This window comes from Acomys minous, assembly GCF_964271855.1.
Source record: "Acomys minous genome assembly, chromosome: 7".
Classification (NCBI taxonomy): Eukaryota; Metazoa; Chordata; class Mammalia; order Rodentia; family Muridae; genus Acomys; species Acomys minous.
The window spans coordinates 87,093,092-87,165,180 of NC_140488.1; the positions used below are offsets into that span (position 1 = coordinate 87,093,092).

Genomic DNA, 72,089 nt, shown 5'->3' on the forward strand with positions numbered 1-72,089 from the left:
CCATAGTTTGGGAGTCAGAGTGAGTCATAAGTGGGAAAACTGTGAGGCTTAAGGTAGCCACACCCAGGAAGTGGTGGTCAGAAAGAACCATATACCCATGATATCCTGAGACTTTTATAGTTCCCTAAACTCTGAAAATCACAAAGGGACCAGAGACAGAGGACATCTGAGGGATAGCGTTTGCATAGAATTCATGAAGCCCTAGGTTGACTGTCCAGGGAGCTAAAGACGCAGGTCACTGAATATAAATAAATAGGCGAAAGAGTTGAAGCCTCTCTAAAACCTTCACGTATTGCTAGAAATAAGAGGCTAATGGGAAGTTGATCAGAATGAGTTAAAAGGAAGTGATGAAATAGAGCAATGGGTGAGGGAAGCAGGGAGATTGTCATTCACACACAAGGTGTTCATGTATGGAATTTTACAACAGTTCCCAAAACATAGACACAGAAAAAGTGTGAGTTTAAAATATTTGACCTGGATACTAACCTTCTTAATGAATCCAAACTGAAACCTGGTGTGTAGCATAGGGATAATTAAAGTTTTCATGAATGAGCAGCAGACAAAGTGAGAGGCCTGGCTTCTCCTCTGAATGTGCTGCCTCAGAAGGGACAGTTTTGGCCTAGTATAAACCCACTATAGTATAGCCTTGGTATACAGTACCAACCACCAGTGAAAGTATATGAGCCAGGCACAGTGGCTCATGCCTGTAATCCCAGAACTCTGGGAAGCAGAGGATACCATGAGAAACTCTATGAGTTCAAGGCCAACCCGGTCTACAAAAGCAAATCCAGGACAGCCAGGGCTATACAGAGAAGCCCTGTGGCAGGGGGGAAAAGGCACATGAAAACGTGGGATCACTTCCCCAAAAAACAGAGCCACTTAAATCCTAGTACCTATGTAGTACAACCTGGCCATTTGACCTGACTAGCCACAGTCACTGTTCCCAGGGCATTTTCAGCCCAAGAGGGCAAAGATTAGTGTTGTGAGTTTCAGCATCTCACCCACATCTTGGGTGTGTGTGTGTGTGTGTGTATGTAATCTGTTATCTCTGAGAGCATATGTATTTGTGTGTGTGTGTGTGTGTGTGTGTGTGTGTGTGTGTGTGTGTGTGTGTGTGTGCGCGCGCGCCCCCGGCCCATTGTGTGACTGCATGCTTGTGGAAACGAGAGGCCAACTTAAGGTATTTTTCTCCCAGGAACTCTCTGTCCTGCTTTTGACATGGGGTCTCTTCATGGCTTGGATCTGGCAAGTAGGTTACCTTTGCTGGTTGCTGAGCCCAAGAGATCCTTCTGTCTCCACTCTAGCACTGATAATACAGTTCAATCCACCACACACAGTTTTATTTTTAAACATGGATTCTGGATCCAAAACTCAGGACCTTGGGCTTGCACAGCCAGCTCATTGTAGACTGAGCTACCATCCCAGTCCATCGCCATGTCTATATATTTCAGTCCAGAGATAAAATTCCTCGGTTGATACTGTAGGGCCTGGTGAAAAGGAGGGTGATGGTTCTGTGCTTTTTGCAGAGCTAGGAAAGGAATCTCAAGGATGGTGGAAGACACCAAAGAGCATTATAGAATTCAAAGCTATCCGCACCCAGTCGTTTCAGTACACTGAGGCCTCTGATGCTCTTATCCAGGCCCCTGCACATTTTTATACGGCAAGGAGGTTAGAACAGTTCCAGGTATGAGTAGAACTGAGGGTAGTCAGATACCTATGTAAGTCAGACCTAATGAAAGCTGGTGAGAACAGGAGCCCAGTGTATTCTCACAGCAGTGTTCTTCTGTAAATGTGGGAAAAGAAATGTTAAGGAAAGTCAGGATGTTTGCTGTTCTAGAAGGATAAATTTTTCTTTCTATATTGATCACTCAGGAACTTATTAAGCCTGTAGTTTCCTCTAACCAGCTAGCTACCTCACAACTGCCACAGAGAGACTGTGGTTTACTTTTAAGCTGGAAGCACTATGCTGGGCAGATTCTGAGGTCCTGAAATCTTAGTACCTTTAAAAGCACACATAAAAACCAATCCCTTGGTAATCTGGGGACTGTCAGGGCTGCTTCTGCTCCTGTTACTACAGTCACTTACTCAGCAGCATCTTGCCTTAACATGACTCCTTTCTCTCTTCTCCTACTGTCCTCTACTCAGCTGCTTTCCCCTCTCCCCTCTTATCTTTCACACCCAAGTCCAGGAACCTAACACCCCGCCCTCCTCTGTTCTACCCAGCTATAGGCTTCAGCACCTTTATTTAGCCAATCACGGGTGATCGTGGACCATTCCTTATTATCACATGGTTACAGGAGATAGTTCACCATTCATAGCAATGCCCACGTCCAGGAGGTAACCTGATCTCAAGGCACTGAAATAAGCATTTGGACCTTCTTCCAACATCTCCCCCCTTTCTGTCTGATTAAAAAGGCCATTTCTAAACTAAATGTAGTAAGAATAATTATGAAACAATCATGAAAACCAATAAGTAAGACCTACATACATTATATCTCTTTGAACGGTATTTGGCAACCTTGATGAAAATATTATTTATCCAATTTAGGTAAGCCTAACGTTCCGTACCTAATTTATTCTCTATCTATTCTTGTGCCTATCAATCTAAAAACATCTATCTAGATCTTAAAACATCTTCTTAACTCCTAAGCAACTAATCATAATTGTAATATATAACTATTTGGTCTTCAACACCATCATAGACTTGCGAAGGAATAAAATTAATTACCTGAATAATGAGGAAGTGTAGGCTAGCAGCTTCCAAATATATAAAAAAAAATTGACAGAGACAGTTTGCTGCCTGAGCAATCACCCAAAACTCTCTATAACTTTGGAGCATCATCTTCAGCCTTCTGGCCCAGTATTTCTGACAGACATATCACCGAAGCAGGAACTATTTAGGACGTGCTTACCCTGTCCTTGCAGAATTTGGCAATCAACTTAACCTCTACCCAAGCTTGGTCATTTTAAGGAGAATTCTTTCTGTGTTAGGGAAGTGGGCATTTCTTTTCCCAGGTGGCTGGCTTGGTTCATTTGAAGCCATTTCCTTATGGAGGTTTTTCACTGCTCATCACTTTCTTTGATGTAGGCTGAGGGTACTGCCAAGAGCTGGCATATCTCATTGCCAAGGAATGCTTAAATTAATAAAACATATCTTTAAATTCAATTTTCTATAGGCATCTGACTTTTTTGAATGCCACCTATTTATTCATTTTTACAAAGTCTATCTAGCCATAGCATTATATATATATATATATATATATATATATATATATATATATATATATATATGTTAAACTTTGGAGGCATATTCATGTGATAAGTTAGACTAGTATCTGACATGACTATGAGTTGACCAGATAACAACTAACATGCATTATTTAATTATTTCTTTTTTAACTATTTTTTTATTAATTTATTCTTGTTACATCTCAATGGTTATCCCATCCCTTGTATCCTTCCATTCTTCCCTCCCTCCCATTTTCCCCTTATTCCCCTCCCCTATGACTGTTCCTAAGGGGGATTACCGTTTGTAATAACAGCTTTTAAAGTTCAAGAATTAACCATTATAAGTGAGTTGTATGGGTACAAACAGCATATCAAAGTAGGAATGTTTGTGTGTGTGTGTCTCACTCTCTTTCTGTGTGTGTGTGTGTGTGTGTAAATAGAGAGAGACAGAGACAGAAATAGAGAGACACAGAGAGAGAAAGCCTCAAACTAAAAGGATAAGGTTGCTGCCCAGAGCAGTAGAAAAGGCATTATCTTTTAGAGTCAACTTTAAAGGCACCTAAGCATGTCCTCGGCATCATTTACCTATGTATTTATATTTGTTGCAGCTGTTTTTATCTCACCCCATTCTACATATGGAATGGATGGTTCTGCCTCTCAAATGTAAGAACGGGAGCCTTTGAGTTTTGGAACCTAACTTACGCCGGCATGTACTCACATTTAAAGGGATAAGCTGGCTGCCCAGGGCATTGTGACACCTCAATTCAGTCAGCATTGTATAGCATCTGTCTGTGGGAGGCAAGCAGCTTCCATGTTCTTCTCCTAGCCTAGCTTTGGGTCCTCATATTGGTAGGTGGGATAGCCCTATTAAGCCAAAATGGCATCTGTCATGATTTCTCTCAGTAGAAGCCCTATTTTCTGCTTTTGTTTTAATTCATTATAAATTATTCCGATTTTATCCCCATTGTTAACCCCTCACTTGCATCTTCCCATTCCCACCCCCTCCTTCTTCTGCCCTATTCCCCTCTCCTAGCTCACTGACAGAATGGGACCTGCTCCCCCACCATATGACCAAAGCCTCTCAGGTCTCGTCTGGATAGCCTGCTTCCCCTTCCTCTGTGTGCCACCTGGCCTCCACACTTAGGGGAAGGGATCAAACTTTGGGCACCAGAGTTCCTGTCAGAAGCAGTCCCTCCTCTCCCCTCAACTTCTAAGGAAGCCTTATTTTCTAAGGAGACTGGCTGGCATTTTAGGGCAGTGTGACATCATCTTTTCCTTACATAAATCTAAGATTGATGAGTAAACATCCTCTAAGTCAGTTAGGACATTATTATCCACTATTAAGAGAAAACTTGCATAGTGACTCTAAGGAAAATTTTGTCATTTTGAATACTAGACTGTCTTTGTAAGTAGCTTATCAGCAGGGAGTCATGCTCTGACATACTGTGTAGGCCAGGATGGTTTAGAACTTACAGAGACCTGCCAGTCTCTGCCTCCTTTATATTGGGATTAAGGGCATGTGCGAACACAGCCCATGTCCAAATATTTCATCTCAATGCCGTATCATTTTAACCCAAAACATTTCAAACAAAAGTCAAGCAAAGAAACAAGAGAATTCTAAGTTTCAGGCCAGTTGTGCCATCTCATACTGCAACATCGAAGCGATGCCCATATATATATATTTTTTTTTTGGAATTTAGTTGTTGCTAAAATGGACCAGTGCACCCTCTCCGGAAATAGCTGACAGACATCTTGCAGTTACAGAGCCCTGAGGTCCAGCTGCTGTCAACTTACTTGTTTCTTTTGGGCAGAGTTCTTTTTTTCCTCCTCCATTATCATTGTCTGTAACTTAGCATTACGTTCTTCAGTTCCCTCCCTACTTTAGTTCATGTGGAACTTTTGTAGAGAGGGCACAGAAAACCATGATCAGCATTGCAAACAGTGCAACCAGGTTAGTGACAACAACAAACAAAACGAAGTCAGAAAATATCCAAGCCCTCTCTGCCATGACTCTGTCCTTTGAACTGTAGTTCTAGGCCTAACACTTTCTAGCCTGTTTTCAACCCTGAAGCTCTGCCTGTAGGCTTTGGTTCAAGAGAGATCATATCAGCCTCTGTTCCCTAACCTCTGTCAGCTTTTTGGAAGCAGCAGGTTTGCTTAAGCGAGCAGCACCATTTAAATACATTATACTTTGGTTCCCAGCTCTTTGCCTTAGAAACCATCTTTAGGTGGGCTTGGTTGCGCACACCTTTGTCCCAGCACTCCAGAGGCAGAGGAAGGTGGATCACTGTGAGTTCGAGGACATCCTGGTCTACAAAAGTGATTCCAGACCTCCAGGACTGTTTCACAAAGAAACCCTGTATATATATATATATATATTTTAACTCTGGATCTCTCAGGCTGTAAATTTAGATTCAACCCCTACATTCCTCTACAGAGTAGAAAGATTTGACAATACTACAGTATTTTTATGTTTTTATCTAGAAATTGTGGCCCTGGATCCACCTCTGGGATTCGGGCAAATCTAACCTTTAAAGGGTCCTCAGAATGAATGTTGGCCCACTTGTCAGAAGCATCTGTTGCCTGCTTGCCCTGGGTGTGATGGGTCTTGAGAGTGATTCCAGAAAGCCTAACAATGCTGGGTGTGGTGAGAACCATGGGATATGTCTCCTTGCAATAATGCTCAATATTCATTGAGTGTCTCTTAATCCAAACAGTGCCATTGACTTTCTGTGGGTGGAGGGTCAGATCAGAGTCTCTTGGCTGGATCTCTCTCACAGTTTTGTGGAGGTGTTTGTTGAAGAGCCTGTTGCAGGGCATGATGGGACTAGAAAAGGGTATGATAGAAATTTCAGCTGACTGTCCGTCTTGTAGTCTAGTTAGAGGAGGAAGAGGGGCCCGTAAAGGAATTTCAAGTGGAGAAAGTCACTCTTTTTGAAGAGCACATCAGAGGAGGGCAAAGGGAAGAAAGACAACGAACCTTCACTGTGACTAATGATGGGTACAATAAATGGTGACCCAGCAGTTGTTTGGGCACAACTTGTTTTGGGAGTTGCAAGAGGCTGTTAAGGGTTTATGGCTTTGGAGCTGTGGGGTAAATAGTTCTACCCATTTATTTACCTGCCTGAAATACTTGCCTCTAGTCATTAGTCCTTGGGCTTTGGACTGAAAGGCGAAGAGTGTTCCAGTGTGACTGGCAAGGAACTAAATTATTAGCTTTCCTGAGTCTCTGGACATGAATTACAACTCCTTTTGATTTTTTTATGTTCCCATGGGATGTCGTTTTACTCAGATTGTGATTGTGGAAGTAGTCAGCTAAACTACTATTGGGTTTTGATGTCTTGCCAGCCCAGGTGGATTTATTTCTTCTCATACCTCAAAATTTTTCATTTATAATAAAGACAAATGTGGGGTAGATTCCAGCTGGACCAGGGATGGCCCAGATAGTAACTGATATTTTTCTAAAATTTGACAGGTATCTTAGATTTTAGCAGGGAGTTTATAGTCTAATTCTGTTTTGTCTTCCTTGAAGGTGATATTGATTTATAGTTTCTGTACCAGGTCTTGGCCCAGTGGGGGAATAGGGCCACTGAAGCTTAGCCAGGGATGCATGGATGACTGTACTCCTTCCTAAATCCACAACTCAATCAGTTGTCCAGGAATAGGCACTGGATTCCCCTTTTGGACCCTGAACTTTTACTTTATCTCTTCTGCTAGGAGTCTTTGAGGTTTCTTTAGGATTGAAAAAGTTGCCACGGTGTTTATCAGGAAACTGACTGTCTTGTTCCCTGCTTTTAAGGTAACCCTAGGCTTGTGAGTCCTTGCCCCACCAGCCAGTTATAGTGTCTAATTGGAGCACTTTTTCTTTGGGTGTTTCAGCCCACAGGTTCAGATACTCACTTTTCTAAAGTCATTTTTTTACAGTCTGAACATTTAATCTCAGGCTGGAAGAGGTCTGGGTACATTGCCTAGTTGCTTCTGAAGCTTTCTTCATTACATTCTGGTAGGCCATCCCTGTTTCTATCAACACTATTGCAATTGTCTTTCCTGACTTTTTGCCTGTCTCTCTTCTGGCAAGTTATTAAATACTGAGCTGCTTTCACGAACAGTGACAGTATCATTCCTTCAAATCCCTCTAGCCTCTGGAGGGTCTTTTTAATATCCAGAGGCAACTGGGTGACAAAGGCTAAGTTTATAACCACTTTAATTTCTGGACCAATGGGTGTTATAGGCCCAGTAGGCTTCTAATAGCCTCTCCAGAAATGTGAGAGGAGTCACAGCTGGTCCTTGCAAAACTTCACCAGCCTTTAGATAAATTTGTGTGATCCGTGCAGCATTGCAGAGACCATTCATCAGAGTCAGGCAATGAGTATTGAGAGCCTCCTTAACTTCTCGAGTGTTAAGGTCCCATTGAGGTCTGGTAGAAGGAAAACAGTTTCTGGAGTAGGGGGCTCCTGAGGGGACATGGATGTTCTTGCTCCTCTTCAGATCCTCTCTCTCTTTTGCGGCATCCCAGATAGGCTGATAAGTGTAAAACATTGTCTCAAAAAGAGAATTTAAACCTTGAAGTTTGTCATAGAAGGAGGGGTTTTGACTTCTCCTGTTATAAAGGCTAACTGTGAAAAATGAAACAAACCATAAACAGAGCCATAGGAGGGGTTATAGCACCTGTGTCTTCCCTTGGAGGGGGATCAAGGACCCAAATGGGCAACTGGGCTGGAGGTTGGGCTGTGCTTGGCTCTTGTGAGGAGAACTCTGGAGGGAAGCCTCGTATAAAATTGAGAGTGGGAAGGCAGGGCATAGGAGATCCCAATGTGGGGTTGGGCAGGAATGAAAAAAAAAAGTCATGAGTGGTAAGTTCTGGAATAGTCATAGGCAGGGTATAGGGTGGCAGTGGAAACACAGGATCAGATTGTCATCCTTTGGCAGTTATGGAAAGTGTTTTTTTCTCCTACACTATTAAGGTCTTCTGGATCCCTTGTTTGTGTCACTCTGGCAGCCAGGAACCTTGGGTTTCCAGCACATCCACCCACACTCCAATTTGGGGAAACTGACCCAAGAGGCCAGGTCTTCCTAGAACAGAAGACTGAAGCCTGGCAGCAACTGTGATGTGGAGAGACCTGGTGTCGGGCCAACTCACAGAGAAAGCTAGCCAATCCAGTTCAGAAAGCAAACGGAGAGTTCCCTTGGAGAAGTGGGCTCCACACTCTGATTCCTGTGCTTTGAAACCTAATTTAAAACTTTGTAATATACATTCCTAGTGAGAGATTGTAAGTCCAGTTCTAGACGGACCCAAAACTCTCATACAGACATATGTCCAGGCAAAAGGAACAATGCACATGAATATTAAAAAAAACAAACCACAAAACTGAATAGGAGAAAACAAACAAATAAACAGGAAAAAAAGAAAAAAAATGTAGGAAACATACAAATGCAGAGACACACAAATTTGCACACACAGAAATTCCATCCAGGCTAGTTTGAGCTACCTATACACTCTGAAGTACAGGGCCATCCATTGGACCATGGTCTATCCACCAGCATCCACAGCCTTAAAAATCATTCTCCTTCCTCTCAAATCTATACACTGTCCATGGTACTCAGACAGGGGTAAAGGCTGCTTAACTCCTTCTACTTCCATGTTAGAATATTGATTGGCTTGTTTTTGAAGTGGCCACTATTTCTTTTTAAAATGTGTATTTCAGATTGGAGAAAAGGCACTTGCTACATAAGCTTGGTGACCTGAGTTTAAGCCCCAGACCCCGTGTAAATGTGGAAAAAGAAAACCGACTCCTCAAAGCTGTCCTCAGACTTACACATGCACGCACTCCATGGCATGCCCCTCATCTTAAAAAAGAAGTTTAAGAATATTTACCTTTTATTGCCTGGTAGGCATTTTGTAGTGAAAATTAATTAGCACACACCAAGAACTGCATGAACTTGGGAGAGACGAAACAGTGTGACCTATAGGAATCACGAACAGAATTTCCATCTTAACCCTCTCACGGACCAGCCACACTAACTTGAAAATGTGTTCACTGTGCATCTTGTAGGAATGTTGGATCATATATATGTAAGGCATCCAGCAAAATGAGCTGCAAACATTCGGCCTTTGGTAATATAGCTTTTGTTATTGTGATTATCTCTAACCTCTACGAGTTTTTTTTTAATTCAGGTTAAAAAAATCAACAACAACAACAAATAGAAAAAACCTTAAGACAGCCAAAATGACAATAAAAAATAATATTAAGTAAGGGTTTCTCAGTAAAAATTTATTATTCAATATGCATTCAGGGATGTTGCCAGAATTTATCTCAAAACTTGTGGTCCCAATTTCAAAGACCAGAAAGCATTCCACTCTATCTTTGATGCTTTACATTAAAAAATATATATTAAGTGTGTTTTCATCACTACAAAAATCTAGTCCCAAAGAGGAGATTTTCTTAGTAATGGAATAGGGTATGGCTGGCTCCCCCAACTCAGGGCAAGGACTGCCAATGCAGTGGCTACCCAGTACTCCATCTCAAGAGTTTATCCTCAGCAGGGCAGGGTGGCATGCACCTGTAGTCCCAGTACTAGGGAGGCAGAGGCAGGCAGATCTCTTTGAGTTTGAGGCCAGCTTGGTCTACAAAGCCAGTCCAGGACCGGAAAGGCTACACAGAGATACCCTGTCTCGATAAAACAGCACCGAGTGAGTTTATCCTCAGTTGCTTTATCTCCAAACTCTGAAAACACGCACACTATATGGACTTCTACACTGTGTTAAAGTGTGCTGTGACAGGAGAGCAGATCTCTATTCCTGCTCCACGGAGATAACCTCTCTGCTTTACAACAACACAAATCAAGGACAGGCTGGATTTATAGTTTAGCTTTTCAACTATTGGACTCATCATCGGAGACTGGCACCTGCTCACGCTAGCCTTATGTAAAATAGAGTTGACTGAACATGACCTCTATAAGTACTGTAGCAGGACTGGGTAGCTCAGAAGCACTGTTTATGGGTGTGTGGGTGCAAGTGAGCTGGCCCCTGAGGGCATGAGAGCAGGAGAGTTGAACCTGCCCCTTGCCAGCTGCAGCACTGGGTGAGCTAGCTGGTACAATGCTCGAGAGCTCTCCCTGGTGGTGTGGGGTGCAGGAGAGCTGGTAGACTGAACAATTCACCTGCGACCCAGGCCCAGATCCAGGGCTTTAAGTTGGCCCATCCCACCATCTACCCCTCTATTAACTGCTTGAGCCTGTGAAGGGGCAGGTCCAACGCTACAGGATCACCATGACACAGGGAAACATCAGGATAACTGAAAGGAGTCCTAGTGCAGATCCAGTGCTGATGGTGTAGCAGAAACCAGAGGCCTGAAACCACACCAATGACTCACTGCAATGGACACTGGCAAGGAAAGATGTGTGGACAAGGGGTATATATTGGGACATACTGTGGCACACTACAGCTTCCACAAGATGCTTTCTAGGCCTTGCTTTGTTTTTTCTCTTGGGAGTTGGAGATTGCCAGCTCAGTGGGCAGATAAGAAGAGACTCGGAGATGGGTGGGATTGGGATGCATGATGTGAGAGACACAAAGAATAAAAAAATAAAGCCTTTTAAAAAACAGGAAGAACTGGGCTGCCTGGTCTGTCCTCAGTAGGAGGGGATGCTCCCAGTTCTGCCTTCAGATAATGTGCCAGGGCAGGTTGGTACCTAGGGAGGAACCTCCCCCCTTCTCTGAGGAGGAAAGAGGAGAATGGAGGGAAGGGTGTGCACAGGGGTACTGGGAGGAGAAGAGAGGGGCTGCAATCAGGATGTAACATGAATACATTAATTAAAATAAAACGACCCCTAGTGAGGGGATACATGGACCTCCCTGGGCAGCAGAAGGAGTGTGGGTCTTGCAGGTGGACTGGGGCACTGGTGGGGAAGGCAACAGGAGGGATCAGGTGGGCAGGGAGGGATGAATGCTGACGGCACAGGGAGAAGCTACTGGAACTGGTGGGCATTTAGGGGGCGACCTGGAAAACCTAGTGCAGTAGAAACTTCCTGGAACCTATGAGTTAATCCTAGAAAGGACTCCTGGCAGAGCAGAATATGGAGCCTGATGGCCATCTTCTGTAACCAGACTAGGCTTCCAGTGCTCAGACTGGGACAACAAACCATCAACAAAACCCCCAGACAACGACTTGTCCTGCCTGTAGCTCTAGGGAAATGGTGACACGGAGCTTGTGGGAATGGCCAACAATGACTTGTCTAACTGGAGGCCTAAGCTACAGAGGGAGTCCATGATCAACACTGCCTGGAATGCCAGGAACCAGAAGATGGAGGCCTCAGAGACCTAGGGTACAATCAAACACAACTGACACAAAAAAAAAAGTCAGAGAGTTATTCCTAATGATATTCTGCTATACTTGGCCCGAGCTTAACATGATCATCAGAGGAACCAGGGGATGGGAACAAATACAAAGGCCCACAGCCAAACATTAGGCAGAGCTTGGGAATCCCGGAGGAAGAGGAAGGGGAGGAAGGATTGAAGAAGCCAGAGGGTTCAAGGGCGTCAGGAGAACATGGCCCGTAGATTTAACTTGGCATGAGTCATACAGACTGAAAATGCAAGCCTGCATGTTTGTGGGCTAGGCCCTCTGCATATTCCCTAACAACGGGGTGGGGTGTCCCTAGCTCTTTTGCTTGCTCGAGGGGTCCTTTTCCTCCTCCTACTTGGCTGCCTTGTCCAGCCTTGGTATGAGGGTTTGTGCCTGGTCCTTATGCATCTTGTTATGCCTTGTGAGTTGGTGTCCATGGGAGACCTGCCCTTTTTTCTAAAGGAGAAGGAAGCAGCCCTGGATGTGAAAGAGGGGACTCGGAGGAGCGCAGGGAGGGGAGTCAGGATATATTAAAGGAGAGAATGAAAAATAAAAATCAGAAGAAAATAAATAAAATGACCTCTAAGCAAACAACTTGTCATGTCCCAAACTCCACACAAACCTGACCTTGGGAATTTGCACTTTACCAGCTCTCATCTCGACCTTCCTTGCCACAGTCCTGACTCTGATTTACTCTATGTTACTGTACCACACCATTTTGTATGACAACTCATTTTAGGATCTAAACCCTAGGGATAGGAGAAAAGATCTCTTCCTAAAACTGTCACTACTTGCAGAGCCTTTCAAAAAGCAGATAATCAATTAATGGAAACAAATGATCTATTGAACAAAGAAAAACTTTTTTTGCATTTTATTCATTTAACAAGTATATTTCTTTAAAGTTTACCAAAAAGTGGAATAAAAACAAAAGTGAATGAGGGAACATGGCAAATTACATATTTTGCTTTGTTTTCCTCTACTTTAAGAAACAAATTACTCTTTTACACTTTGTATAGAAAAATTCCACTACAAAGTTATGGCTGCTTGCACAACAACTTAAAGACTCATTTTTACAATGTAATACAAAACATCAAAATTCTTATACCTAAATCTTCCAGCGAGAAATAATTCGATCTAAGCCGTGTATACCTATGGGTTCTGCACCAAAGTGAGGATTCTACGAAAAGGGGAACACTTACAAGATACTACTGAATAACCAAAGTACAATAAGATATGCATTATGAGCTACCAGCCTCTCACTGCTTCTCAGATGGGGAACCCTATTTCAAACCTAAGGGTGTATCTGCAACTCTAATCTCTCTCGGAGCAAGAGGACTCACCGGGGGTGACTTTAGCCTCTGCATCATCTTTGGCACTAGTGCCACTGCTGCCTACTGCTTCAGCTTGGGCTCTCTCTGCCTGATCTCTCAAAGCCTCTTGATAATGAAATGGGAAGGCCTGTGGAACGGTCTCATTGACCTTGGCTAAAAACTCCAGGATTTTCATCTTGGTGGTTTCTGCAAAGGCTCGGGGACCCCAACGGAACTCAAAGGATGGGGGGTCACTGTTGGCTACCTGCTGGTATACCAGGTACTTTTCCTTAACCAAAACTTCAGTGACAAGCTTTCGGGGCTCCCCAAAGATTATGTGTGACTTCCCATCATAGAGTCCCAAAACGTTCAGGAATTCCCAGATCTCGGCCTCAGAGGCACGGTTGCCATTTAAGAAGATCACACCCAGCAGAGGCATCAGAATCCCATTCTGGGGAAAAGGCAAGCCAGTGGTCAGAGACCCACCAAAGCTGGGCTCTAACATGCTAACAAGGGTATAGTAGCAACTATTGGGCTTGACCGCCTTCACTTCAAGACCAAACACAAGCTGTATGCGCTCAGAGGCTTTCCTGAGGATGTCAGGGAAGTGCTCCTTGAACTGTTTGTTGATAACTTTCAGCATTTCTCCCTTATGTATTGGCTCCTGCCGTTTGTACTTGCACAGCACATACTGCATCAGCAGTCCCGTCTTCCTTGAGAGAAGAGCACTCAGTGGGTTCTCAGTGGAGTGTGGGGCCCTGGAGCAACTAGGACTTTCCTCCCTTCGGCCTTTGGCACCTTTACCAGATCTTCTGTGGCCAACGCCATCACCACCACTGGTGGTGGGTGCCTCACTCTGAGACTTCTGAGGGAAGCTAGCAGTAGAGGTGCTTGCAACAGCATCTCCAGAATCAGGAGCAGAGCAGCAGGGTGGCTCTTGTTTCTCTTCTGCCTTGGCTTGAGCATCCTTGAGCCCCTGGGCCTCATCTTGGACCTGGCGGCGGCGCTTCTCACGAGCACGGGCCTTACTCTTATGTCCCCTGGGCATGATGGCTGTGGATAGGAATAGAAAGTAGGTGGGAGTGTGGGCTGGAAATGAAGTACTTTTTGGGGGGAAAGATAATGGGATCCTGTAAGTACTTTCAGGAGGCTTTTAACAACCTGTCTACACAGGTTCCTGTATAAACGTAAAAACGCTAATCTATGAACGATGTGGCTCTTCATAGTTAGCCTGAGAAAACAGCAAAGGAAGTCATTGTGTGTCCAGGCTGCAGCCAGCCACGCTCCCCTAGGGCTGCCTGGCTTGGTGATAACAGGGGCTGGTGTAGGGTCCTCTCAGCTCCCACACAGTACTTTGGGCAGGCTGTAGAACCTCTTTCCTGTGCTGCTCTGTAGCTGAAAGCTCAAGTCCCCCTAGTAGCCATGAAAGGAAAATGCAGGAGTGTTTTCCTCCCACTGCTCCTATAAGAAGGCATGGCTAACAGCTCCATAGGGATCTCTTGCTCATCTTTCTGGGCCCCTGAACTCTCATTAAGAATTCTCACTTTATCTCCATTTAGGACTAAGAACCCTGCTTTCTTCTGTTGCTTCAGCCACAGAATCTCATTTCCCTTTAACTTGATACAAGGAAATGAGAGAAGGCTCAGCTTACAAACTGTGTTCAGAGGCTCCAAGCACTCAGTGCCAAGACAGCCCCAGACTCCTGTTTCCAAATACCGTGGCTGAGGAAGAAGTACCTTCAGCTCTCACCTGTCGTTTATACCGTGAATACTCAAGCATACAGGGCTAGCTGCCCTCTCTAAACTTAAACCTCACTGACAGAGGGTGTGAGAGAGACACTGCCTCTATGGAGACAAATTCACCACATTTTCAAAGGCCCAAAGCTGTGGCAGGTAGACTATGGCCTTGTCATGTATGGTTTCACTCATGATCTTTGCTCAGAGTCTTCGCTTGAAGACTGAAGAAGGTCTAAGATTTTCCCCTCGCTGATCCATCACACCAGCACCCTCATTTTTCTTTTACACTTGCAGAGAAACAAATGGAACTTATGTGACTGGAGCCTTGTGGAGGTGACCTTAGGAGAGAATCTGTGAGACCTCTTCCAATATGGGCTGTGAATTCCTCCCTGAATTCCTCAGGATCACTCGGAAACCTCCCCTACTGACCTGAAGCCTTTTGAATCAGATAAATATTTTTACCTCTCTCAGAACCCTGTGACAAAAGACAACAGGACCTACATCCAGCCATCTCTAGCCTCTAAGGGACCCTACTGCTAGGAAGTCATGTGTCTCCTTTAATTCTCACTCAGGCAAGGTATAAGCTCGCTCCTTGGCCCATGTGATTCCTCTAGCGTTGTAGCAGAAACTTCGTTTTACATCTAGGGCTAGATGTAAGAAAACGTCATTATATCTAATGAGTTCTGCTTGGCATTTCCTTGTATATAGAGGGAAACAAGTTGGTGGATTTCACTTTCTCTTTAGATAGTCCTCTTAGTCCTCCTCCAGTGTCTCCTTGCCTACTTAGGGATTATCCACTCCTGCTAAGGCTCTCAAATTTATGAGACACTCTAAGAAACTCTTTGCAGGCCTGTAGTCTCATCAGCTTGCTGATGTCTCCCACGTCTGACTGATGAATCAGGGGAGAAATGTGTGTTGTCTTATTATGAGGTGAGTAGATCCTAAAGTTGTCAGAAGCCTTTCCTTGGCTCCTGTTACTAACTGGGAGCTCTCTACTTGTTAAACTGAGGTTTCCCATTCAATCACTTAGATGCTCATGAGAAGCTAATGAGACTTACATTGCTATATCCAGACTCACTATGACTCACAGGTACGTGAATGGACTTATGTGCCTCACTATAACATGGCTGAGAGTCCTCATCACACTTATACCAAATTAATTCTTGTTAGAAACCAGGTCTCCTAATAATGAATTGGGTGCTCTCCAATTAACTCAAAATATTAATGTCCCTGAGACGATCCTTGAAGAAAATTAGGTGGCATCTAAACCTGACAGTTCTAACCCTGGATTCTCAAGGCTGACCTTGCGAACTGTGTCCCTAAGACCCTCTAGCTGGCAGGTGAGTCACTATATAACTCTCTCCATTAAATACTGAGAAGAGCAGAGGCAGGTCTGTGAGATGGCTTATTGGGTAAGCTTAATAGCCCCAATTTGATCCCTGGAAACCACATAGTGGAAAAAGAAAACTGACTCCTGAACATTATCCTGTCATCCCCACATTCACACACACACACACACACACACACACACACACACACACACACACACACACACACCAAATGCAAACAAATAGATTAATGTTGAGTATGGGCCAGTGAAACGCCGCAGTCTGATAACCTGTTTCGTTCCTGGAATATAGACACACACACACACACACACACACACACACACACACACAAGCAAATGCAAAATCATTTTGAAATGAAATATTAAACAGACTGTAGTTCTATCGTCAGGCTCTTTTCTTTGCCTTCACCCTTTGGGAATTCTGCTCTCTGCTGTCCAACATATGCTGGGAGCAGGAATGGGTCTCTTAGATCTAACTGCTAAGTTCTGCCCACTGACTTCAGTCTCCAATTTTCAAACCGAGGCCAACATCTTGGTGGGACATTCGAAGGGAAGTATGCACCACATCTTGCTATCATGCTGAAGAATCCGGAGCCTAACAACAAAGGCTGTCGTGTGTTTCCATATCCTGACTACTGGCCTACCCACTGGCACTTTAGATTGCTTCTGCTCAGCCAGGGCATCTCATGCCATTAGTCCCAACCCTCTGGAGTCAGAGGCAGGAGGATCTCTGTGAGATCAAGCTTAGCTTGTAAATAGTAAATTCCAGGTCAGCCAGAGCTACAAAGTGCAAGTCAGTCAGTCAAAACAAAAAGAAAAGGAAAAAACGCAACTAAAACCTCGTCTATTTAGATGCCCCTCCCTCTCTGCTACTGGGGCTTTTTTTTTTCCCTCAAAAAAATTAATCTTGGGGAATTCACAAGGCTATGTGCCGTGGCCGACACATGTATAGGTCAGAAAACAATGGGCTCTAATTTGATTTCGAGTTCCACCATGCATGTTCAGAAGACGGTTTCTAGGGCCTGCATCTATGAAAACGCCGCTGCGCCCGCCATTTTGCTGTTCCCTGTTTCTCCTTCTTATGGGGGTTGTGTGTGTGTGTGTGGGGGGGGGGGCGGGAACCTCCCTGGAGACCCTCCGAGTAGAAATAATCCTCCAGTTTAGTCTTCAAAGCTCTGGCCCAGGACCTCTCCAGGGTGACTGCTGTGACCAGGACTCTGGAGTAGGTTTGATAGACGAGATAGACGAGGACAACAACACAAAAACGACTACAACGCCGCGGATGCCGCCTATGACGAAGACCACGGCGACGCCGAGGATGGGCGAACTACTAGGGATAAAGGAGGAGAGAGAAACCGACAAGAGTGGGGACCAACATTTTCTGGGGCCTACTGTATCATGGGACCTCACCTTAATTCCAGAAGAGTCAGGGAAATTCACCCTCAGCCGACCGGACAGTAAGCGGCAGCAGCAACAGCAGCAGCAGCAGCACAGGGCAGGAGCTGAAGTAATGGCGGCGGCTCCCCGTGACTGCCCGAGAGCCTCGCTTTCACAAGGGAAATGAGAAGGAACTATATCCGGTTTTGTTTGCCTGGGGTCTCCAAGAGCTAGTGGCAGGGCTGTGTTGCTAAGGGACCCCGCTATTTCAGTATCAGTGTTCCTCCACTATCACTTGATAGTTAGAAGAGCTTGAAATTTCCCACTGTGTTAACCCAAGGCTCTCAACCCCCAAACCAAGCCCCAGTCTTCCACAGCCCCCAGAAAGGCAAAGTAGTCGCGCCTCAAATATCGCCCTCTGCAGGAACTCCTGGGCATAGCAGCAAGGGAAGGACTGAACTCCTTTGTTTTGGGAAGCGACCCTGAGAATAGCCCTACAGATCCTCTCTTATATTCAGATTTTCTCCTAAATTCTTCCTGGGTTGGACTAGGGCCTTACCTACTGAAAAATAATGCTTTTCTTTTGGAGACAGTTCAGGCCGATATAGGATTCCCTGAGCCAATAGTTCTGTATGGCAACTCAAATAAGGGTTTATTAGGTGACACCAGCACCATTTTTTAACATATTCTCTTAACACTTAAGTTCTCACAACACTTTATATTCTTCTTAGATCCTAGTATCGCTCTTCTAGCAAGATTTGAGACCTCATTTCCAAGAAATTTTCTAGGAAAACAAGCTTAATATACCCTTCTACCTGGGATTCCCTAGGGAATGCAGAACTGAACATTTTGTAGTATCTACCTGTGTGAGTCTTTCTGGAATGCTCACGATGTGTACTTCACAATCACATGCTGACCTGGACAAATGGCCTGTTTTGAGACTTCTCTGCCTTTCACGTGGACACTGTTTCTCCCCAAGAATTTTAAGTCGAAAGTGAGAGTAAATCACAGTCATTTGGCTCACTTCAAGAATGTTTTGCAAGGACACAGCATTTTAGGACCCCACAGTACCCCGTGTGTCTTTCTAATAGTCCTTCTTTAGGCTCCTCACTTTTCTATCCACCATAGCATAGTACTGGTAACCTTTCATCAGGTTCTGAGTGGCCCCTATACTGTGGTGTGACTGTGTTCCAAATCCTGATTCTTCTTGACTCTTGTTTGCTTACGGCTTTGAGGAAAATTACCTATTCCTGAGAAACTTGACCAGTTTGCTGATTGCGAATACTGAAGAGAAGTTTCTTTCCTGTCCATGTGAAGTTGAGAAATTTCAACACAACACAAGACATACGGTGACTTAGTTGAGAAACTCATCCTTTTGTTCAGAAGTAGCTTCTAAGGGACTGCACCAAATGACATTTAAAAAAACACACCTTTAGGGTCTAGAGAGATGGCACAGTTCCCAAGATCACTTGTTCTTCCAGAGGATTTGAGTTTGGTTCCCAGCACTTACACAGTGGCTGAGGACAAACTGAAACTTGACTTCTAGGGAATCTGAATCCCTCTGCTAGCCTCCAATCACCAAGCATACACAGTGCACATATGTGCATGCAGGCCAAACACCCATGCATATAAAATAAAAATAAGTAAAATTCTCTAAAAACAAAAACAAAGTAAGAAACACATATTAATGCTGACATGATAACAATCTTAAAACTGTGATAAGGGTGAATTTTAACAGAAGAAAACTAATGTTAAAATGTATTAATCTAGGTTTCTCACACCTAAAGTCTCAATAGGATGTCCTCCCCTCTGACCCACTTCCCTGGTAGGTAAAATTTTTCATGGGGACGTACCCCTTGGACTAGTGTCTCAATATAAGTGAGTATATACCATTTAACTCTTTTTGCTTCTGGGTGAACTCACTCATTATGATAATTTCTAGTTCAATCCATTTGTCCACATTTTCGGAAATTCCTTGTTGTTAATTGCTGAGTAGTATTCCACAGTGTAAAGGTACCACAGTTTCTTTATCAATTCTTCTACTGAGGAAATAGAAGGATCCAGAGGGTCCTGGAAAACTACAGGCGGGTCTGGGCCCTGGGGTCCTCCTCAAACTATGGCACCAGCCAAGGAAAATGTAGGCAGTAAATTTTAAACCCCTACCCAAACTAGCCAATGGGCAGGACATTCTACACTGTTAAGTGGAGAAGGAGATCTGACTTTCACACAAACTCTGGTGCCCCATATTTGACCATGTCCCTTGGATGGGGACGCCTGGTGGCACTCATAGGAAGGATAATAGGTCACCAAGAAGAGACTCGATAATCTATGAGCATATACCCGGGGAGGAGGTCTCCCTCAGTCACAGACATAGGGGAGGGGAATAGGGGAGAAGCGGGAGTGAGGGAGGAAGGGGAGGATACAAGGGATGGGCTAACAACTGAGATGTAATATGAATAAATTAATAATAAAAAGAGAAAAAATGCATTAATTTAATTTTCTTGGCCAACTACCAATTAGTCTTTGTAAAAATATGATAGACAGTTCTTTTTTGGTTTTGTTTTGGTTTTTGAGACAGAATTTTTCTCTGTGGTCTTGGCTGTCCTCACCATGCTTTGTAAACCAGGCTGGCTTCAAACGCACAGAGATTTGCCTGCCTATTCCTCCCTGAGTGTTAGGATTAAAGGCATGTGCCACCACCAGCACCTGACTGTTTATTTTAATTAAAAAATTTTTTCTTGAGACAGGTTCACTCTGCATTAGCTTTGTGTGTCCTAGGCTCGCTTTTTAGACCAGTCAGGACTCAAACTCACAGCGATCTCCCTGACCCTGGATGGCAGCATGCTGGGATTAAAGGCATGCACCGCAACTCCTGGCTGTTTATTCTTAAGATACATATTTTTTGGTTTAATTTTTGTTTAGGTATTCATTGATATTTTATAATACACTAAGATGTCTTCATGTTTGCTCATTTTTGTTTCATTTTTTGTATACTTGTGCTTTAAATAAAACATATTCTTGACAAGAATCTCAAGATAAATATTGCCATACCAGAGGGAGAAATATAAATATATGTATCACAAACACACACACACACACACACACACACACACACACACACACACACATGCAACTGGATAAAGCGTTCTAAAATATTTGCTTTCTTTCCAAAAGGATAGAGGAAGATAATTTTATGAGCCTTGAGTCATTAGAGTCTAGACAATTCTGCATGTCATTGATCATTTTGTATTATATCTTTCACTCTTTTATTCACTCTTCTCAGTTTTTATACTTGTATTGATTAGGTTTTGTTTTCCAATTCAGCATTTTCATTAGAGTCCACATTTTCAATCATCTGAAATGTATTTTGAAATAATAGAAGAAATAAAATGATTGTCCAGTTCATGGTCAGGATCAGTTTGGGATAAGTTGGTGGAAGTGGACTCTTAGAGTACTTGAGACCAAGTATGTAGGACCAACTTAGTAATTTACCAGCTGAGAAAGCTTGGGTACATTACCAAATTGTAGGACACTTAGGCAGTGCCTCTGTGAGAACAATTCATATAATCTGTCTTATAAGATTGATTGGTAGTGTGTGGTTAGTGTATGTAAAGCGCCTGGCACCGTGCCTGGAATGCACTGAGACTTTAAGAGTTGTCTGCCATTACTAGAGTTGTTTTAACAACAGAGAATATCATTCCACACTGATAATTTTTTTAACCCACAAGATAACAAAATATTTAACACTCCAGAACATGGTACAATGAATCAGCTCAAATACTACTTACAAAAAAAATTTAAAGACAAGTTCCCTCATTAAATCATATTTCCATAGAAGTGTCTTTGCCAGGTAAATCTTTTAGGATTCTATTTAAAGACCAAATTTGACCTTCTTCTCCAGTGGTACAAACTTTTGACATTGCAATTGGATGTTGTAATCTGTGAGCATTTTAGACCACATTCATAGATATTCTGGGGTGTATGCAGCCCTCCAGCTACAGTTTTAATACACATAAGGGTGTTCCTTTTCATTTACTTAACTATTGCTGTCCAAAAACACACACTCACACAGGCACGCACACACGCTGGCACGTAACCAAACCCATGCACAGGCACACATGTCTACAAGGTTAAACATGAAATTTTAAATATCTATTTAGTGTAATGGACTTCCCAGTTCATGACAAAAAGTGCTGTCCTGGTGGCTATTGTGTTGCTAATGTCAAAGAGCACAGGGCATTTTCTATGCATGCCCCACGTAGAGATTCCCTCAAGTACCATGATAACTGTTAAAAGTAACTTTCTGTTCTAGGCATTGGTATGGATCTATAGCCTGATCTAGCCGCCATGCAGTCAAACTTAAATTTACCTCTCACTGATGGATATACAGTTATCCAACATCTCATATTACCTTATCTAGGAAAATGTTAGCCTAGAGTCATCATTTGGCAGCTGTCACATTTCATCCTCTCCTTTGCTTTCTCTTACAAAGTATCTGACCACCTCCCTTTTATTATAGATTCTTTCTGTGTCTTCCTGGGTTTTTCTGTCTCTGTCTGTGAGGCTCTGTCTCTGTCTTACTCTGTCTTTATGCCTCTATCTCACTGTGTGTGTGTGTGTGTGTCTGTGTGTTTTCAGATGTGAGTCTGTATAGAAGTGTATGTACACAGTATGTAGATCCCAGTGGTCATTCTCTAAGTGTCAATCCTCAGGCACTATCAACCTTCATGTTTGACACAGGGTTATTCACTGGACTGTAGTTCACCTTTTAGTTAATCTGACTGTCCAGTAGGTACCAGAGGCCTTTCTTTATTCCCAGTGCTGACATTATGAGTGAGAAACCAGATACCACAATTTTTATGTGGCTTCTGGTTACTAATCACAAGTTTTTTCTTGCTTGTACATTATTTACTGAACAAGAGATTTCCCTAATACATAGGATGAATTGGGCTCATTAGAATCTAACATTTAATACGCAGGAGTTGAGTCTATTTTGCTCTGCTTCCTTTGTACTTGTTAGGCACAAGAATACCTGTTCAATTAACACCAAGGTAACTAAAATGCAAATACGCAAGAAGTCAAATGTGTTGTTTTTTCCCCTTAAATTCCCAAAACAACCAACCCAATCCATACACATGTACTTAGTTTCATAGGAAAAAAAAAAGACTAAAAGTAATAAAACAACAATCACAATTTTACACCACTTTGTATATTTTTCTCTACCTCACGATATCCTTTACTTTACTGGAGGGTGTTTCCTTCCTTTCCCCCACAAAATATTTACTCTGATACAGTCCTGTCTTTCGGGTCACATAAATGTAATTATGTTTGAACTGTTTTGTACAATGTCAACTTTCATACTATTCAACCATACAGATTGTGCCGATCAAGTCTTTCCAGTTACAGGAAGACATGGAAAAAACAAACTTTGTTGATGCTCTCAATCTCTCCCTAGGAATGTATATTACAAAGTTTTAAATTAGGTTTCAAAGCACAGGAATCAGAGTGTGGAGCCCACTTCTCCAAGGGAACTCTCTGTTTGCTTTCTGAACTGGATTGGCTAGCTTTCTCTGTGAGTTGGCCCGACACTAGGTCTCTCCATATCACAGTTGCTGCCAGGCTTCAGTCTTCTGTTCTAGGAAGACCTGGCCTCTTGGGTCAGTTTCCCCAAATTGGAGTGTGGGTGGATGTGCTGGAAACCCAAGGTTCCTGGCTGCCAGAATGACACAAACATGGGATCCAGAAGATCTTAACAGTGTAGGAGAAAAAAAAACTTTCCATAACTGCCAAAGGATGACAATCTGATCCTGTGTTTCCACTGCCACCCTATACCCTGCCTGTGACTCTTCCAGAACTTACCACTCATGACTTTTTTTTTTCATTCCTGGCCAACCCCACATTGGGATCTCCTATGCCCTGCCTTCCCACTCTCAATTTTATGCGAGGCTTCCCTCCAGAGTTCTCCTCACAAGAGCCAAGCACAGCCCAACCTCCAGCCCAGTTGCCCATTTGGGTCCTTGATCCCCCTCCAAGGGAAGACACAGGTGCTATAACCCCTCCTATGGCTCTGTTTATGGTTTGTTTCATTTTTCACAGTTAGCCTTTATAACAGGAGTAGTCAAAACCCCTCCTTCTATGACAAACTTCAAGGTTTAAATTCTCTTTTTGAGACAATGTTTTAAACTTATCAGCCTATCTGGGATGCCGCAAAAGAGAGAGAGCATCTGAAGAGGAGCAAGGAAATCCATGTCCCCTCAGGAGCCCCCTACTCCAGAAACTGTTTTCCTTCTACCAGACCTCAATGGGACCTTAACACTCGAGAAGTTAAGGAGGCTCTCAATACTCATTGCCTGACTCTGATGAATGGTCTCTGCAATGTTGCACGGTTCCCACAAATTTATCTAAAGGCTGGTGAAGTTTTGCAAGGACCAGCTGTGACTCCTCTCACATTTCTGGAGAGGCTATTAGAAGCCTACTGGGCCTATAACACCCATTGGTCCAGAAATTAAAGTGGTTATAAACTTAGCCTTTGTCACCCAGTTGCCGCTGGATATTAAAAAGACCCTCCAGAGGCTAGAAGGATTTGAAGGAATGATACTGTCACTGCTCGTGAAAGCAGCACAGTATTTAATAACAGACACTTGCCGGAAAATAGACAGGCAAAAAGTCAGGAAAGACAATTGCAATAGTGTTGATAGAAACAGGGATGGCCTACCAGAATGTAATGAAGAAAGCTTCAGAAGCAACTAGGCAATGTACCCAGACCTCTTCCAGCCTGAGATTAAATGTTCAGATTGTAAAAAAATGACTTTAGAAAAGTGAGTATCTGAACCAGTGGGCTGAAACACCCAAAGAAAAAGTGCTCCAATTAGACACTATAACTGGCTGGTGGGGCAAGGACTCACAAGCCTAGGGTTACCTTAAAAGCAGGGAACAAGACAGTCAGTTTCCTGATAAACACCGTGGCAACTTTTTCAATCCTAAAGAAACCTCAAAGACTCCTAGCAGAAGAGATAAAGTAAAAGTTCAGGGTCCAAAAGGGGAATCCAGTGCCTATTCCTGGACAACTGATTGAGTTGTGGATTTAGGAAGGAGTACAGTCATCCATGCATCCCTGGCTAAGCTTCAGTGGCCCTATTCCCCCACTGGGCCAAGACCTGGTACAGAAACTATAAATCAATATCACCTTCAAGGAAGACAAAACAGAATTAGACTATAAACTCCCTGCTAAAATCTAAGATACCTGTCAAATTTTAGAAAAATATCAGTTACTATCTGGGCCATCCCTGGTCCAGCTGGAATCTACCCCACATTTGTCTTTATTATAAATGAAAAATTTTGAGGTATGAGAAGAAATAAATCCACCTGGGCTGGCAAGACATCAAAACCCAATAGTAGTTTAGCTGACTACTTCTATAATCACAATCTGAGTAAAACGACATCCCATGGGAACATAAAAAAATCAAAAGGAGTTGTAATTCATGTCCAGAGACTCAGGAAAGCTAATAATTTAGTTCCTTGCCGGTCACACTGGAACACTCTTCGCCTTTCAGTCCAAAGCCCAAGGACTAATGACTAGAGGCAAGTATTTCAGGCAGGTAAATAAATGGGTAGAACTATTTACCCCACAGCTCCAAAGCCATAAACCCTTAACAGCCTCTTGCAACTCCCAAAACAAGTTGTGCCCAAACAACTGCTGGGTCACCATTTATTGAACCCATCATTAGTCACAGTGAAGGTTCGTTGTCTTTCTTCCCTTTGCCCTCCACTGATGTACTCTTCAAAAAGAGGGACTTTCTCCACTTGAAATTCCTTTAGGGGCCCCTCTTCCTCGTCTGACTAGACTACAAGATGGACACTCAGCTGAAATTTCTATCATACACTTTTCTAGTCCCATCATGCCCTGCAACAGGCTCTTCAACAAACACCTCCACAAAACTGTGAGAGAGATCCAGCTAAGAGACTCTGACCTGACCCTCCACCCACAGCAAGTCAATGGCACTGTTTGGATTAAGAGACACTCAATGAATAGTGAGCATTATTGCAAGGAGACATATCCCATGATTCTCACCACACCCAGCATAGTTAGGCTTTCTGGAATCACTCTCAAGACCCATCACACCCAGGGCAAGCAGGCAACAGATGCTTCTGACAAGTGGGCCAACATTCATTCTGAGGACCCTTCCGAATTCCAGATGTGGATCCAGGGCCACAATTTCTAGATAAAAACATAAAAATACTGCAGTATTGTCAAATATTTCTACTCTGTAGAGGAATGTAGGGGTTGAATCTAAGTTTACAGCCTGAGAAATCCTGAGTTGAAAAAAAAAGAAATATATATATATATATATATATATATATATATATATATATATATATATATATATATAATTTTTTATTTTGAGACAGGGTTTCTTTGTGAAACAGTCCTGGAGTCCTGGAATCACTTTTGTAGACCAGGATGTCCTCGAACTCACAGTGATCCACCTTCCTCTGCCTCTGGAGTGCTGGGACAAAGGTGTGCGCAACCAAGCCCACCTAAAGATGGTTTCTAAGGCAAAGAGCTGGGAACCAAAGTATAATGTATTTAAATGGTGCTGCTCGCTTAAGCGAAGCTGCTGCTTCCAAAAAAGCTGACAGAGGTTAGGGAACAGAGGCTGATATGATCTCTCTTGAACCAAAGCCTACAGGCAGAGCTTCAGGGTTGAAAACAGGCTAGAAAGTGTTAGGCCTAGAACTACAGTTCAAAGGACAGAGTCATGGCAGAGAGGGCTTGGATATTTTCTGACTTCGTTTTGTTTGTTGTTGTCACTAACCTGGTTGCACTGTTTGCAATGCTGATCATGGTTTTCTGTGCCCTCTCTACAAAAGTTCCACATGAACTAAAGTAGGGAGGGAACTGAAGAACGTAATGCTAAGTTACAGACAATGATAATGGAGGAGGAAAAAAAGAACTCTGCCCAAAAGAAACAAGTAAGTTGACAGCAGCTGGACCTCAGGGCTCTGTAACTGCAAGATGTCTGTCAGCTATTTCCGGAGAGGGTGCACTGGTCCATTTTAGCAACAACTAAATTCCAAAAAAAAAAATATATATATATGGGCATCGCTTCGATGTTGCAGTATGAGATGGCACAACTGGCCTGAAACTTAGAATTCTCTTGTTTCTTTGCTTGACTTTTGTTTGAAATGTTTTGGGTTAAAGTGATACGGCATTGAGATGAAATATTTGGACATGGGCTGTGTTCGCACATGCCCTTAATCCCAACATAAAGGAGGCAGAGACTGGCAGGTCTCTGTAAGTTCTAAACCATCCTGGCCTACACAGTATGTCAGAGCATGACTCCCTGCTGATAAGCTACTTACAAAGACAGTCTAGTATTCAAAATGACAAAATTTTCCTTAGAGTCACTATGCAAGTTTTCTCTTAATAGTGGATAATAATGTCCTAACTGACTTAGAGGATGGTTACTCATCAATCTTAGATTTATGTAAGGAAAAGATGATGTCACACTGCCCTAAAATGCCAGCCAGTCTCCTTAGAAAATAAGGCTTCCTTAGAAGTTGAGGGGGAGGAGGGACTGCCTCTGACAGGAACTCTGGTGCCCACAGTTTGATCCCTTCCCCTAGGTGTGGAGGCCAGGTGGCACACAGAGGAAGGGGAAGCAGGCTATACAGATGAGACCTGAGAGGCTTTGGTCATATGGTGGGGGAGCAGGTCCCATTCTGTCAGTGAGCTAGGAGAGGGGAATAGGGCAGAAGAGGGAGGGGGTGGGAATGGGAAGATGCAAGTGAAGGGACAACAATGAGGATGAAATCTGAATAATTTATAATGAATTAAAACAAAAGCAGAAAATAGGGCTTCTACTGAGAGAAATCATGACAGATGCCATTTTGGCTTAATAGGGCTATCCCACCTACCAATATGAGGACCCAAAGCTAGGCTAGGAGAAGAACATGGAAGCTGCTTGCCTCCCACAGACAGATGTTATACAATGCTGATGGAGTTGAGGTGTCACAATGCCCTGGGCAGCCAGCTTATCCCTTTAAATGTGAGAACATGCCAGCCTAAGTTAGGTCCCAAAACTCAAAGGCTTCCGTTACTACATTTGAGAGGCAGAACCATCCATTCCAAATATAGAAGGTGGTGAGATAAAACAGCTGCAACAAATATAAATACCTACGGCAATGATGTCGAGGATATGCTTAGGTGCGTTTAAAGTTGAATTTAAAAGATAATGCCTTTTCTACTGCTCTGGGCAGCAACCTTATCCTTTTAGTTTGAGGCTTTCTCTCTCTCTTTGTCTCTTTATTTCTGTCTCTGTCCCTCTCTATTTACACACACACACACACACACACACACACACAGAGAGAGAGAGAGAGAGAGAGAGAGAGAGAGAGAGAGAGAGAGTGATAGAGAGACACACACACAAATATGCCTACTTTGATATGATGTTTGTACCCATACAACTCACTTATAATGGTTAATTCTTGAACTTTAAAAGCTCTTATTACAAACGGTAATCCCCCTTAGGAACAGTCATAGGGGAGGGGAATAAGGGGAAAATGGGAGGGAGGGAAGAATGGGAGGATACAAGGGATGGGATAACCATTGAGATGTAACAAGAATAAAAAAATAAAAAAATAGTTAAAAAAGAATAATTAAATAATGCAAGTTAGTTGTTATCTGGTCAACTCATAGTCATGTCAGATACTAGTCTAACCTATCACATGAATATGACTCCAAGGTTTAACATATATATATAATGCTATGGCTAGATAGACTATGTTAAAAGGAATAAATAGGTGGCATTCAAAAATGTCAGATGCCTATAGAAAATTGAATTTAAAGATATGTTTTATTAATTTAAGCATTCTTTGGCAATGAGATATGCCAGCTCTTGGCAGTACCCCCAGCCTACATCAGAGAAGGTGATGAGCAGTGAAAAACCTCCATAAGGAAATGGCTTCAAATGAACCAAGCCAGCCACCTGGGAAAAGAAATGCCCACTTCCCTAACACAGAAAGAATTCTCCTTAAAATGATCAAGCTTGGGTAGAGGTTAAGTTGATTGCCAAATTCTGCAAGGACAGGGTAAGCACGTCCTAAATAGTTCCTGCTTCGGTGATATGTCTGTCAGAAATACTGGGCCAGAAGGCTGAAGATGATGCTCCAAAGTTAAAAAGAGTTTTGGGTGAGTGCTCAGGCAGCATACTGTCTCCGTCATTTTTTAAAAATATATTTGGAAGCTGCTAGACTATACTTCCTCATTATTCAGGTAATTAATTTTATTCCTTTTCAAGTCTATGATGGTGATAAAGACCAAATAGTTATATATTACAATTATGATTAGTTACTTAGGAGTTAAGAAGATGTTTTAAGATCTAGATAGATGTTTTTAGATTGATAGGCACAAGAATAGATAGAGAATAAATTAGGTACGGAACGTTAGGCTTACCTAAATTGGATAAATAATATTTTCTTCAAGGTTGCCAAATACCGTTCAAAGAGATATAATGTATGTAGGTCTTACTTATTGGTTTTCATGATTGTTTCATAATTATTCTTACTACATTTAGTTTAGAAATGGCCTTTTTAATCAGACAGAAAGGGGGGAGATGTTGGAAGAAGGTCCAAATGCTTATTTCAGTGCCTTGAGATCAGGTTACCTCCTGGACATGGACATTGCTATGAATGTTGAACTATCTCCTGTAACCATGTGATAATAAGGAATGGTCCACGGTTACCCGTGATTGGCTAAATAAAGGTGCTGAACCCTATGGGTAGGTATAACAGAGGAGAGCGGGGTGTTAGGTTCCTGGACTTGGGTGTGAAAGACAAGAGGGGAGAGGGGAAAGCAGCTGAGTAGAGGACAGTAGGAGAAGAGAGAAAGGAGTCATGTTAAGGCAAGATGCTGCTGAGTAAGTGACTGTAGTAACAGGAGCAGAAGCAGCCCTGACAGTCCCCAGATTACCAAGGGATTGGTTTTTATGTGTGCTTTTAAAGGTACTAAGATTTCAGGACCTCAGAATCTGCCCAGCATAGTGCTTCCAGCTTAAAAGTAAACCACAGTCTCTCTGTGGCAGTTGTGAGGTAGCTAGCTGGTTAGAGGAAACTACAGGCTTAATAAGTTACTGCGTGATCAATATAGAAAGAAAAATTTATCCTTCTAGAACAGCAAACATCCTGACTTTCCTTAACATTTCTTTTCCCACATTTACAGAAGAACACTGCTGTGAGAATACACTGGGCTCCTGTTCTCACCAGCTTTCATTAGGTCTGACTTACATAGGTATCTGACTACCCTCAGTTCTACTCATACCTGGAACTGTTCTAACCTCCTTGCCCTATAAAAATGTGCAGGGGCCTGGATAAGAGCATCAGAGGCCTCAGTGTACTGAAACGACTGGGTGCGGATAGCTTTGAATTCTATAATGCTCTTTGGTGTCTTCCACCATCCTTGAGATTCCTTTCCTAGCTCTGCAAAAAGCACAGAACCATCACCCTCCTTTTCACCAGGCCCTACAGTATCAAACGAGGAATTTTATCTCTGGACTGAAATATATAGACATGGTGATGGACTGGGATGGTAGCTCAGTCCACAATGAGCTGGCCGTGCATGTCCAAGGTCCTGAGTTTTAGATCCAGAATCCATGTTTAAAAATCAAACTGTGTGTGGTGGATTGAACTGTATTATCAGTGCTAGAGTGGAGACAGAAGGATCTCTTGGGCTCAGCAACCAGCAAAGGTAACCTACTTGCCAGATCCAGGCCAGGAACAGACCCCATGTCAAAAGAAGGACAAACAGTTCCCAGGGGAAAATTACCTTAAGTTGGCCTCTCATTTCCACAAGCATGCAGTCACACACTGGGGCGGGGGCGCACGCACACACACTCACACACACACACACACACACACACACACACACACACACACAAATACATATGCTCTTAGAGATAACAGATTACATATACACACACTCACACCAATATGTGGGTGAGATGCTGAAACTCACAACACTAATCTTTGCCCTCTTGGGCTGAAAATGCCCTGGGAACAGTGACTGTGGCTAGTCAGGTCAAATGGCCAGGTTGTACTACATAGGTACTAGGATTTAAGTGGCTCTGTTTTTTGGGGAAGTGATCCCACGTTTTCATGTGCCTTTTCCCCCCTGCCACAGGGCTTCTCTGTATAGCCCTGGCTGTCCTGGATTTGCTTTTGTAGACCGGGTTGGCCTTGAACTCATAGAGTTTCTCATGGTATCCTCTGCTTCCCAGAGTTCTGGGATTACAGGCATGAGCCACTGTGCCTGGCTCATATACTTTCACTGGTGGTTGGTACTGTATACCAAGGCTATACTATAGTGGGTTTATACTAGGCCAAAACTGTCCCTTCTGAGGCAGCACATTCAGAGGAGAAGCCAGGCCTCTCACTTTGTCTGCTGCTCATTCATGAAAACTTTAATTATCCCTATGCTACACACCAGGTTTCAGTTTGGATTCATTAAGAAGGTTAGTATCCAGGTCAAATATTTTAAACTCACACTTTTTCTGTGTCTATGTTTTGGGAACTGTTGTAAAATTCCATACATGAACACCTTGTGTGTGAATGACAATCTCCCTGCTTCCCTCACCCATTGCTCTATTTCATCACTTCCTTTTAACTCATTCTGATCAACTTCCCATTAGCCTCTTATTTCTAGCAATACGTGAAGGTTTTAGAGAGGCTTCAACTCTTTCGCCTATTTATTTATATTCAGTGACCTGCGTCTTTAGCTCCCTGGACAGTCAACCTAGGGCTTCATGAATTCTATGCAAACGCTATCCCTCAGATGTCCTCTGTCTCTGGTCCCTTTGTGATTTTCAGAGTTTAGGGAACTATAAAAGTCTCAGGATATCATGGGTATATGGTTCTTTCTGACCACCACTTCCTGGGTGTGGCTACCTTAAGCCTCACAGTTTTCCCACTTATGACTCACTCTGACTCCCAAACTATGGGCTTGGCTACCCTAAGCTTCATGGTACCTCCCACTTATGGCTGCTGAGAGCTGGGCAGGACTATTCTAAGTCTCCTGGTATCTCCAGGTTATGGTTCTCTCTGACTCCCTCCTGCTGGCTCTCTCACACTACCTAGTGCTTATGGCTCCCTGTAACTCCCAAGTACTGTGCGTGGCTAAGCTAAACAGCATACCATCTCCTGCTTAGGGCTCCCTCTGACCACAACAGCTTGGATGTGATATACTAAATCTCTGAGTATCTCCTGCTTAGGGCTCCCACTTGCAGGGAGTGGGTACACTAAGTCTCTTGATATACCCAATTATGGCTCCCAAAACCTACACAGGACTACTCTAAGTACCATGGTATCTCCCAGCTAAGGCTCCCTCTGACATGGTGTGGTTACAATAAGTCTCTGAATATCTCCTGATTATGGTTCCCTCTTATTTCCACTTGCAGTGCATGGCTACCCTAAGACTTATAGGTTCTCTTGTTTATGGCTTCCTCTGTCTCCCTCGTGCTGGGCGTGGTCACGCCTAACTTCACAGTATCTCCTGCTCATGGCTCCCTCTGATTCCCAAGTGCTGAGCAGGGCTTCCTCAAGTCTAATAGTTTCTCCCACTCAGGGCTCCATATGACTCCCATGTGCTGGGCGTGGCTACACTAAGCTTCTGAGCATCTCTAGCTTATGGCTCCCTCTTACTCTTTAGTGTTGGGGCTCCCAGATCCTCATGCTCTCTCCCACATATGGCTCCCAAGTGCTATGCAAGACTACCCTAAGGCTCATGGTATCTCCTGGTTCTGGTGTCCCCCCACACTTCTGCTCTCACTAGTGCTGGGCGTGGCTAAGTCTCTGAGTATCTCCTGTTTATAGCTTCCTTTTATTCCCTAGTGGTGAGTGTGTTTAAGCTAAGCCCCACATTATCTCTCCCATCAGGCTTGGACTCCCTAATACTAGGCAACCCTAATCCTCATGCTGCCTCCCACTTATGGGTCCCAAATGCTGGCCAGGACTACACTAAGCTTCAAGGTAACTCCCACTTATGTCCCCCAGTTACTCCCACATCCTGGGCATCACTAACCTAATTCTCACAGTTCCTCCACCTTATGGCTTGCTGTTATTTACCACGTGCCGGGTGTGGCTAGGCTAACCCTCACAGTATCTTCTCCTTTTGCTCCATCTTAATCCCTAGTGCTGGACAGCCATAATTTTCAGGGTGTCTCCCACCTACTGCTCTCAAGTGCTCCCCAGCACTACCCTAACCCTGGTGATATTTCCAGGTTAAGGCTCCCCCCTGTCTGCATCCTCCTGGCCATCACTACCCTAAGCCTCATAGTACCTACAGTTTATGGCTCCTTCTGACTCCCAAATGCTGAGCTGGGCTACCCTAAGCCTCATGATATCTCCCACTTCAGGCTCCCAAGTGCTGGGCAGCACTACCCTAACCCTTAAGGTAACAGCAGGTTATGGCTCCCTGTGACTCCCAAGTGCTGGGTGTCCACATGCTAAGCCTCATATTATCTCCCCATTGTGGCTCCCTCTTACTCTCTAGTGCTGAGCAACCCTAAAATCTAAGTATCTGTCACTTACAGCTCCCAAGTGCTGAGTAGCACTACCCTAACCCTTAGAGTAACTCCCTGCTATGGCTCTCAGTACCTCCCAGGATCTGGGCATGCCTATGCTAATTGTCACAGGGCCTCCCACTAATGGCTCCCAGTGACTTCCAAGTGGCTACCCTAACCCACACACTACCTACAGGTTATGACTCCTTCTGACTCCCAAATGCTGAGGTGGGCTACCCTAAGCCTCATGGCATCTCCCACTTAGGGCTCCCAAGTGCTGGGCAGGACTACCCTAAGTCTCATGGTAACTCCCCCTTATGGCTCTCTGTGACTCCAAGGTGCTGAGTGTGGCTATGCTAATTCTCACAGGACTTCCCACTTTTGCCTCCCTGTGACTCCAGTGTGCTGGGTGTGGCTGTGCTAATTCTCACACGACCTCCTACTAATGGCTCCTAGTGACTCCCAGGTGCTGGGCCTGGCAATGCTAAGCCTCATACTACCTCCTGCTTTTGGCTCCAACTCACTCCCAAGTGCTTGGCAAGGCTATGCTAATTATAACAGGACCTCCCACTTATGCCTCTCTGTGACTTCCACTTGCCAGGCTTGGCAATGGTATTTTTCACAGGCCCTCCCACCTATGCTGTCCTGTGACTCCCACATGCAGGGCGTGGCTATGCTAATTCCCACAGGACCTCTCACTTATGTCTCCCTGTGACTCCCACTTGCAGGGTGTCTCTATGCTAATTTTCACAGGGCTTCCCATCCATGGCTCCCTGTGACTCCAAAGTGCTGGATATGGCTAGGCTAAGCCTCTCAGTCTCTCCTTAGTCTCTTTAGTCTCCCACAGACTCCAAAGACCTGATCTTTGCTATCCTAAGCCTCACAGTGTCTAACCCTTTTGGCTCTTTCTTGCTCCCTAGTGCTGGCAACACGAACCCACATGGCCACTTTATGGGCCCTGCTACTCACACATGCTGGGAGTGGCTAAAATAAGCCTCACAGTTCCTCTTTCTTAAGACTCCCTGAGCCCCCCACCACCCCTTGTTGGACATGGACAATCCCCTGCTTTTCCTGGCTGTTTGCACTGGCTTATGTTTCTCAGTTGGCAATTGAGTCTTAGTCTGGAAAACTTGTGAAGTAATTGAAAAAAAAAACCTGCCCTTCCAGAATTCTTACCATGGTATTTGGTATTCTAGAGGATGCTAATACTGACCCAACAGGCTAGAAGAGTAAGAAAGCAAACTCAATGGAGGAACAAGGCTTTTCAGGAGCCCCTCTAACTACCTGTGACATCTCCTCTCTTCTACTTTCAGTGTGTCAGAAGGCTTATTCCAGAATGATTTCCACAACCCTTCCTCTCAGTCTCTTGTGGTTGGCTGCCAGGCAGGGCTGAGAGCTCTAAGTAGCTCTCAGGCAGGTCTGGTGCAGATCCTTTCATTTCTTTGCCTTTCTCCCTCTTTAATGGCAGATTCCTACTGAACGAGGTCAGAAAACTATGAGACCTGAAGGTAGAATGCTCCATTTATTCTGTTCTCCCTCTCCAGTATAGAACTCAGTATTGGTTGCACTGCAAGTCTCTGATGCACTCAGGGTAAGTGTCTCAACATGCCTCTGGTCCTTTTTCCTACCCAGATTATCCTTCAACTTCAACCTGTAAATGCCTATTGAGACATTACCCAAACTGATTCACAGAGCTTCTTAGGCCCACATTAGGCTACCTGTACTCTACACTTCTGTTGCCTTATACAGCTTACACTGAACGTCAGGTGCAGGATTTTAGTTTTTTACCACTTGCTTCCCTAGCATCCTTGGGTTTTAGCAAGTAGTCTGCACATGGTGTCTGGAAACTGCTGTCCACTCCCAAACCCTTCAGGTGTTCACCACTGAATGAGATTGTTCTATGCAGAGCAAGTTGCTATCACTAGGAATTGGGACCATATCTCTGGGTTTCAGAGTAAGAAGTGTTTTTAGTGGATTTTGGAATATCAAGGCATGTATAGAGGAATTCTGGTATGCAAACATTACTGCAGAAATCTAATGTTATGTGGGTGATAATTTTCTACTCACCTTACCTAGGACACAGAAAGCATAAATTATGATAGTCGTGAGATAATATCCACTCTCAAAGGAAACAGACTGATGAAATAATGCCGTAAGATAATGCCATACTTTAATTCATGGGCAAAGATCTGGCATAGCAGGGCTGGCGGTGTGTCTCAGATATGAGAGTGGTTGCCTAGTATGCATAAAGCCCTGCGTTTGATTCCTCCAGCTCCAAATAAACTGGACACTGTAGCATTCGCCTATAACGCCTGCATTGGTGAGATGGGAACATAAGAATGAGAAATTTAACATCATTTTTTGCCACATACCCAATTCAAGGCCAGTGTAGCCATTTGGAAAGTGGGGCTACTTTATTGGGTTCCTATATCTACCACCCTTTTCCACCCCTTCTTACCAGCACCCAACACTTGGTAGTTGAGAAAGAAAGTTAGCGGGGAAAGGGGAGCATAGATCTCTTTAAACTACTTCCTGCTTATCGGTGGCATTGAGTTCCTCGGGGCAAGTCCAATCTTCATGTTAGGATACCAGCAACCAGCAATCCACCCAGCAGTAGAAGAGCAGCAGCAGGGTCAAGAAGCAGTAGGAATAAGGAGCAGCACCAGGCAGCAGGAGGAACCAGCAGCAACAGAGGTGTCAGCAGGGAGAGCACCAGCCTACACAGGCCCTCTTAGGGGGTCTCACATTTATACCCTCCCAAGAATCCCCAGAATTCCAAACATAAACTATCTGCAGCTGGCAAAAGGCATTCCCTTCCTAGAGCACGAGACACATCATACTGAACTGCTGTGGACAATGGGAAGCAGCCCCATGGCTCACACGTGGAATTTAAAAATGAACCACATTCACATAACAGAACCGTTTTCGTTTGTGTGTTTGTTTGTTGTTTTAAGGAACAAAAATCCTCACTAGAGGCCAGTCTGGAACACTTCATCTAAACAAATGTCATAGAATTTTATGGTGAAGTGTTAAAAAATGCTTATAAAAATGTAAAACCCATAAACTCTCACCAATACAACTGACCAACTATGAGCTGAATAATGGATGATACCAATGGATTTTCTAAAGTGGATGGGAAAACATAAGGTCTCAACCCCACAGAAAGAACTCTAGGCAACTGAGGAAAGTTGGGAGCAAGAGAGGTAGTCTTCACCAGGGAAAAGGACACTGATTGATTTTCCACTGACAAATGGTGAGCCTGAAAACATAGATATAATTATTGTTATATAGACTGATCATGTCTATACTTAGGAACATGTATGTATGTATATTTATGTCTTACTTAGGGTTTCTATTGCTGTGAAGAAACACCATGGCCATGGAAACTCTTATAAAGGATAGCATTTCACTGGAATTGGGTTAAAGTTCAGAGGTTTAGTCCGTTATTGTCATGGTAGGAAGCATGGCAGTGTGCAAGACATGGTGCTGGAGAAGGGACTGAGGGATATTCTGGACTCACAGGCAGGAGATAAGGGGGAGGAGAAGGGGAGGGAGAAGGGGAGCGGGTGCGAGGGTAAAAGGAGAGTGAGATAGGAAGGGATGGAAGGAGGGAGGGAGAGCAGAAAGAGAGGGGGAGACAGACAGGGATAGAGATAGACTGGACCCTGCTTGAGCATCTGAAATTTCAAAACCTACCCCAGAGACACACTTCCTACAATAATGCCACCCATACACCAACAAGGCCACACTTCCTCATAGTGTCTCTTCCTATTGGGATATTTTCATTCAAACTACATATATACATATATATATATATATATATATATATATATACATACATACATATATATATATATACATACATACATATATGTGTGTGCATACATATATGTATGTATGTGTGTGAAATTCTATATATGGGTATGCATAGGAATATATATACATATATGTGGATCAAAGAACAATTAGTGAAGAAAGAGACCATGAATTTGAAGGAGAGAGTGGAAGAAGAATTTGAAGAGAAGAAAGAGAAGAGAGAAGTATTGTAATTATTATCTCAAAAACAAAGTTAAAATCTCCACATTTTCCCCATTTTATCCAGTTTCCTCTTTGCTGCACCTTGCAGTTAGAAAATATGTACATTTACCCATAAATGCACAACCCAAAGTATTAGTTTCAGTTTTATTAATCATTGAAATATTGTAGCTCAATGATAGGTCAATTGCCTAGCATATGCAGTGCCCTGAGTTCATTTTCCAGCACTATACACAATCAGAACCATAGTAATATCATAAGAACGCATGAGAGAGATTTTTATGTACATCAGTAGAAAATTGGTTCAGAAGTACACATCCGAATTATACCAAATGGCTTAAAAGGCGATGTAATTCTCTCTATGTGCTTGCACAGGAAGAGTCTGAATTCACTATCAGTAAGAGACACGAGCAAGTGGCAGAACAGTTTGTACACCATGATACAGGTATGTTAAGAACTCAATGTATATTTATAACATAATTATGCATGAATAAAGGTTGAATGAGCTTTAAAATGCCACATAAACAATTCTCAATTGTGGTTACCTTTGAAAAGGGGATGACTTTTGGAGTAATATTGAAAAGAAATGAGACTATGTTTAACCTGTCTTAAGACTGCTATAACAAGGATAGGGACACTATTAGCCTTGCTGGTAAAATATTGAAATAGGCCCAACCAAAACAGTAACTGTATACTAATCAGAAGAAAACTGCAAAATTGATACAACGGAAAAAGGAAATACAGACAATTTAACTCAATAGTTTAGCTCTTGTCCACATTACATCTCACATGGTATATCAGAGGCTATTTTGAATCAGGGATCCAGGATGCTCTATCATGTGGCTCCACTATCCAATATGAATTCTCTGTATTCCCTACTGGATGAAACAGAATACATGGGCCACACAGAGCAATACTTCTGTGCACTGTCTTAGAAGTGACAAGATTGTTTGTGTGACAGGGGTTTGCTACATGAGACTTTATAACCATAGGTAATCAGAGAATGTCCTTTCTCCCTGGGCACAGGAATAACACAGTACCACACAAGTGAGCAAAGAGCTATTGAATAGTAAGAGTTCACAGTTGATCTTGACCCTTCACCCTTACTGACATGTGTTCATGGCACTGGAAGGTACTTTGCACGTTACCAGATAAAGAGGTACATGCCAAACCAGCCACAAATGCTTTGATCTACAACGGGGACCTGACTGCAAGATACACTGGTACAATAGTGGCACAAAAGTTGTGGGAGTACACAACCACTGTCTGACTAAACCTGAGGCCCACTCCATGAGATGGGACCTATGCCTAACACTACTCAGGTGGCCAAGGTCCTGAGACTAAGATAGGTCATGGACCTAGGGGGAAACCAAATGCTGTTATGTCAAATAAATATAGCAATAAAATTACACTATTGACATTTTGTTGTACACACAGATCAGTGCCTTGCTCAGCCATCACCACAGAAGCTTCCTCCTACAGCAGATGGGAGCAAATACAAAGACCCACTACTAAACCACATGCAGAGAACACTCAGTACTAAATGGGATGTCTCCCATCAAATCCCTCCCTTCAGGGCTCCTTGAAGGAACTCTATAGAAGAGGAGGTAGAAAGATGTTAAGAGCCAGTGGAGATGGAAGAAACCAAGGAAACAACGCCTTCAAGACACAACAGGACTGACTCACATATGAACTCACAGGAACTGTAGCAGCTTGCACAGGGTATGCATGTGTCTAAGCCAGATGGGACCCCAGTGGTACGAGAAGTGGGCACAAGCCTCTATCCCTAACCCAAAAGCTATCCCCAATAGAGAACTGTTCCCAAAGGAGAAATTAGTCTTCTCCAATAGAGTTTCCCTGGGCGCACAAAACACACTGAAGGGCAGGCTCTATGGCTAGCAGTAAATGGTCAATAGAAAATGAATTCAATGTCATTTTTAGAGGTATTTTTCTGTCTTATAATGCTTTATCTGGGCTCTTTTTAAAAACAGGCATTTTGTTTATATATTGTTTTCTGGTTTTGTGGGTTTTTTTTTTTTTTTTTTGCACTCTTTTTATCGCTTTAATTTCCCAAGCATTAACTTTTCTGAACCGAAAGTCACTGTCCCTTTGTGCACTTTTTAGTTAATGTCCTAAAGAATTCATATCGGTAATAGTCCCATCACTTAGGGCATAAATATAAAAATGCCCAAATTAACCCCTTTTAGTTGGATCATTTTCTGTGTTGACGTTTCATAGTCAATAACCAGAAATGGCTTCCTTCTGTAAATGCTCTATGCTCTGTCCCAGCACATGCCACGCACTCAGGGAAAACATCAGGCATGGCTGGCATCTGTAAGTCACAGGAACTGATGAGTTCTGCTTCCTCCACGCATGGGCCCAAATACCAGGCAAGATTCCCTACTGCTTGCCAACAGCTCCACCAATCCAACTTAGCTACTTCCTGGAGATGGAGATTTTAAGCTCATGCTGGCCCTGGACTGCTTCACCCAGCAGCCTTATGTTTCCCGCCACAGCACTCACAGTCCTCACCGCAGCGATGGCACGTTATCAAAGGGACTGGGCAGCACATACGTGGTACAATGGAGGATAGAGCTAGCCGGGCTAACCACCTTAGGCAGAACTTGCCATCGCTCATGTCACAGGAACAAGGATCAGAAAGGTCTCCCTCTGAGTCGGACGTACAAGGATACAGCATGCTCTCAGCACAGAGCATGCAACTGACTTGATATATGCATCTTCTGATGGGCAGTGACATGGGGGCCTCAAGATGGTGGATGCCTCACCCAGAGCTGCCCCGCTGGAGACTGACAGTCAGGCCATGCCCGTAGGGCATCAACAGCAGCCAGTGCAGACTAGGCAACCCCAGCAAACCTTGCCTTGCTGAAGCCATGTGAGATGCTATGAAGTCACTGGCTGCTGAGGTGCACTGAAGGGACCTGCCAGGTGGCTGAGGCAGTGCTGCTCTCAGGCTTGCTGCCGTGGCCTGGCAGCAGAGGCAGGCACAGGGCAGCTTATCTCTGGCTGCTGGCAGCTGCAAAGTGCTGCTTACTTGCCCTGCACCATCTCCTGCCTGGTCTGTGGCTGCCTGTGCTGCTTGCCTGGTTGGCCTCAGGGGCTCCCTTAGATGAGCTACAGCTGGGGCCTGCAGACAAGGGGCAAGGCTAGCTTCTGAGGGCACAGTCCCTAGTAGCACTGTGGAGGGCCAAGACCAGAGCAGCTCAGTGGCCTGCTCCTTGCACAGGAAGGGGGGCCATGAAGGGGGCATCGGGCTTGGTGCTTTTATGGGATTTCTGTGTGTGCAAATTTGTGTCTCTGCATTTGTATGTTCCCTACCTTTTTTTTTCTTTTTTCCTGTTCTTTTGTTTGTTTTGTCCTGTTCCGTTTTGTGTTTTGTTTTTTATATATTTTTATATAATTTGTGTGCATTGGTCATTTGCCTGAACATATGTCTGCATGAGAGTGTTGGGTCCCTCTGGAACTGGACTTACAGACAGTTTTGAGGTACTGGGAATTGAACTGGGATCTTCTGGATAGGCAGACAGTGCTCTTAACTGCTGAGGCATCTCTCCAAACCTTGTTTGTTTTTATTTTACCTTTTTTCCATTATTTCCCCTCAGATGTCCCTTTGTTTTTTAAAGAAATTGAGGTGCAGGAGAAACTGTGGATTTTAGAGGGTGGGAAGGTGGGGGGCATCTGAGATTAGGTTGAGGGAGGGGAAACCTCCACTAAAATATATTTCACTAAAAATCTATTTTCAATTAATAAAAGAGTGGCTATGATAATTATGAGAAAAATCTTCCTTTTTAAGTCCTATAAAGCCAAATTTTTCTTTTCAAATACAAATTCCCACCCATTTTCAAAGTGGTTTTGTAACTTTTGTAAGGATAGTTCTTTTAGTAGTCATGAGCACCTATCTGCAGAACCCTTTACAATATCCTGCACTGTTTTGGGAAGATGAGAATGCTTCTCGGTACATTATGAAAATCGTAACCACACATCACTAGAAATATCTGAGCATTTTTAACCATGGAAGGATGATTTTTATCATCATCGTCATCATCCTCATCACCATCACCATCATCACATTTTATTTAAAGCCCCAATGTCTGCAAAGTGGAACATTTTCCACTAACAAGAATTCCAAAGATCCTTCAGGATTCATTCCCAAAAGATGCTTGCTTACACATTTTTATCTTATTGCCTCTGTCATTTTGAACAGAGACTTTGAACATTGTTAACTTATGTTCATGCACTCACCAGTATATATGTACAGTGACCACTCTCAACTAAATCCTCAGTTAAAATCCTTTTGCAAATATCAAAGTGGTTAAAAAAAAAAAAAAAAAAGAACTCCTCTTTGGCCAAGAACCAGTATATTCTGGGCCAGTCTAAGCTCCAAACCACCAATGGACCCAAACTCACTTTGAGAGTGAGGTGGAGGCACCCGGATGGACAAAGAGTACTACACATGTCATTGCCTGCAATGCGCACTCGACAGAAAGGAGTTCTTTATATCATAGGAGATGCAGAGTAAAGCATAGCACTTGCAGGGACTTGGAGGCTTCTAAATAAACAAGAAGGCAGGGGGAATTTGGGATGCTCTTCTGGAAAGAGAGGAATAGGTACATGACTGGAGGAGTAGTTCAGGAAGAGCTGGTTTGGAAGGCAATTCCATTGTGAATAGGGGAACAAACAAGATAAAAATAAGGGGAAAGATTTGTAAGGTGGGAAAGGGCTAGGACTGAAAATGGGTGTGGGGTTCAGGGTAGAGTCAAGTCTCAAGGATCCCTGGGGCTGAAGTGAGAGGACGCCAGGCAAGTGAACCTCACAGTTTGATTCTCACATTCACCTGCTTTCCTAAGAAACACTATTCATATTTTGGACACAGGATTATTCTAAAACATTTTATTAGTACTCTGATAATTCCATACGATGTATTTTGATCATATTTACTCTCAATCTTCCCCCTAGCTTCTTCCAGTCTACCCATACCTCCTTCCCTGCTCCCTAACTTCATGTTCTGTTTTTAAAAGTTACCCATCAAGGCTAGTTTGTGCTACTCATATGCTCTTAAGCACAGGGCCATCTAGTGGACCACGGTCTACCCACCAGGGGCCTCAGCCTTAAAAAGTCATTCTCCTTCCTCTAAAACCCATCAACTGTCCATGGTACTCAGACGGGGGTAAAGGCTGCTTAACTCCTTCCACTTCCATGTTAGAATATTGGTTGCATTGTTTTTGAGCTACCCACGATTTCTTGTTGAAATGTATGTTTAAGATGGGAGAAATAGTTCAGCCAGAAAAGGCACTTGCTGCATAAGCTCGGTGACCTGAGTTTAAGCCCCAGACCCCTTGTAAATGTGGAAAAAGAAAACCGACTCCTCAAAGCTGTCCTCAGACTTACACATGCACGCACACCATGGCATGCCCCTCATCTTAAAAAAGAAGTTTAAGAATATTTACCTTTTATTGCCTGGTAGGCATTTTGTAGTGAAAATTAATTAGCACACACCAAGAACTGCATGAACTTGGGAGAGACGAAGCAGTGTGACCTATAGGAATCACGAACAGAATTTCCATCTTGACCCTCTCACTGACCAGCCACACTAACTTGAAAATGTGTTCACTGTGCATCTTGTAGGAATGTTGGATCATATATATGTAAGGCATCCAGCAAAATGAGCTTCAAACATTCGGCCTTTGGTAATATAGCTTTTGTTATTATGATTATCTCTAACCTCTACGAATTTTTTTTAAATTCAGGTTAAAAAAATCAACAACAACAACAAATAGAAAAAACCTTAAGACAGCCAAAATGACAATAAAAAATAATATTAAGTAAGGGTTTCTCAGTAAAAATTTATTATTCAATATGCGTTCAGGGATGTTGCCAGAATTTATCTCAAAACTTGTGGTCCCAATTTCAAAGACCAGAAAGCATTCCACTCTATCTTTGATGCTTTACATTAAGAAATATATATTTTTTACTACGAAAGTGTGCTTTGATCACTACAAAAATCTAGTCCCAAAGAGGAGTTTTTCTTAGTAATGGAATAGGGTATGGCTGGCTCCCCCAACTCAGGGCAAGGACTGCCAATGCAGTGGCTACCCAGTACTCCATCTCAAGAGTTTATCCTCAGCAGGGCAGGGTGGCATGCACCTGTAGTCCCAGTACTAGGGAGGCAGAGGCAGGCAGATCTCTTTGAGTTTGAGGCCAGCTTGGTCTACAAAGCCAGTCCAGGACCGGAAAGGCTACACAGAGATACCCTGTCTCGATAAAACAGCACCGAGTGAGTTTATCCTCAGTTGCTTTATCTCCAAACTCTGAAAACACGCACACTATATGGAATTCTACACTGTGTTAAAGTGTGCTGTGACAGGAGAGCAGATCTCTATTCCTGCTCCACGGAGATAACCTCTCTGCTTTACAACAACACAAATCAAGGACAGGCTGGATTTATAGTTTAGCTTTTCAACTATTGGACTCATCATCGGAGACTGGCACCTGCTCACGCTAGCCTTATGTAAAATAGAGTTGACTGAACATGACCTCTATAAGTACTGTAGCAGGACTGGGTAGCTCAGAAGCACTGTTTATGGGTGTGTGGGTGCAAGTGAGCTGGCCCCTGAGGGCATGAGAGCAGGAGAGTTGAACCTGCCCCTTGCCAGCTGCAGCACTGGGTGAGCTAGCTGGTACAATGCTCAAGAGCTCTCCCTGGTGGTGTGGGGTGCAGGAGAGCTGGTAGACTGAACAATTCACCTGCGACCCAGGCCCAGATCCAGGGCTTTAAGTTGGCCCATCCCACCATCTACCCCTCTATTAACTGCTTGAGCCTGTGAAGGGGCAGGTCCAACGCTACAGGATCACCATGACACAGGGAAACATCAGGATAACTGAAAGGAGTCCTAGTGCAGATCCAGTGCTGATGGTGTAGCAGAAACCAGAGGCCTGAAACCACACCAATGACTCACTGCAATGGACACTGGCAAGGAAAGATGTGTGGACAAGGGGTATATATTGGGACATACTGTGGCACACTACAGCTTCCACAAGATGCTTTCTAGGCCTTGCTTTGTTTTTTCTCTTGGGAGTTGGAGATTGCCAGCTCAGTGGGCAGATAAGAAGAGACTCGGAGATGGGTGGGATTGGGATGCATGATGTGAGAGACACAAAGAATAAAAAATAAAGCCTTTTAAAAAACAGGAAGAACTGGGCTGCCTGGTCTGTCCTCAGTAGGAGGGGATGCTCCCAGTTCTGCCTTCAGATAATGTGCCAGGGCAGGTTGGTACCTAGGGAGGAACCTCCCCCCTTCTCTGAGGAGGAAAGAGGAGAATGGAGGGAAGGGTGTGCACAGGGGTACTGGGAGGAGAAGAGAGGGGCTGCAATCAGGATGTAACATGAATACATTAATTAAAATAAAACGACCCCTAGTGAGGGGATACATGGACCTCCCTGGGCAGCAGAAGGAGTGTGGGTCTTGCAGGTGGACTGGGGCACTGGTGGGGAAGGCAACAGGAGGGATCAGGTGGGCAGGGAGTGATGAATGCTGACGGCACAGGGAGAAGCTACTGGAACTGGTGGGCATTTAGGGGGCGACCTGGAAAACCTAGTGCAGTAGAAACTTCCTGGAACCTATGAGTTAATCCTAGAAAGGACTCCTGGCAGAGCAGAATATGGAGCCTGATGGCCATCTTCTGTAACCAGACTAGGCTTCCAGTGCTCAGACTGGGACAACAAACCATCAACAAAACCCCCAGACAACGACTTGTCCTGCCTGTAGCTCTAGGGAAATGGTGACACGGAGCTTGTGGGAATGGCCAACAATGACTTGTCTAACTGGAGGCCTAAGCTACAGAGGGAGTCCATGATCAACACTGCCTGGAATGCCAGGAACCAGAAGATGGAGGCCTCAGAGACCTAGGGTACAATCAAACACAACTGACAAAAAAAAAAAGTCAGAGAGTTATTCCTAATGATATTCTGCTATACTTGGCCCGAGCTTAACATGATCATCAGAGGAACCAGGGGATGGGAACAAATACAAAGGCCCACAGCCAAACATTAGGCAGAGCTTGGGAATCCCGGAGGAAGAGGAAGGGAAGGAAGGATTGAAGAAGCCAGAGGGTTCAAGGGCGTCAGGAGAACATGGCCCGTAGATTTAACTTGGCATGAGTCATACAGACTGAAAATGCAAGCCTGCATGTTTGTGGGCTAGGCCCTCTGCATATTCCCTAACAACGGGGTGGGGTGTCCCTAGCTCTTTTGCTTGCTCGAGGGGTCCTTTTCCTCCTCCTACTTGGCTGCCTTGTCCAGCCTTGGTATGAGGGTTTGTGCCTGGTCCTTATGCATCTTGTTATGCCTTGTGAGTTGGTGTCCATGGGAGACCTGCCCTTTTTTCTAAAGGAGAAGGAAGCAGCCCTGGATGTGAAAGAGGGGACTCGGAGGAGCGCAGGGAGGGGAGTCAGGATATATTAAAGGAGAGAATGAAAAATAAAAATCAGAAGAAAATAAATAAAATGACCTCTAAGCAAACAACTTGTCATGTCCCAAACTCCACACAAACCTGACCTTGGGAATTTGCACTTTACCAGCTCTCATCTTGACCTTCCTTGCCACAGTCCTGACTCTGATTTACTCTATGTTACTGTACCACACCATTTTGTATGACAACTCATTTTAGGATCTAAAACCTAGGGATAGGAGAAAAGATCTCTTCCTAAAACTGTCACTACTTGCAGAGCCTTTCAAAAAGCAGATAATCAATTAATGGAAACAAATGATCTATTGAACAAAGAAAAACTTTTTTTGCATTTTATTCATTTAACAAGTATATTTCTTTAAAGTTTACCAAAAAGTGGAATAAAAACAAAAGTGAATGAGGGAACATGGCAAATTACATATTTTGCTTTGTTTTCCTCTACTTTAAGAAACAAATTACTCTTTTACACTTTGTATAGAAAAATTCCACTACAAAGTTATGGCTGCTTGCACAACAACTTAAAGACTCATTTTTACAATGTAATACAAAACATCAAAATTCTTATACTTAAATCTTCCAGCGAGAAATAATTCGATCTAAGCCGTGTATACCTATGGGTTCTGCACCAAAGTGAGGATTCTACGAAAAGGGGAACACTTACAAGATACTACTGTATAACCAAAGTACAATAAGTTATGCATTATGAGCTACCAGCCTCTCACTGCTTCTCAGATGGGGAACCCTATTTCAAACCTAAGGGTGTATCTGCAACTCTAATCTCTCTCAGAGCAAGAGGACTCACCGGGGGTGACTTTAGCCTCTGCATCATCTTTGGCACTAGTGCCACTGCTGCCTACTGCTTCAGCTTGGGCTCTCTCTGCCTGATCTCTCAAAGCCTCTTGATAATGAAATGGGAAGGCCTGCGGAACGGTCTCATTGACCTTGGCTAAAAACTCCAGGATTTTCATCTTGGTGGTTTCTGCAAAGGCTCGGGGACCCCAACGGAACTCAAAGGATGGGGGGTCACTGTTGGCTACCTGCTGGTATACCAGGTACTTTTCCTTAACCAAAACTTCAGTGACAAGCTTTCGGGGCTCCCCAAAGATTATGTGTGACTTCCCATCATAGAGTCCCAAAACGTTCAGGAATTCCCAGATCTCGGCCTCAGAGGCACGGTTGCCATTTAAGAAGATCACACCCAGCAGAGGCATCAGAATCCCATTCTGGGGAAAAGGCAAGCCAGTGGTCAGAGACCCACCAAAGCTGGGCTCTAACATGCTAACAAGGGTATAGTAGCAACTATTGGGCTTGACCGCCTTCACTTCAAGACCAAACACAAGCTGTATGCGCTCAGAGGCTTTCCTGAGGATGTCAGGGAAGTGCTCCTTGAACTGTTTGTTGATAACTTTCAGCATTTCTCCCTTATGTATTGGCTCCTGCCGTTTGTACTTGCACAGCACATACTGCATCAGCAGTCCCGTCTTCCTTGAGAGAAGAGCACTCAGTGGGTTCTCAGTGGAGTGTGGGGCCCTGGAGCAACTAGGACTTTCCTCCCTTCGGCCTTTGGCACCTTTACCAGATCTTCTGTGGCCAACGCCATCACCACCACTGGTGGTGGGTGCCTCACTCTGAGACTTCTGAGGGAAGCTAGCAGTAGAGGTGCTTGCAACAGCATCTCCAGAATCAGGAGCAGAGCAGCAGGGTGGCTCTTGTTTCTCTTCTGCCTTGGCTTGAGCATCCTTGAGCCCCTGGGCCTCATCTTGGACCTGGCGGCGGCGCTTCTCACGAGCACGGGCCTTACTCTTATGTCCCCTGGGCATGATGGCTGTGGATAGGAATAGAAAGTAGGTGGGAGTGTGGGCTGGAAATGAAGTACTTTTTGGGGGGAAAGATAATGGGATCCTGTAAGTACTTTCAGGAGGCTTTTAACAACCTGTCTACACAGGTTCCTGTATAAACGTAAAAACGCTAATCTATGAACGATGTGGCTCTTCATAGTTAGCCTGAGAAAACAGCAAAGGAAGTCATTGTGTGTCCAGGCTGCAGCCAGCCCACGCTCCCCTAGGGCTGCCTGGCTTGGTGATAACAGGGGCTGGTGTAGGGTCCTCTCAGCTCCCACACAGTACTTTGGGCAGGCTGTAGAACCTCTTTCCTGTGCTGCTCTGTAGCTGAAAGCTCAAGTCCCCCTAGTAGCCATGAAAGGAAAATGCAGGAGTGTTTTCCTCCCACTGCTCCTATAAGAAGGCATGGCTAACAGCTCCATAGGGATCTCTTGCTCATCTTTCTGGGCCCCTGAACTCTCATTAAGAATTCTCACTTTATCTCCATTTAGGACTAAGAACCCTGCTTTCTTCTGTTGCTTCAGCCACAGAATCTCATTTCCCTTTAACTTGATACAAGGAAATGAGAGAAGGCTCAGCTTACAAACTGTGTTCAGAGGCTCCAAGCACTCAGTGCCAAGACAGCCCCAGACTCCTGTTTCCAAATACCGTGGCTGAGGAAGAAGTACCTTCAGCTCTCACCTGTCGTTTATACCGTGAATACTCAAGCATACAGGGCTAGCTGCCCTCTCTAAACTTAAACCTCACTGACAGAGGGTGTGAGAGAGACACTGCCTCTATGGAGACAAATTCACCACATTTTCAAAGGCCCAAAGCTGTGGCAGGTAGACTATGGCCTTGTCATGTATGGTTTCACTCATGATCTTTGCTCAGAGTCTTCGCTTGAAGACTGAAGAAGGTCTAAGATTTTCCCCTCGCTGATCCATCACACCAGCACCCTCATTTTTCTTTTACACTTGCAGAGAAACAAATGGAACTTATGTGACTGGAGCCTTGTGGGGGTAACCAAAGGAGAGAATCTGTGAGACCTCTTCCAATATAGGCTGTGAATTCCTCCCTGAATTCCCTGAATTCCTCAGGATCACTCGGAAATCTCCCCTACTGACCTGAAGCCTTTTGAATCAGATAAATATTTTTACCTCTCTCAGAACCCTGTGACAAAAGACAACAGGACCTACATCCAGCCATCTCTAGCCTCTAAGGGACCCTACTGCTAGGAAGTCACGTGTCTCCTTTAATTCTCACTCAGGCAAGGTATAAGCTCGCTCCTTGGCCCATGTGATTCCTCTAGCGTTGTAGCAGAAACTTCGTTTTACATCTAGGGCTAGATGTAAGAAAACGTCATTATATCTAATGAGTTCTGCTTGGCATTTCCTTGTATATAGAGGGAAACAAGTTGGTGGATTTTACTTTCTCTTTAGATAGTCCTCTTAGTCCTCCTCCAGTGTCTCCTTGCCTACTTAGGGATTATCCACTCCTGCTAAGGCTCTCAAATTTATGAGACACTCTAAGAAACTCTTTGCAGGCCTGTAGTCTCATCAGCTTGCTGATGTCTCCCACGTCTGACTGATGAATCAGGGGAGAAATGTGTGTTGTCTTATTATGAGGTGAGTAGATCCTAAAGTTGTCAGAAGCCTTTCCTTGGCTCCTGTTACTAACTGGGAGCTCTCTACTTGTTAAATTGAGGTTTCCCATACAATCACTTAGATGCTCATGAGAAGCTAATGAGACTTACATTGCTATATCCAGACCCACTATGACTCACAGGTACGTGAATGGACTTATGTGCCTCACTATAACATGGCTGAGAGTCCTCATCACACTTATACCAAATTAATTCTTGTTAGAAACCAGGTCTCCTAATAATGAATTGGGTGCTCTCCAATTAACTCAAAATATTAATGTCCCTGAGACGATCCTTGAAGAAAATTAGGTGGCATCTAAACCTGACAGTTCTAACCCTGGATTCTCAAGGCTGACCTTGCGAACTGTGTCCCTAAGACCCTCTAGCTGGCAGGTGAGTCACTATATAACTCTCTCCATTAAATACTGAGAAGAGCAGAGGCAGGTCTGTGAGATGGCTTATTGGGTAAGCTTAATAGCCCCAATTTGATCCCTGGAAACCACATAGTGGAAAAAGAAAACTGACTCCTGAACATTATCCTGTCATCCCCACATTCACACACACAAACAAACACACACACACACACACACACACACACACACACACACACACCAAATGCAAACAAATAGATTAATGTTGAGTATGGGCCAGTGAAACGCCGCAGTCTGATAACCTGTTTCGTTCCTGGAATATAGACACACACACACACACACACACACACACACACACACACACACACACACAAGCAAATGCAAAATCATTTTGAAATGAAATATTAAACAGACTGTAGTTCTATCGTCAGGCTCTTTTCTTTGCCTTCACCCTTTGGGAATTCTGCTCTCTGCTGTCCAACATATGCTGGGAGCAGGAATGGGTCTCTTAGATCTAACTGCTAAGTTCTGCCCACTGACTTCAGTCTCCAATTTTCAAACCGAGGCCAACATCTTGGTGGGACATTCGAAGGGAAGTATGCACCACATCTTGCTATCATGCTGAAGAATCCGGAGCCTAACAACAAAGGCTGTCGTGTGTTTCCATATCCTGACTACTGGCCTACCCACTGGCACTTTAGATTGCTTCTGCTCAGCCAGGGCATCTCATGCCATTAGTCCCCACCCTCTGGAGTCAGAAGCAGGAGGATCTCTATGAGATCAAGCTTAGCTTGTAAATAGTAAATTCCAGGTCAGCCAGAGCTACAAAGTGCAAGTCAGTCAGTCAAAACAAAAAGAAAAGAAAAAAATGCAACTAAAACCTCGTCTATTTAGATGCCCCTCCCTCTCTGCTACTGGGGCTTTTTTTTTTCCCTCAAAAAAATTAATCTTGGGGAATTCACAAGGCTATGTGCCGTGGCCGACACATGTATAGGTCAGAAAACAATGGGCTCTAATTTGATTTCGAGTTCCACCATGCATGTTCAGAAGACGGTTTCTAGGGCCTGTATCTATGAAAACGCCGCTGCGCCCGCCATTTTGCTGTTCCCTGTTTCTCCTTCTTATGGGGGTTGTGTGTGTTTGGGGGGGCGGGAACCTCCCTGGAGACCCTCCGAGTAGAAATAATCCTCCAGTTTAGTCTTCAAAGCTCTGGCCCAGGACCTCTCCAGGGTGACTGCTGTGACCAGGACTCTGGAGTAGGTTTGATAGACGAGATAGACGAGGACAACAACACAAAAACGACTACAACGCCGCGGATGCCGCCTATGACGAAGACCACGGCGACGCCGAGGACGGGCGAACTACTAGGGATAAAGGAGGAGAGAGAAACCGACAAGAGTGGGGACCAACATTTTCTGGGGCCTACTGTATCATGGGACCTCACCTTAATTCCAGAAGAGTCAGGGAAATTCACCCTCAGCCGACCGGACAGTAAGCGGCAGCAGCAACAGCAGCAGCAGCAGCACAGGGCAGGAGCTGAAGTAATGGCGGCGGCTCCCCGTGACTGCCCGAGAGCCTCGCTTTCACAAGGGAAATGAGAAGGAACTATATCCGGTTTTGTTTGCCTGGGGTCTCCAAGAGCTAGTGGCAGGGGTGTGTTGCTAAGGGACCCCGCTATTTCAGTATCAGTGTTCCTCCAATATCACTTGATAGTTAGAAGAGCTTGAAATTTCCCACTGTGTTAACCCAAGGCTCTCAACCCCCAAACCAAGCCCCAGTCTTCCACAGCCCCCAGAAAGGCAAAGTAGTCGCGCCTCAAATATCGCCCTCTGCAGGAACTCCTGGGCATAGCAGCAAGGGAAGGACTGAACTCCTTTGTTTTGGGAAGCGACCCTGAGAATAGCCCTACAGATCCTCTCCTATATTCAGATTTTCTCCTAAATTCTTCCTGGGTTGGACTAGGGCCTTACCTACTGAAAAATAATGCTTTTCTTTTGGAGACAGTTCAGGCCGATATAGGATTCCCTGAGCCAATAGTTCTGTATGGCAACTCAAATAAGGGTTTATTAGGTGACACCAGCACCATTTTTTAACATATTCTCTTAACACTTAAGTTCTCACAACACTTTATATTCTTCTTAGATCCTAGTATCGCTCTTCTAGCAAGATTTGAGACCTCATTTCCAAGAAATTTTCTAGGAAAACAAGCTTAATATACCCTTCTACCTGGGATTCCCTAGGGAATGCAGAACTGAACATTTTGTAGTATCTACCTGTGTGAGTCTTTCTGGAATGCTCACGATGTGTACTTCACAATCACATGCTGACCTGGACAAATGGCCTGTTTTGAGACTTCTCTGCCTTTCACGTGGACACTGTTTCTCCCCAAGAATTTTAAGTCGAAAGTGAGAGTAAATCACAGTCATTTGGCTCACTTCAAGAATGTTTAGCAAGGACACAGCATTTTAGGACCCCACAGTACCCCGTGTGTCTTTCTAATAGTCCTTCTTTAGGCTCCTCACTTTTCTATCCACCATAGCATAGTACTGGTAACCTTTCATCAGGTTCTGAGTGGCCCCTATACTGTGGTGTGACTGTGTTCCAAATCCTGATTCATCTCGACCCTTATTTGCTTACCGGCTTTGAGGAAAATTACCTATCCCTGAAAAAACTTGACCAGTTTGCTGATTGCGAATACTGAAGAGAAGAAGTTTCTTTCCTGTCCATGTGAAGTTGAGAAATTTCAACACAACACAGGAAATTCGGTGACTTAGTTGAGAAACTCATCCTTTTGTTCTGAAGTAGCTTCTAAGGGACTGCACCAAATGACATTTAAAAAAACACACCTTTAGGGTCTAGAGAGATGGCACAGTGCTCAAGATCACTTGTTCTTCCAGAGGATTTGAGTTTGATTCCCATCACTAACACAGTGGCTGAAGATATGCTGAAACTTGACTTCTAGGGAATCTGAATCCCTCTGCTAGCCCCCAATTGCCAGGCATACACAGTGCACATATGTGCATGCAGGCCAAACACCCATGCATATAAAATAAAAATAAGTAAAATTCTCTAAAAACAAAAACAAACTAAGAAACACATATTAAAGTTGACATGATAACAATCTTAAAACTGTGATAAGGGTGAATTGGAACAGAAGAAAACTAATGTTAAAATGTAGTAATCTAGGCTTCTCATACCTAAAGTCTCAATAAAATGTCCTTCACTCTGACCCACTTCCCTGGTACGTAAAGTTTTTCATGGGGACATACCCCTTGGACTAGTGTCTCAGTATAAGTGAGTATATACCATTTAACTCTTTTTGGTTCTTGGTGAACTCACTCATCATAATTTCTAGTTCAATCCATTTGTCCACAAATTTCGGTAATTCCTTGTTTTTAATTGCTGTGTAGTATCCACAGTGTAAAGGTACCACAGTTTCTTTATCAGTTCTTCTACTGAGGAAATAGAAGGATCCACAGGGTCCTGGAAAACTACAGGCGGGTGTGGGCCCTGAGGTCCTCCTCAAACTATGGCACCAGCCAAGGAAAATGTAGGCAGTAAACTTTGAACCCCTACCCAAACTAGCCAATGGACAGGACAGGAGATCTGACTTTCACACAAACTCTGGTGCCCCATATTTGACCATGTCCCTTGGATGGGGACGCCTGGTGGCACTCAGAGGAAAGATAATAGGTCACCAAGAAGAGCCTCAATACTCTATGAGCATATACCAGGGGAGTAGGTGTCCCTCAGTCACAGACATAGGGGAGGGGAATAGGGCGAGAAGCGGAAGTGAGAGAGGAAGGGGAGGATACAAGGGATGGGCTAACAACTGAGATATAATATGAATAAATTAATAATGATAAAAGAAAAAATGTATTAATTTAATTTCCTTGGCCAACTACCAATTAGTCATTGTAAAAATATGATAGACAGTTCTTTTTTGGTTTGGTTTTGGTTTTTGGGACAGAATTTCTCTGTGTGGTCTTGACTGTCCTCGCCACGCTTTGTAAACCAGGCTGGCCTCAAACTCACAGAGATTTGCCTTCCTCTTCCTCCCTGAGTGCTAGGATTAAAGGCATGTGCCAACACCACCATCTGGCTGTTTATTCTAATTTAAAAAATTTTTTTGAGACAGGTTTGCTCTGCATTAGCTTTGGCTGTCCTAGGCTCGCTTTTTAGACCAGTCAGGACTCAAACTCACAGGGATCCCTGACCCTGGCTGGCGGCAAACTGGGATTAAAGGCATGCACCACCACTCCCGGCTGTTTATTCTTAAAATACATATTTTTGGCTTAATTTTTGTTTAGGTATTCATTGATATTTTATAATACACTAAGATGTCTTCATGTTTGCTCATTTTTGTTTCATTTTTTGTATACTTGTGCTTTAAATAAAACATATTCTTGACAAGAATCTCAAGATAAACATTGCCATACCAGAGGGAGAAATATATATGTCACAAACACACACACACACACACACACACACACACACACACACACACACACGCAGATGCAACTGGGTAAAGGGTTCTAAAATATTTGCTTTCTTTCCAAAAGGATAGAGGAAGATAAAGATAATTTTATGAGCCTTGAGTCATTTGAGTCTAGACAATTTTGCATGTCATTGATCATTTTGTATTATATCTTTCTCTCTTTTATTCACTCTTCTCAGTTTTTATACTTGTATTGATTAGGTTTTGTTTTCCAATTCAGCATTTTCATTAAGTCCACATTTTCAGTCATCTGAAACATATTTTGAAATAATAGAAAAAATAAAATGATTGTCCAGTTCATGGTCAGGATCAGTTTGGGATAAGTTGGTGGAAGTGGACTCTTAGAGTACTTGAGACCTAGTATGTAGGACCAATTTAGTAATTTACCAGCTGAGAAAGCTTGGCTACATTACCAAACTGTAGGACACTTAGGCAGTGCCTCTGTGAGAACAATTCATATAATCTGTCTTATAAGATTGATTGGTAGTGTGTGGTTAGTGTATGCAAAGTGCCTGGCACCGTGACTGGAATGCACTGAGACTTTAAGAGTTGTCTGCCATTACTAGAGTTGTTTTAACAACAGAGAATATCATTCCACACTGATAATTTTTTTCATCTTTTTTTCTCCTTTATTAATTTATTCTTGTTACATTTCAATGGTTATCCCATCCCTTGTATCCTCCCATTCTTCCCACCCTCCCATTTTCCCCTTATTACCCTCCCCTATGACTGTTCCTGAGGGGGATTACCTCCCCCTGTGTATGTTCATAGGGTATCAAGTCTCTTCTTGGTAACCTGCTGTCCTTCCTCTGACTGCCACCAGGTCTTCCCCTCCAGGGGACATGGTCAAAGATGAGGCACCAGAGTACGTGAGAAAGTAATATCCCACTCTGCACTCTACTGTGGATAGTGTTCTTTCCATTGGCTACATCTGGGTATGGATTTACGGTTTACCGCCTGTATTGTCCTTGGCTGGTGCCTTAGTTTGAGCACGACCTCTGAGACCCAATCTGCCTCAATGTTCTACTTGTAGGTTTCTAGGACCCTCTGGATCCTTCTACTTTGCCATGCTCCCATACTTCTCTCATCTAGAGTCCCACTAGAATGTCCTCCCCTCTGTCTCGGTTTCCTAGTAAGTGAAGACTTTCGTGGGACATGCCCCTTGGGCTAATATGCAGATATAAGTGAGTATATACCATTTGAGTCTTTTTTAACCCACAAGATAACAAAATATTTAACACTCCAGAACATGGTACAATGAATCAGCTCAAATACTACTTACAAAAAAATTTAAGGACAAGTTCCCTCATTGAATCATATTTCCACAGAAGTGTCTTTGCCAGGTAAATCTTTTAGGATTCTATTTAAAGACCAAATTTGACCTTCTTCTCCAGTGGTACAAACTTTTGACATTGCAATAGGATGTTGTAATCTGTGAGCATTTTAGACCACATTCATAGATATTCTGGGGTGTATGCAGCCCTCCAGCTACAGTTTTAGTAAACATGAGGGTGTTGCTTTTCATTTACTTAACTATTGCTGTCCAAAAACACACACTCACACAGGCACGCACACACGCTGGCACGTAACCAAACCCATGCACAGGCACACACGTCTACAAGGTTAAACATGAAATTTTAAATATCTATTTAGTGTAATGGACTTCCAAGTTCATGACAAAAAGTGTTGTCCTGGTGGCTACTGTGTTGCTAATTTCAAAGTGCACAGGGCATTTTCTATGCATTCCCCACGTAGAGATTCCCTCAAGTACCATGATAACTGTTAAAAGTAACTTTCTGTTCTAGGCATTGGTATGGATCTCTAGCCTCATCTATCTGCCATGCAGTCAAACTTAAATTTACCTGTCACTGAGGGATATACAGGTATCCAACGTCTCATATTACCTTATCTAGGAAAATGTAAGCCTAGAGTCATCATTTGGCAGCCGTCACATTTCATCCTCTCCTTTGCTTTCTCTTACCAAGTATCTGACCACCTTCCTTTTATTATAGATTCTTTCTGTGTCTTCCTGGGTTTTTCTGTCTCTGTCTGTGAGGCTCTGTCTCTGTCTTACTCTGTCTTTATGCCTCTATCTCACTCTGTGTGTGTGTGTGTGTGTGTGTGTTTCTAGATGTGAGTCCGTGTAGAAGTGTATGTACACAGTATGTAGATCCCAGTGGTCATTCTCTAAGTGTCAATCCTCAGGCACTATCAACCTTGATGTTTGACACAGGGTCATTCAGTGGCCTGGAGTTCACCTTTTAGCTTAATCTGACTGTCTAGTAGATACCAAGGTTCTTTCTTTATTCCCAGTGCTGACATTACAAGTGAGAATCCAGATACCACAATTTTTCTGTGGCCTCTGGGGATTAATCACAAGTTTTCTTGCTTGTACATTATTTACTGAACAAGAGATTTCCCTAATATATATGATGAATTGGACTCTTTAGAAATCTAACATTTAATATGCAAGAGTTGAGTCTATACTGCTCTGCTCTTTTGTACTGTTAAGTGCAAGAATAGCTGTTCAATTAACACCAAGGTCACTAAAATGCAAATATGCATGAAGTCAAATGTGTTGGGTTTTTTCCCCTTAAATTCCCAAAACAACCAACACAATCCATACACGTGTACTTAGTTTCATAGGGAAAAAAAAAGATGATGATGAGGAGGAGGAGGAGGAGGATGATAACAATCATCCTTCCATGGTTAAAAATGCTCAGATATTTCTAGTGATGGGTTGTTACAATTTTGATAATGTACTAAAAGACATTCTCAATTTCCTGAACAATGCAGGATATTGTAAATGGTTCTGCAGATAGGTGCTCATGACTCATAAATGAAGTATCCTTTAAAAAGTTACAAAAACCATTTTGAAAATGGGTGGGAATTTGGATTTGAAAATTTGGTGAATCACAAGAAAAAATTGGCTTTATAGGACTTAAAAATGAAGATTTTTCTCATAATTATCATAGCCACTCTTTTTTTAATTGAAAATAGATTTTTAGTGAAATATATTTTAGTGGTGGTTTCCCTCCCTCAAATTTCTTTCAGATACCCCCCCACCTTTCTACCCTCTAAAATCTACAGTTTCTCCTACACCTAAAATTCATTAAAAACAAAGTGGCATCTAAGGGGAAATAAAGAAAAAAAGGTAAAATAAAAACAAACAAGGTTTGGAGAGATGACTCATCAGTTAAGAGCACTATCTACCTTTGTAGAAGATCCCAGTTCCAATTCCCAGCACCTGAACTCTGTAAGTCCAGTCCCAGAGGGACCCAACACTCTCATACAGACATATGTCCAGGCAAAAGGACCAATGCACATGAAGTATATACATTATATAAAAAGCAAACCACAAACTGAATAGGACAAAACAAACAAACAGCAAAAAAGAAAAAAAAGGTAGGAAACATACAAATGCAGAGACACACAAATTTGTACACACAGAAATTCCATAAAAGCACCAAGCCAGATGCCCCTGCCCCCTTCCGTGGCCCCCCTCCCTGTGCAAGGAGCAGGCCACTGAGCTGTGCTGATCTTGGCCCTTCTCACTTCCACTAGGCACTGTGCCCTCAGATGCTAGCCTTGCTCCTTGTCTGCAGGCCCTACCTGGAGCTCATCTGAGGGAGCCCCTGAGGGCCAACCAGGCATGCAGCACAGGCAGCCAGAGGCCAGGCAGGAGATGGTACAGGGCAAGTAAGCAGGACTTTGTAGCTGCCAGCAGCAAGAGCTAGGCTGCCCTGCCCATGGCTTGGCTACCTGCCAGGTCTCTTCAGTGCCCTGCAGCCTCCAGTGACTTCATAGCATCTCACATGGCTTCAGCAAGGCAAGGTTTGCTGGGGTTGCCTAGTCTGCACTGGCTGCTGTTGATGCCCTACGGGCATGGCCTGACTGTCAGTCTCCAGCGGGGCAGCTCTGGGTGAGGCATCCACCATCTTGAGGCCCCCATGTCACTGCCCATCAGAAGATGCATATATCAAGTCAGTTGATTGCTCTGTGATGAGAGCATGCTGCATCCTTGTATGTCTGATTCAGAGGGAGACCTTTCTGATCCTTGTTCATGTGACACGAGCGATGGCAAGTTCTGCCTAAGGTGGTTAGCCCGGCTAGCTCTATCCTCCATTGTACCACGTATGTGCTGCCCAGTCCCTTTGATAACGTGCCATCGCTGCGGTGAGGACTGTGAGTGCTGTGGCGGGAAACATAAGGCTGCTGGATGAAGCAGTCCAGGGCCAGCATGAGCTTAAAATCTCCATCTCCAGGAAGTAGCTAAGTTGGATTGGTGGAGCTGTTGGCAAGCAGTAGGGAATCTTGCCTGGTATCATTGGGGCCATGCGTGGAGGAAGCAAAAGTCATCAGTTCCTGTGATTTACAGATGCCAGCCACGCCTGAGTGTGTGGCATGTGCTGGGACAGAGCATAGAGCATTTACAGAAGGAAGCCATTTCTGGTTATTGACTATGAAACGTCAACACAGAAAATGATTTAACTAAAAGGGATTAATTTTGGCATTTTTATATTTATGCACTAAGTGATGGGACTTTTACATATATGAATTCTTTAGGACATTAACTAGAAAGTGCACGAAGGGACAGTGATTTTCAGTTCAGAAAAGTTAATGCTTGGGAAATTAAAGAGATAAAACAAGTGCAAAAAACCCCCCCCCACAAACCAGAAAACAATATATAAACAAAATGTCTATTTTTAAAAAGAGCCCAGATAAAGCATTATAAGACAGAAAAATACCTCCAAAATAACATTAAATTCATTTTGTGTTGGCCATTTACTGCTGGCCATAGAGCCTGCCCTTCAGTGTGTTTTGTGTGTCCAGGGAAACTCTATTGGAGAAGACTAATTTCTCCTTTGGGAACAGTTCTCTATTGGGGATAGCTTTTGGGTTAGGGATAGAGGCTTGTGCCTACTTCTCTCACCACTGGGGTCCCATCTGGCTTAGACATATGCTCACCCTGTGCAAGCTGCTACAGTTCCTGTGAGTTCATATGTGAGTCAGTCCTGTTGTGCCTAGAAGGCGTTGTTTCCTTGGTTTCTTCCATCTCCACTGGCTCTTACATCTTTCTACTGTAGTTTCTCTCTCTCTCTCTCTCTCTCTCTCTCTCTCTCTCTCTCTCTCTCTCTCTCTCTCTCTCTCTCTCTCTCTCTCTCTCTCTCTCTCTCTCTCTCTCTCTCTCTCACAGCCAGCCTGGGAGCGTGACCCAGCCAAGCTTGGGAAAATGACTCGGAGAGAATTGAAGGCCAGCATAGCTTCAGTTTCTGAGATCAAGCTGGCCAACGGAGATAAACAATTTCAACTACGTTAAACAATTACCATCTGGAAATTCTCTGGATACTCCCCATCACCCCTCTTTGCTAAGAACAGCTCCTGAGGCCAACGACCCTTGCAATAGCTAATAATAATTAGACAAGCAGCCCCAGTGACCACCAGAGCCAGTCCTAACATAGGGCATGCAGCCCCTCCTAACCTTTGCGGTTTTAGCCTTTAAGAATAGTCTGTAAAGGTGACTCAGGATGCCTCCCCTCCTGAGTGAGTGCTGAGGTCCCCTCACCTGCATCAGCAATAAACCTTGTGCTTTTACATCAACACTGTAGTCCTCGAGTGGTCTCTCGCGCGACCCCCTACTACCCGAGTGGACTGTAGGGTCCAACACTGTGGGGGCTCGTTCGGGATTTGGGGGTCTCCCTGAGTCCACAGGGACCCACTTGTTACAAGGTTTCAATGGCCCAGGCCTGCCGACTAGACTGATTTCTGAGACTGTGAGTTACCTTCGCTTTGTCTTTTGTCTGTGCTCCGCCGGGCTCCCGAGCTCCTGCGGAGCTCCTTTTGTCTGTGCTCTGTGAGCTCAGCGAGCCTTGTGAGCTGTTTTCTGTTTGTTCCCTTTTCTGGTCAGCAAGCCACTTTCAGTGCCTCTGTAGCACGCATCTATATTTCTGTATTGAGAGGAGAAAAGGGGCAGACGTGCCCATACCTTTCTCCCCTTCGCCCTGGAAGACGCTCCAATGGTTGTCTGGAGGAAGTGCCGATAATAGCGTCGGTCTCCTCAATCTGAATTTGAACGGCAGAGAAGTTCTGCCATCCGATTTTATTTCTGTTCTGTGGCGCCGATATTTTTATTTGTCTGTTTGTTTCTGTCTTGTCTCTCTCTGTCTTCCTCTCTCTCTCGACCATACTGACATGAGACAAACTGTGACAACCCCCTTGACCCTGACTCTTTTAAGGATGTTCGAGCTCTTGCACATAGGTTTTCTGTGCCTCAGAGTGGCCAACCTTTAACGTGGGGTGGCTTAGAGACGGGACATTTAACGTTACTATTATCTTACAGGTTAAAGATGTTGTTTGCAGACCTGGGTCTCACGGCCACCCAGACCAGGTCCCATATATAATCACGTGGGAATCCTTGGCCCGTGACCCACAACAGTGGCTCAAGTCTTTCCTTCTGGGCCCTCTGCCAAATTCTCTCTTCCCAGTTACAGTTTCTGAGACTCCTGAGACACCCGAAAAACACCCAAGAGTTCACCCAAAGCCCATGCTACCTGACAAGGAACAAAATCTCCTACTACTAGACCTGCCTCCTCCACCTTACCCTATGCCTTCGAGTTCTCCCTCTGACCCTACCTAACCCCTCTCTCCCTACCTCATCTACCCACACGCCCTCTCCAGCCCCTTCAGCTCCTTCTCTTACACCTTCACCCCACCCTCCTCAGATTCCTCCCTGCCCCCTCCTTCTCCTCCCCGCCTGCATAGCTGGTGGGACCGAAATCCAGGCCAGGAAATCTCATTTTTTCTTCATACTATCAGCAGTGACATCCATTACTGGCCATTCTCTGCATCAGATTTATATAATTGGAAGACCCACAATCCTTCCTTTTCACAAGACACCCAGGCTCTACAACAGCTTTTACAGGTTCTCCTCACCGTGGAAGAAAAACAGAGAGTCCTCCTGAAAGCAAGAAAAAATGTGCTCGGACCAAACGGGGCACCCTAACAAGACAGATGAAGGATTTCCCTTGACACGCCCAGATTGAGATTTTGAGACAGCTACAGGTAGAAAAAGTCTCCGTATCTATTGCCAGACTCTATTGGCAGGTCTCAAGAAAGCTGGAAAATGCCCCGCCAATTTGGCCAAGGTAAGAACTATTACTCAGGGAAAAAAAGCCCTGCTGCCTTCATGAAAAGGTTGCTGGAAGGGTTCCGCATGTATACTCTATTTAACCCTGAGGCTCCAGAACATAAGGCAACAGTGACCATGTTTTTTATAGATCAGTCAGCTCCGAATATTAAAAGGGAAGCTACAGCAACCAGACATATAGATTACAGGATGTGGTCAGAGGGACAGAAAAGGTGTATATAACAAGAGGGAAACCCCAGGGAGGAGGAGAAGCTAGGCTAGCAAGGGAATAGGAGGAACGAGAGGATCGCAGGGATCATAAGCGAGATAGACATTTGAGTAGGGTCTTGGCCGCTGTAGCTGTAGTGACAGAACCTACTAAATATAAAGGACAGTAACAAAAGGGGGGAGAACGAAGGCGGCCCTGTGTAGATAAGGATCAACATGCTTACTGCAAAGAATGTGGACACTGGTTAAAAGACTGCCCTAAGCATCCCAAAGATCGGAAGAAACCTGTCCCGGTCCTGGCCTTGGGTAAAGACAGTGACTAGGCAAATCGGAGGCTCTGAAGCCCCCCGAGCCCAGGCTAACCCTTACCGTTGAGGGCAACGCACCACTTTCCTGGTAGATGCAGGTGCTCAACATTCCGTGCTAACCCAGCCATCAGGACCAATGTCTTCAAAGACATCCTGGGTACAAGGAGCAACTGGTGGCAAACTACACCAATGGACCAACAAACGGACTGTTAACCTTGGTACAGGTACTGTGACTCACTCCTTTTGTAATTCCAGAGTGTCCTTATCCTCTATTAGGGAGAGATCTGTTAACCAAGTTGGGGGTTCAAATTCATTTCTCAGAGGAAGGAGCAACAGTATTAGGCTCCAGGAGAACACCTATACAGGTCCTCACCCTCAAATTGCAGGATGAATACCAGCTATTTCAGACTAGCCTCAATGACCCCCTTCCTGAGGACAGCCCCTGGATCCAGCAGTTTCCCCGAGTTTGGGCGGAGACCAGAGGGCTAGGACTGGCCCATACACAGCCTCCTATTATTGTGACTCTCAAACCCACGGCTGTACCGGTCTCTGTAAAACAATATCCTATGAGCCAAGAGGCCTGCATGGGCATCAAGCAACATATTAATCGATTCCTACAATTAGGGGTCCTAAGACCTTGCCACTCTCCCTGGAATACACCACTCTTGCCTGCCAAGAAACCAAGAACACAGGACTATAGACCAATACAGGACCTCCGAGAAGTAAACAAAAGGGTGGTGCACGTCCATCTCACGGTGCCTAACCCTTATAATCTTCTAAGTACCTTGAGGCCAGATTTTACTTGGCCTTATACTGTCTTAGATTTAAAGGACGCTTCCTTTTGCTTGCCTTTGGCCCCTCAGAGCCAACCATACTTTGCCTTTAAATAAAAAGACCCCGAGCTGGGGCTCTCGGGGCAGGTTACCTGGACACGCCTTCCCCAAGGTTTCAAAAACTCACCTACTCTTTTTGATAAAGCGCTCCACCAGGATTTGACTGATTTCCATGTCATGCACCCAGAAATAACTCTCTTACAATATGTAGATGACCTCTTATTGGCCACCCCTACCCAAGAGGCCTGTATTGAAGCTACTCAACACCTGCTCCGGGAACTGGGTAACAAGGGCTATCGGGCCTCAGCTAAAGAGACACAACTCTGTAGACAAGAGTGACTCTCAACCCAGCTACCTTGTTGCCAGACCCAGACCAGGCACAAGAGACTCCACATGACTGTCACCAGGTGATGGCAGAGACGCATGGTACATGAGAAGACCTACAAGATCGTCCTATCCCAGAGGTATACTGATGACAGCAGCTTCCTGGATTCAGGTACCAGAAGGGCTGGGGTGGCTGTGGTAGATGGACAGAAAGTCATCTGGGCTTCCTCAAGGGACCTTGGCCCAAAGGGTAGAACTGGTTGCCCTAACCAAGACATTAGAACTTTTCAAAGACAAGAAAATTAACATTTATACTGAAAGCCGATATGTATTTGCCACTGCTCATGTCCATGAAAATATTTATGAACAAAGAGGACTTCTGACCTCGAAGGGCAAGGAGATTAAAAATAAGCTTGAAATTAAAGCTCTCCTCAAAGCCCTATTTCTGCTGAAACAAGTGGCCATCATACACTGTCCAGGACACCAGAAAAAACAAACTCCTGTCGCCAGGGACAACCAGCAGGCGGATCAGGTGGCAAAACAAATAGCCAAGTCGGGACTCTTGGTGTTGTCCATCGGGGCTAGAAAACCCCCTCAGCCTAAGGCTTATAACTACTCCTCCGAGGATCAGGCCAAGGCCCAAGCCCTATTTGACCCAGTTTCCAAAAATTGGACAAAAAAATAGTAAAACTGTCCTGCCAGCCCTCAATGCGGCTGCTATGGTCCAACAAATACATACCTGGACTCACCTAAGATCGAAAAAGCTCTGACAGATCCTGGATAAGACAGAATTCATCATCCCTGGAGCTGCTTCCCTGGTTGATAAAACTGTAACTACTTGTCAGGCTTGTCAACAAGTCAATGTTGGCAAGAACCAAGTCCCAGAAGGGACCAGGGTCCATGGAGACAGACCAGGTAAAGCCCCCAGCTGTGGGTTATTGATACTTATTAGTTTTTATAGACACTTTTTCAGGATAGATAAAAGCTTACCCTGCCAGGCAAAAAACAGCACAAACAGTGGCCAAGGCCATCCTGGAAGATATCTTTCCTCGGGTTGGACTTCCCAAGGTAATCGGGTCGATAACGGGCCAGCCTTCATCTCCCAGGTAAGTCAGGGACTGGCCAAGATCTTGGGGACTAATTAAAATTTGCATTGTGCTTACAGACCCCAAAGTTCAGGACAGGTAGAAAAAATAGATCAGACTCTAAAAGAGACCTTGACTAAATTGACCATTGAGACTGCCTTAAAAGATTAGAGATGCCTCCTGCCTTTTGCTCTATTCAGAGCCAGAGACACTCCCTCACACTTTAACCTGACCCCCTATAAAATCCTATATGGGGGACCACCCCCTTTGTCTATTATGCTTAATTCTTATTAACCTTCTGCTTCCAAAACTGACTTGCAGGCCCACCTCAAAGGACTCCAGGCAGTTCAAGCCCAAGTTTGGGCCCCACTGGCCAAACCTTACAAGCCTGGCAACTCTCAGACAGTGGGACATCCCTTCTACATTGGTGACTCTGTGTACATCCGTCGACACCGGTCTCAAGGACTCGAACCTTGCTGGAAGGGGCCCTACACCATCCTGCTCACCACACCCACTGCTCTCAAGGTCGATAAAACAGCCGCCTGGGTCCACGCCTCTCACACCAAAGCTGCCCCAGCAACTCTTGACTCCACTCCAGATACACCACGATGGCAGCTCTATCCCTCCCAAGATCCACTCAAGATAAGACTTACCCGACTATGGGCTTGACTATAAGTATTCTACTTCCCACCTTTGTACCCTGTTTTGGCTATAACTCAGGCCCTGATCCTAACTCAACAGAAATGGAGACATGCCTTAAGACTAAGGCCAGTTAATAAACCTCAAGGGGGGGATTGTAAGGCCATCTCTCTCAGCCAGCCTGGGACCGTGACACAGACAGGCTTCGAAAAATGACCCCCCCCCCAAAAAAAAAATTAAAGGCCAGCTCAGCTTCAGTTTCTGAGATCAAGGTGGCCAACCGAGATAAACAATTTCAACTAAGGTAAACAATTACCATCTGGAAATTTTCTGGAAACTCCCCAACACCCCTCTTTGCCAAGAAGAGCTCCCGAGGCCAACGACCCCTGCAATAGCCAATAATAATTAGACAAGCACCCCGAATGACCACCAGAGCCAATCCTAACATAGGGCACGCAGCCCCTCCTAACCTTTGCAGTTTTAGCCTTTAAAAAGTCTGTAACAGTGACTCGGGGTGTGCCTCCTCCCTCCCTCCTGAGTGACTGAGGCCCTCTGACGCGTGTCAGCAATAAACCTTGTGCTTTTGCATCAACACTGTGGTCCTCGAGTGGTCTCTCGTGATGACCCCCTCCTACCCTAGTGGACTCTAGGGTCCACCAAGGGCTAACCACCTTAGGCAGAACTTGCCATCGCTTGTGGCACACGAACAAGGATCAGAAAGGTCTCCCTCTGAGTCGGACGTACAAGGATACAGCATGCTCTCAGCACAGAGCATGCAACTGACTTGATATATGCATCTTCTGATGGGCTGTGGCATGGGGGCCTCAAGATGGTGGATGCCTCACCCAGAGCTGCCCCGCTGGAGACTGACAGCCAGGCCATGCCCGTAGGGCGCCAACAGCAGCCAGTGCAGACTAGGCAACCCCAGCAAAGCTTGCCTTGCTGAAGCCATGTGAGATGCTATGAAGTCACTGGCTGCTGAGGGGCACTGAAGGGACCTGGCAGGTGGCTGAGCCAAGGGCGGGACAGCCGAGCTCTTGCTGCTGGCAGCTACAAAGTCCTGCTTACTTGCCCTGTACCATCTCCTGCCTGGCCTCTGGCTGCCTGTGTTGCATGACTGGTTGGCCCTCAGGGGCTCCCTCAGATGAGCTCCAGGTAGGGCCTGCAGACAAGGAGCAAGGCTAGCATCTGAGGGCACAGTGCCTAGTGGAAGTGAGAAGGGCCAAGATCAGCACAGCTCAGTGGCCTGCTCCTTGCACAGGGAGGGGGGCCACGGAAGGGGGCATCTGGCTTGGTGCTTTTATGGAATTTCTGTGTGTACAAATTTGTGTGTCTCTGCATTTGTATGTTTCCTACCTTTTTTTTCTTTTTTTGCTGTTTGTTTGTTTTGTCCTATTCAGTTTTGTGGTTTGCTTTTTATATAATGTATATACTTCATGTGCATTGGTCCTTTTGCCTGGACATATGTCTGTATGAGAGTGTTGGGTCCCTCTGGGACTGGACTTACAGAGTTCAGGTGCTGGGAATTGGAACTGGGATCTTCTACAAAGATAGATAGTGCTCTTAACTGATGAGTCATCTCTCCAAACCTTGTTTGTTTTTATTTTACCTTTTTTTCTTTATTTCCCCTTAGATGCCACTTTGTTTTTAATGAATTTTAGGTGTAGGAGAAACTGTAGATTTTAGAGGGTAGAAAGGTGGGGGGGTATCTGAAAGAAATTTGAGGGAGGGAAACCACCACTAAAATATATTTCACTAAAAATCTATTTTCAATTAATATAAGAGTGACTATGATAATTATGAGAAAAATCTTCATTTTTAAGTCCTATAAAGCCAATTTTTTTCTTGTGATTCACCAAATTTTCAAATCCAAATTCCCACCCATTTTCAAAATGGTTTTGTAACTTTTTAAAGGATACTTCATTTATGAGTCATGAGCACCTATCTGCAGAACCATTTACAATATCCTGCATTGTTTCAGGAAGTTGAGAATGTCTTTTAGTACATTATCAAAATTGTAACAACCCATCACTAGAAATATCTGAGCATTTTTAACCATGGAAGGATGATTGTTATCATCCTCCTCCTCCTCCTCATCATCATCATCTTTTTTTTTCCCTATGAAACTAAGTACATGTGTATGGATTGTGTTGGTTGTTTTGGGAATTTAAGGGGAAAAAACCCAACACATTTGACTTCTTGCATATTTGCATTTTAGTTACCTTGGTGTTAATTGAACAGCTATTCTTGCACTTAACAGTACAAAAGAAGCAGAGCAGTATAGACTCAACTCTTGCATATTAAATGTTAGATTCTAAAGAATCCAATTCATCATATATATTAGGGAAATCTCTTGTTCAGTAAATAATGTACAAGCAAGAAAACTTGTGATTAATCCCCAGAAGCCACAGAAAAATTGTGGTATCTGGATTCTCACTCGTAATGTCAGCACTGGGAATAAAGAAAGAACCCTGGTATCTACTAGACAGTCAGATTAAGCTAAAAGGTGAACTCCAGGCCACTGAATGACCCTGTGTCAAACATCAAGGTTGATAGTGCCTGAGGATTGACACTTAGAGAATGACCACTGGGATCTACATACTGTGTACATACACTTCTACACGGACTCACATCTAGAAACACACACACACACACACACACAGAGTGAGATAGAGGCATAAAGACAGAGTAAGACAGAGACAGAGCCTCACAGACAGAGACAGAAAAACCCAGGAAGACACAGAAAGAATCTATAATAAAAGGAAGGTGGTCAGATACTTGGTAAGAGAAAGCAAAGGAGAGGATGAAATGTGACGGCTGCCAAATGATGACTCCAGGCTTACATTTTCCTAGATAAGGTAATATGAGACGTTGGATACCTGTATATCCCTCAGTGACAGGTAAATTTAAGTTTGACTGCATGGCAGATAGATGAGGCTAGAGATCCATACCAATGCCTAGAACAGAAAGTTACTTTTAACAGTTATCATGGTACTTGAGGGAATCTCTACGTGGGGAATGCATAGAAAATGCCCTGTGCACTTTGACATTAGCAACACAGTAGCCACCAGGACAACACTTTTTGTCATGAACTTGGAAGTCCATTACACTAAATAGATATTTAAAATTTCATGTTTAACCTTGTAGACGTGTGTGCCTGTGCATGGGTTTGCTTACCTGCCAGCGTGCGTGGGTACCTGGGTGAGTGTGTGTTTTTGGACAGCAATAGTTAAGTAAATGAAAAGCAACACCCTCATGTTTACTAAAACTGTAGCTGGAGGGCTGCATACACCCCAGAATATCTATGAATGTGGTCTAAAATGCTCACAGATTACAGCATCCTATTGCAATGTCAAAAGTTTGTACCACTGGAGAAGAAGGTCAAATTTGGTCTTTAAATAGAATCCTAAAAGATTTACCTGGCAAAAGACACTTCTGTGGAAATATGATTTAATGAGGGAACTTGTCCTTAAATTTTTTTGTAAGTAGTATTTGAGCTGATTCATTGTACCATGTTCTGGAGTGTTAAATATTTTGTTATCTTGTGGGTTAAAAAAGACTCAAATGGTATATACTCACTTATATCTGCATATTAGCCCAAGGGGCATGTCCCACGAAAGTCTTCACTTACTAGGAAACCGAGACAGAGGGGAGGACATTCTAGTGGGACTCTAGATGAGAGAAGTATGGGAGAATGGCAAAGTAGAAGGATCCAGAGGGTCCTAGAAACCTACAAGTAGAACATTGAGGCAGATTGGGTCTCAGAGGTCGTGCTCAAACTAAGGCACCAGCCAAGGACAATACAGGCGGTAAACCGTAAATCCATACCCAGATGTAGCCAATGGAAAGAACACTATCCACAGTAGAGTGCAGAGTGGGATATTACTTTCTCACGTACTCTGGTGCCTCATCTTTGACCATGTCCCCTGGAGGGGAAGACCTGGTGGCAGTCAGAGGAAGGACAGCAGGTTACCAAGAAGAGACTTGATACCCTATGAACATATACAGGGGGAGGTAATCCCCCTCAGGAACAGTCATAGGGGAGGGTAATAAGGGGAAAATGGGAGGGTGGGAAGAATGGGAGGATACAAGGGATGGGATAACCATTGAAATGTAACAAGAATAAATTAATAAAGGAGAAAAAAAGATGAAAAAAATTATCAGTGTGGAATGATATTCTCTGTTGTTAAAACAACTCTAGTAATGGCAGACAACTCTTAAATTCTCAGTGCATTCCAGTCACGGTGCCAGGCACTTTGCATACACTAACCACACACTACCAATCAATCTTATAAGACAGATTATATGAATTGTTCTCACAGAGGCACTGCCTAAGTGTCCTACAGTTTGGTAATGTAGCCAAGCTTTCTCAGCTGGTAAATTACTAAATTGGTCCTACATACTAGGTCTCAAGTACTCTAAGAGTCCACTTCCACCAACTTATCCCAAACTGATCCTGACCATGAACTGGACAATCATTTTATTTTTTCTATTATTTCAAAATATGTTTCAGATGACTGAAAATGTGGACTTAATGAAAATGCTGAATTGGAAAACAAAACCTAATCAATACAAGTATAAAAACTGAGAAGAGTGAATAAAAGAGAGAAAGATATAATACAAAATGATCAATGACATGCAAAATTGTCTAGACTCAAATGACTCAAGGCTCATAAAATTATCTTTATTTTCCTCTATCCTTTTGGAAAGAAAGCAAATATTTTAGAACCCTTTACCCAGTTGCATCTGCGTGTGTGTGTGTGTGTGTGTGTGTGTGTGTGTGTGTGTGTGTGTGTGTTTGTGACATATATTTCTCCCTCTGGTATGGCAATGTTTATCTTGAGATTCTTGTCAAGAATATGTTTTATTTAAAGCACAAGTATACAAAAAATGAAACAAAAATGAGCAAACATGAAGACATCTTAGTGTATTATAAAATATCAATGAATACCTAAACAAAAATTAAGCCAAAAATATGTATTTTAAGAATAAACAGCCGGGAGTGGTGGTGCATGCCTTTAATCCCAGCATGCTGCTAGCCAGGGTCAGGGAGATCGCTGTGAGTTTGAGTCCTGACTGGTCTAAAAAGCGAGCCTAGGACACCCAAAGCTAATGCAGAGCGAACCTGTCTCAAAAAAATTTTTTTAAATTAAAATAAATAGCCACGTAGTGGTGGTGGCACATGCCTTTAATCCTAACACTCAGGGAGGAATAGGCAGGCAAATCTCTGTGTGTTTGAAGCCAGCCTGGTTTACAAAGCGGGGCGAGGACAGCCAAGACCACAGAGAAAAATTCTGTCCCAAAAAACAAAAGAAAACCAAAAAAGAACTGTCTATCATATTTTTACAAAGACTAATTGGTAGTTGGCCAAGGAAATTAGATTAATACATCTTTTTCATTTTTATTATTAATTTTTTCATATTACATCTCAGTTGTTAGCCCATCCCTTGTATCCTCCCCTTCCTCCCTCACTCCCACTTCTCCCCTTATTCCCCTCCCATATGTCTGTGACTGAGGGAGACCTCCTCCCCTGGTATATGCTCATAGAGTATGGAGGCTCTTCTTGGTGACCTATTATCCTTCCTCTGAGTGCCACCAGGCGTCCCCATCCAAGGGACATGGTCAAATATGGGGCACCAGAGTTTGTGTGAAAGTCAGATCTCCTTCTCCACTTAACAGTGGAGAATATCCTGTCCATTGGCTAGTTTGGGTAGGGGTTCAAAGTTTACTGCCTACATTTTCCTTGGCTGGTGCCATAGTTTGAGGAGGACCTCAGGGCCCAGACCATCCTGTAGTTTTCCAGGACACTCTGGATCCTTCTATTTCCTCAGTAGAAGAATTGATAAAGAAACTGTGGTACCTTTACACTGTGGAATACTACTCTGCTATTAAAAACGAGGAATTTTCGAAATTTGTGGACAAATGGATTGAAGTAGAAATTATCATAATGAGTGAGTTCACCCAGAAGCAAAAAGAGTTAAATGGTATATACTCACTTATATCGAGACACTAGTCCAAGGGGTACGTCCCCATGAAAAACTTTACCTACCTGGGAATGGGTCAGAGAGGAGGACATCCTATTGAGACTTTAGGTGTGAGAAGCCTAGATTACTACATTTTAACATTAGTTTTCTTCTGTTCCAATTCACCCTTATCACAGTTTTAAGATTGTTATCATGTCAACTTTAATATGTGTTTCTTAGTTTGTTTTTGTTTTTAGAGAATTTTACTTATTTTTATTTTATATGCATGAGTGTTTGGCCTGCATGCACATATGGGCACTGTGTATGCCTGGTGATTGGAGGCTAGCAGAGGGATTCAGATTCCCTAGAAGTCAAGTTTCAGCTTGTCCTCAGCCACTGTGTAAGTGCTGGGAATCAAACTCAAATCCTCTGGAAGAACAAGTGATCTTGAGCACTGTGCCATCTCTCTAGACCCTAAAGGTGTGTTTTTTACATGTCATTTGGTGCAGTCCCTTAGAAGCTACTTCAGAACAAAAGGATGAGTTTCTCAACTAAGTCACCGAATTTCCTGTGTTGTGTTGAAATTTCTCAACTTCACATGGACAGGAAAGAAACTTCTTCTCTTCAGTATTCGCAATCAGCAAACTGGTCAAATTTTTTCAGGGATAGGTAATTTTCCTCAAAGCCGGTAAGCAAATAAGGGTCGAGATGACTGAGGATTTGGAACACAGTCACACCACAGTATAGGGGCCACTCAGAACCTGATGAAAGGTTACCAGTACTATGCTATGGTGGATAGAAATGTGAGGAACCTAAAGAAGGACTATTAGAAAGACACACGGGGTACTGTGGGGTCCTAAAATGCTGTGTCCTTGCTAAACATTCTCGAAGTGAGCCAAATGACTGTGATTTACTCTCACTTTCGACTTAAAATTCTTGGGGAGAAACAGTGTCCATGTGAAAAGCAGAGAAGTCTCAAAACAGGCCATTCCTCCAGGTCTGCATGTGATTGTGAAGTACACATCGTGAGCATTCCAGAAAGACTCACACAGGTAGATACTACAAAATGTTCAGTTCTGCATTCCCTAGGGAGTCCCAGGTAGAAGGGTATATTAAGCTTATTTTCCTAGAAAATTTCTTGGAAATGAGGTCTCAAATCTTGCTAGAAGACCGATACTAGGATCTAACAAGAATGTAAAGCATTGTGAGAACTTAAGTGTTACGAGAATATGTTAAAAAATGGTGCTGGTGTCACCTAATAAACCCGTATCTGAGTTTCCATACAGAACTACTAGGCTCAGGGAATCCTATATCTGCCTGAACTGTCTCCAAAAGAAAAGCATTATTTTTCAGTAGGTAAGGCCCTAGTCCAACCCAGGAAGAATTTAGGAGAAAATCTGAATATAGGAGAGGATCTGTAGGGCTATTCTCAGGGTCGCTTCCCAAAACAAAGGAGTTCAGTCCTTCCCTTGCTGCTATGCCCAGGAGTTCCTGCAGAGGGCGATATTTGAGGCGCGACTACTTTGCCTTTCTGGGGGCTGTGGAAGACTGGGGCTTGGTTGGGGGGTTGAGAGCCTTGGGTTAACACAGTGGGAAATTTCAAGCTCTTCTAACTATCAAGTGATATTGGAGGAACACTGATACTGAAATAGCGGGGTCCCTTAGCAACACACCCCTGCCACTAGCTCTTGGAGACCCCAGGCAAACAAAACCGGATATAGTTCCTTCTCATTTCCCTTGTGAAAGCGAGGCTCTCGGGCAGTCACGGGGAGCCGCCGCCATTACTTCAGCTCCTGCCCTGTGCTGCTGCTGCTGCTGTTGCTGCTGCCGCTTA

At 43.9% G+C, this 72,089-nt stretch overlaps 3 protein-coding genes across 3 annotated transcripts in view; 1 reads left to right on the top strand and 2 right to left on the bottom strand.

The window, feature by feature from the left end:
* Window positions 1–12,884: 12,884 nt before the first annotated feature.
* On the bottom strand, window positions 12,885–17,494 carry LOC311602012 (melanoma-associated antigen B4-like; the record flags this gene model as incomplete). The annotated part of the gene is made up of 2 exons (XM_084789733.1): window positions 17,378–17,494; window positions 12,885–13,936 (listed from the first exon to the last, which is right to left on the bottom strand). The coding sequence occupies exon 2, from the start codon at window positions 13,929–13,931 to the stop codon at window positions 12,885–12,887; it is 1,047 nt and encodes a 348-aa protein (XP_084645859.1). The 5' UTR covers window positions 13,932–13,936; window positions 17,378–17,494.
* Window positions 17,495–46,188: 28,694 nt separating this feature from the next.
* LOC311602013 (melanoma-associated antigen B4-like) lies at window positions 46,189–50,812 on the bottom strand (the record flags this gene model as incomplete). Its single annotated transcript, XM_084789734.1, has 2 exons — window positions 50,696–50,812; window positions 46,189–47,240 (listed from the first exon to the last, which is right to left on the bottom strand). Exon 2 carries the CDS (start codon window positions 47,233–47,235, stop codon window positions 46,189–46,191), a length of 1,047 nt encoding a protein of 348 aa, XP_084645860.1. The 5' UTR covers window positions 47,236–47,240; window positions 50,696–50,812.
* Window positions 50,813–72,020: 21,208 nt separating this feature from the next.
* Window positions 72,021–72,089, top strand: part of LOC311601426 (melanoma-associated antigen B4-like) — a 5,078-nt gene continuing 5,009 nt past the window's right edge. The window contains exon 1 of the mRNA XM_084788886.1: window positions 72,021–72,089. This exon is cut by the window's right edge and continues 48 nt beyond it. The gene's annotated coding sequence lies outside the window, so the exon portion shown is untranslated.